General features: G+C 34.7%; 2 protein-coding genes across 3 annotated transcripts; both read right to left on the bottom strand.

Moving 5' to 3' along the window:
- Positions 1-27,112: 27,112 nt before the first annotated feature.
- Positions 27,113-33,406, bottom strand: LOC129942775 (uncharacterized protein DDB_G0284459-like). Of its 2 annotated transcripts, none has more exons than XM_056051844.1 (3): positions 32,523-33,406; positions 28,477-29,598; positions 27,113-28,364 (listed from the first exon to the last, which is right to left on the bottom strand). In XM_056051844.1, the coding sequence occupies exons 2-3, from the start codon at positions 29,561-29,563 to the stop codon at positions 27,130-27,132; spliced, it is 2,322 nt and encodes a 773-aa protein (XP_055907819.1). In that variant the 5' UTR covers positions 29,564-29,598; positions 32,523-33,406; the 3' UTR covers positions 27,113-27,129. The 2 variants fall into 2 exon arrangements, with proteins under 2 accessions (XP_055907819.1, XP_055907818.1); XM_056051843.1 differs by lacking the exon at positions 32,523-33,406 and adding an exon at positions 31,729-32,089.
- Positions 33,407-39,032: 5,626 nt separating this feature from the next.
- Positions 39,033-46,957, bottom strand: LOC129942771 (uncharacterized). The gene is made up of 3 exons (XM_056051838.1): positions 46,401-46,957; positions 40,632-41,606; positions 39,033-40,517 (listed from the first exon to the last, which is right to left on the bottom strand). The coding sequence occupies exons 1-3, from the start codon at positions 46,597-46,599 to the stop codon at positions 39,067-39,069; spliced, it is 2,625 nt and encodes an 874-aa protein (XP_055907813.1). The 5' UTR covers positions 46,600-46,957; the 3' UTR covers positions 39,033-39,066.
- Positions 46,958-72,089: the final 25,132 nt, after the last annotated feature.

Raw genomic sequence — 72,089 nt, 5'->3', positions numbered from 1 at the left:
TCCCCAAGGCCACGAACCGAAGCCTGAAAGTACTATCAGGGGAACATCGTAGTAGAACCGGAGTCGATGTTGAGAGTATGGAAAGACAACTTCTTCAAATTATATAACGGCGATGACGAACCGAATTCTACTGTAAGGGAGAGAGAACCACTCAAGCATGGAGACGCAGATCAACAATTTCGTCTCCCCGACTTCGACGAAGTGAAGATAGCTATTTCTAAACTGTAGTCAAACAAAGCTGCTGGAGCTGACGGAATCGCTGCCGAACTATTTAAAGCAGCAGGCCATGACTTGATAGGCAGAATGCACCAACTCATCTGCAAAGTATGGTCGGAAGAAAGCATACCCGATGAGTCGAATCTCAGCATAGTGTGCCCGATACATAAGAAAAGGAGACCCTATAAATTACGCCAGTTGCAGAGCCATCAGTACCCTTAACATTACATATAAGATCCTCTCTGCCATATTATGTAAACGTCTTAAGCCGTTCGTCAACAACCTGATTGGTCCTTATCAGTGTGGCTTCAGACCAGAAAAGTCCACTATCGATCAAATATTCACACTACGGCAGATCTTGGAAAAAAACCCAGGAGTTTCAAATCGATACCCACCATCTCTTTATCGATTTTAAAGCCGCGTATGACAGTATCTAAAAGGAAGAGCTCTACCGAGCAATGTCTAGTTTTGGCATCCCTGTCAAACTTATCCGTTTGTGCAGAATGACGATGGAGAATACACGCTGCTCTATCAAGGTCGGAAAAGATCTTACCGATGCATTTGGTGTCAAAAAAGGTTTTAGACAAGGCGATGCACTGTCATGCAACTTCTTCAACATCGTTCTGGAAAGAATTGTGCAAAACTCAACCGTCAACACTAGAGGCACAATCTTCCAAAGGTCCATCCAATTACTCGGATACGCAGATGATATTGACATAATTGGAAGATCAAAGCGTGATGTCAGTGGACCGTTTTTGAGCATTGCGACGAAAGCGAAGAAGATGGGTTTAGTGGTCAATGAGGACAAGACCAAGTATATGCTGTCATCAAATAAGGACGCTGAACAACGACGTCTTGGACAAAACGTCACCATGGGCAGCTATAACTTTGGGGTAGTTAAGGACTTTGTCTATTTAGGCAACGCTTCAGTTCTTCGTCGCCGTTACTGTCTGCAGAAGTGGTCCTTCCATATCCTCACCATTGACTGCGGTTCCACTATGATGTTTCCACTTTCGTCCTTGCAGCCTTCGATTCTAGGTTTATGTACCTGTGAATTTCGTTTCACCTGTTCATAAAACTTTCGAACCTCATTTCTGCTCTTATACCTCTCAACATCTTCGACCGCACGCTTCTCATGCCCTCTCTTTTTCCTTCTGAGAAGTCGGCGTTCCTCTCGCCTCTTCTGCTCATAGAGCTCACGAGGAGCTCTCGTCCTTTTATGCAGCGCCGCTTTGCGTGCCTGTTGTTTGGCTGCATTTGCCTGCCGACATTCCTCATCAAACCAGGGGTTCCTTGTTGGTGGCTGTTTGAAACCCAGCACATCAGAGGCGGCTTCTCTGATTGCATCTTGGCAATGTTGCCACTGGTTTTCAATACATTGTTTGGCGGCAGAGAACTTCGAGAGAGGTTACTTGTAACTCGGTCGGAAAAGGATTTAGCGATCTCTGGCGATTGTAGCCGTTCGACGTTGTATCTTCCCCCAGCACCTCCCTGTTTTGCCTTGGGTCTGGAAATCCGAAGTGCTAACCAGACAACAACACCAGCGCTGAAATCAAACGAAGAATAACTCTTGCAAATCTCTGCTTCTTTGGACTTAGAAGCGATTGAGTAAAACATTAAAGGATACCGATTGATCGATTCAGGGCGATGAAGAAAAATGTTGTCATAAAATTTCTTGAAGACGTTTGCTATAACTTTTGCACGGAACGATAAATCTATTTAAAGAAAGAGGTAAACCATTTTTAATTAATTTTTTCACAGAACAAAATTTTGCTCCAGGGCATTCATTTTGCATTAAATTTGTTCAATCATGAAACCACACATCAATAAAAATAAAAATCTCACTAAAATATTTTGAAGGCTGAGATTATTTCCCTATTATTTTTTGATTATTAAAAAAGTTTATACCTCCCATAAGAACTATACCCTCGGCCTAAAAATAGCTCTTAACATAAGCTTTATCTATCTTTTTTATGTTTGATTTCAAATGCTTTTTTTAATGTCACAAATAACGCCATTTGTGAATAATAAATTATAACACATAACTTTACTTCAAACTACCAAAACTTAGTAAGATATAACTCTAAGTTTTTAAGAGAATAAAACTTTCAGGTGTTTAAAACCTAGGCGAGGTTGCTATAATTTACACAATCAAAACTAATTGTATCATGAAAAGTCTATAACTACCCATCAACGTCATAAGGAATTAGATAATTCATGTTTATGAGGCGTTGAATAAAATTGTTGCGATAATGTATTGTTTTCACTTTCGACACTCCTTGAGCGGCTCCAAGGGACAAGAAAGGACCTAAAACCGTTTTCCGTATTCATGATTTCTGTTCCAGGTACACCATAATAATTCTAAATAAAAATATTTAAGTACCTAACACCCCAGCCCTAACCAACCATCTCGTTGGTGGTTGCGTGTAAACATTTTTAATTTTCATAAAAGCCCTACTCTCTGATGAAAGGGTTTATCTCAAGGTCTTGTGGAATGTTGTATTCACGCAGATAAAGCTACTCGAATTTTATTTTCCTTTTTTTTACTTCTTACAATTATAATAAAACAGAAACACATTAATTTCCAACGGTCATGTTCATGTCTGACGGTTTGATTACATCACACTTTGAAAATAAATAAATGTATCTTTTTTAGCTCTCAGATTCTAGATAGGTTCGTAGGTATACTCGTACAATATTTATACATCATGCAGGTGAACTCGATTAAACAAAAAAGAAAAAAAAAAACTTCCACACCTTTCTAATTGATGACCTCGTGTTGCAGATAGTCATAGTCAACTGTAGATAGAGTCTTAGCTAACCTGAGCCTGAGTATGAGACAACATATCACAAATCATCCCATATTCGTGTCGTGTCCAACTTGTCAAATGGAAATTAATCGTTCGTGTGCAAGATAGTACCTAGTTAACAGATCAACGTTGCAACTTCCATCCCATCAGGTCCGTATACAGTATGGATTTTATGGTCCAAGAGGTGCAAAACCTCTGACACTTGCCACAGACTTCTGTCGGAGTAAAGAAAAGCTTAACAGTAAATTTTGACAGTCTTAACTTAGGAGTAAGCTTTCAAAAAGTTAGTAATGTTATATGCACTGCATTTCTAGCACCTCCCCAAAATAATACTGTGATCCGCGCCTTATCCTTCACTCAGAGAGTGGGAAGAGGAAGCAGAAAAATATCTTTTAATTGCCACAGGTGAACCATTAAGAGCTTGAACTTTTTTATAATTTATTAATTTTTCTTATTGCACATTTAAAATCTTTTATTTTTTGCAATATGCAATTGTAGAGCGCGAGTGATTACTTTAATTTCTCACGTTATAACCATTTTAGATGGTTCCTGACCGACATGGAGTCTAAGTGTATTAAGATAAGTGCTTATGACTCAAATGCTGCAGCTCACATGACGTGTTGTACATAAAAATTATTATTGTATCTGATTGTGTGACTGATTCTCCTTACCGCTAAATGACTTGAAGAAAAATAAAAAAAAATAAAAAACTTATAAGTTTTCAAAGAGCTCTAAGATGTGGGGAAGAGGCAGAGGAAAGGGTATAAACTTGCTTGCAAAACGAATTAAATAATTCGCGTGAGCGATAATTATCTTTTCACTACTTGGCCCATTAACAGGCTTTGCGAGACGTTTACAATTGGATGGCTCAGACAAGAGTATACAATATAATTTTTAAATCTTAGTCGTGTAAAAAGGTTTTTGCTTCGTAGTTTTCGAACTTGTATAGGGTAAGTAATGCAATGTTCACAAAGATTAGTCACACTCCAGTTTTGTCAACACTTTTATTCTTTCAATACAATTTTCAGGCAAATAGATCAAACTTAAAACACGGACATTTAGGTTCCTATTTCTACACAGCATACTTTTCGAAATTTGAAGCTTGAAAACAGTTGCTTTGTACGTCATATTCGTTTTACAGAGAAAAGGATCCATTGACTTGTTTTGAAATATTGGAAATGAAGTTTCTTGAAACTTTTTAGTTGCTGATACTCAAATACAGAGCAAACATCACGGCATTTGCGAAGATTAGACAACATCTTCAAACGTCATACAATAAGAAATTGACAAGTGTAAGTTTCATGTGACAGTAGCTTTGTTTTATTATTGCAAATGTAGTAAATAAAATGATGTACATCCAAGACATATGATCACTTTCATACAGCTATTTCTTTTTTTCTTATGTTTGTTTGCTATTCAGACATTATCTGCCCTTTTCTTACAACTACTCATCACACTACCTTACCATTTGGTACTCAAAATAGCCATCTACCTGTCATAATGAAAACTGTTTTTTAAGTTTCAGAAACTAAACCAGATGTAAACAGAGATCAAAAATTGATTTTGTATTACGTGCTTAAAGATAATCCTTTTCGAAAAAAGAACGCATCTAATGTTTCTTCAAACTTCATTGTGAGAAAAATTACGTTAAAATTGTCAGATGTCATTGCTTAAGACATGACAATTGCTGACATTTCTTTTCTGTCATAAACAATAGGAAAATCGAATCAGTAAATCATCTGACATATGAAGTCATAAGTCTGCTTTCAAGCGGATTTTAGTACCCGTTTTATTCCAAAGGTGTAGTGTGAGCATTAAAAAGAAGAGAGAGGTTTTGAAAGGTTTTGTCGGTAAACATTGGTTTTGAATTTCAGAAAGACAGAATGTGGGAAAGACAGACAGTGGTAAAACATTCCACATGTCATCAATGATAAAGTCACCACTCGTTTGATTGCTCTTCTTTCAATATTGTCCAAGAGACTTAAGTAAGTTGCAAAAACGCCAGCCCAGAGATGGAAAATATACTCAAGCTTTAGACGAACAGAAGTCTTACAGCCAGATCAGAAAAGGGGACAAATTTCCATTCATGGCTCTTGGAAACCCAAATATCTTGTGTCATTTTTGGTAACAACTCGTTTTAGAATCATTCAATAAAATGATTGATGCCACTTTAACGACAATAGGCAGCATTGAGCATTTGATTTGCCATTTAACATTTCTGGCTAGGTCAGAATCTAATGAGCTTATCTAGCCCGTTCATGATGTACATCAGAAGGACGATGTTGTGAATTTGAAAACATATATGAAAAACCGGGTACAATCGTCAGCGAAGCAGGCTAGTGGATTAAAAGTTTAAAACAAGATATCCTTAATAAAATTAAAAAAAGTACCGGATACAGAACAGAGCCCTGGGGCACATCACCATTCATTTTTTTGATTTTTAACTTCCCATAGGAAGTTATTGTAATGGGTCCGATTTGTCAAATTGAAAATTTTGAAATTTCTCGACGTTTCAAGGTCCCTAGAGTCGAAATAAAAGATTTTTAGAACGATGTATGTGCGTGCGTGTGTACGTACGTTCTCGACGTTTTTTAGTCTTCCAAAGCTCAAGAACCAGAAGAGATATCCATTGAAATAATTTTTTTTAAACAGATAATAATACAGACAGATGCAGAAAGGGCTCTCAAAAAAATTGCGTGGGCGGTTTTTTTAAGACAGCAGTTTAAAAAAAAGTTAAAAATTTTGGTTAACCCTAAATATCTTACGAATCAAAAACGCTATAGATTTGAATTAAATTTTATATAATACATTGTAACATGATATCAAACAAGTATATTTTTTTGAAAAAAATCCATTTAACGGTTTTTTTATCAAAATAACTGTGAAAAAAAAATTGTCACCTCCAAAATTTTACGACTGAAATATGATTTCATCTCCAAAACAATTTTGTGCAACAAAGAATAATGTTTTTGACATCTGATACAATTTTGAGAAAAATCGAATTGTCAGATTTTTTTACAATAAAAACCTAAACAAAAATTAATAAAAGTTAGTAATAATTGATTTTCGACTCAAATATCTTTCAAAACTTTGAGATATTGCTTTAATTTACTTTTATCTTTCAAAAAATATTGTTGTTAACATTCAGTAAAATTTTGAAAAAAAATCTAACTAACATTTTTTTTTTTACAAAGAATGAAAAACTGAAAAAAATTAACAAAAGTTGGTAAAAAATGATTTTCGACTCAAAAACCTTGTCAAAAATTTAAGATAATAGCTTCTAACTAATTTTTACTTATAAGAAATATTGTTTTCAACATTATGAAAAATTTTGAGAAATATTGAACTGACAGTTTTTTTTACAAAAAATAAAAACCTAAAAAAAAAATGTAAAAAAGTTGGTAAAAATCGATTTTCGACTCAAATATCTTTTCAAAAACTTGACATTAATGCTTCAAACCTATTTTATCTTATAAGAAATATTGTTTTCAGCATTCGGTAAAATTAAAAAAAAAACAAATTGACAGTTTTTTACAAAAAAAAAACATACAAAAAAAATAATACTAAAACTTGATAAAAATTTACTTTCGGCTCAAAAGCTTTTCAAAAATTAAAAATTTTGACTTTAAACTTATTTTATTTCACAGAAAATATTGTTTTCAATATTGAGTAATTTTTATATAAAAATCCAACAGTACTTTTTTTGATAAAAATAAAAACTACGAAAAATAGTACGCAAATTTGGTAAAAATTGATACGAGTACATATAGACAAACTTTTAAGCAAGACAAATCGACAGACGGGATGGGAAGTTGTCAGTGTGGGTCGCATCCCAGCCTCTTTTTAAGACTTGAACCCATACAATACTATATATTTGTTTGGAACGATCCAAAAGGTAATTTTTAATCGAACGAAAAAGGCTATCAGTACCCAAAACACGCATTTTTGTTAACAGAGCGTCCGATGTTGTAAAGGGTGATTTTTTTGAGGTTAGGATTTTCATGCATTAGTATTTGACAGATCACGCGGGATTTCAGACATGGTGTCAAAGAGAAAGATGCTCAGTATGCTTTGACATTTCATCATGAACAGACTTACTAACGAGCAACGCTTGCAAATCATTGAATTTTAATACCAAAATCAGTGTTCGGTTCGAAATGTGTTTCGCACTTTACGTCCGATTTATGGTCTACATAATCGACCAAGTGAGCAAACAATTAATGCGATTGTGACCAAGTTTTGCACTCAGTTTACTTTATTGGACATTAAACCAACCACACGAATGCGTACAGTGCGTACAGAAGAGAATATTGCGTCTGTTTCTGAGAGTGTTGCTGAAGACCGTGAAATGTCGATTCGTCGCCGTTCACAGCAATTGGGTTTGTGTTATTCGACCACATGGAAGATTTTACGCAAAGATCTTGGTGTAAAACCGTATAAAATACAGCTCGTGCAAGAACTGAAGCCGAACGATCTGCCACAACGTCGAATTTTCAGTGAATGGGCCCTAGAAAAGTTGGCAGAAAATCCGCTTTTTTATCTACAAATTTTGTTCAGCGATGAGGCTCATTTCTGGTTGAATGGCTACGTAAATAAGCAAAATTGCCGCATTTGGAGTGAAGAGCAACCAGAAGCCGTTCAAGAACTGCCCATGCATCCCGAAAAATGCTGTGTGGTTGTACGCTGGTGGAATCATTGGACCGTATTTTTTCAAAGATGCTGTTGGACGCAACGTTACGGTGAATGGCGATCGCTATCGTTCAATGCTAACAAACTTTTTGTTGCCAAAAATGGAAGAACTGAACTTGGTTGACATGTGGTTTTAACAATATGGCGCTACATGCCACACAGCTCGCGATTCTATGGCCATTTTGAGGGAAAACCACCAAGATCATGCGATTTGACGCCTTTAGACTATTTTTTGTGGGGCTACGTCAAGTCTAAAGACTACACAAATAAGCCAGCAACTATTCCAGCTTTGGAAGACAACATTTCTGAAGAAATTCGGGCTATTCCGGCCGAAATGCTCGAAAAAGTCACCCAAAATTGGACTTTCCGAATGGACCACCTAAGACGCAGCCGCGGTCAACATTTAAATTAAATTATCTTCAAAAAGTAAATGTCATGGACCAATCTAACGTTTCAAATAAAGAATCGATGAGATTTTGCAAATTTTATGCGTTTTTTTTAAAGTTCTCAAGCTCTTAAAAAATCACCGTTTATTTTGGAACAAAATTTGCAGGCCAGTAGTTACAGAAAACACCATTCCACAATGTCAAAAAAGAGACATAAATGTATGTAATTATAGACATATCTTTTCTGTTTTTGAACTAAAAGACGAATGGGAATCAATACAGTTTTCCTCAATAATCAGATAGGACCATCCGTAAAAATCCTCTCTGCGACTTCTTTGAAATAAACCGTCCAATATTTTTTGTATTCCTTCGGTTAGACTTATCATTTTCTTTAAATTGCTTAAAAATGTGCTTTAATGTTAAAGGTTACGCTGCTCCTCATATCTCATTCCTGCAACAATGTTTCAAGGTACAAGTCAGAATTAGATTAATTGTATATAGCTTTGATGACCTTAGGATTTTCAATAGTCATCAGGGCTTCATCCATGCCTTCCTAAAACGTATGTTACATTATGTTTATAACTCACAACAATAAAATATGAGACTTAAACTCGTCTGCTCGTGTATCGTATTCGTCCCTGAGGCCATCATATCATAATATATTGGACTCAAGAGTGTAGGTTCCTTCAAAGTCGTCGTTCTCGTCGGTCGTCCATACTGAATGTTACCATCATCACCGACCATCATCGAAAACAGCATCCAGGCCAATATATGAGGCTCTGCGCATCTGAATACCTATATCCATCCATATAAAACACGCCTATAAGAAGCCTACGTGACAAAGGGTCTGTCTTGAGTATCAGGTGTTGTTAAGCTTAATTGGATTTACTCACCAGGTTCTTCTTCTTCTACTTCTTCGTTTATGCGATCTCCAAGGTGCTTCGCAAAGGAATACTAAGAGGTGCAGCAGCTCAGCTTCACAAACATTCCACCTATAGAAGGAGAATCCGCGCATGCATAAACATAAAATTATTAATTTCCATATGAATGATGTGCGATGATGATGATGGTGATGGCGATGGCCAACATATAGAGATGATGATGAGTTTCCCTTACCATGGCACATAAATTTCTTCCAGAGATGCAAAAGCAACAATAAAAATGGAAACAGCAAAAAATCGCATGAATTTGTAGTATAACTCCCTTAAGTCTTCTTCTATATAAAAGGGTTTTTGACAACTCTCCACTTCCCAACAACAATATGATGTCTACAATGTATAAGGTTGATTGGGTCTTCAGTATGTGGAATCAAGAGACTGATGGTCTTTGCGGCTTGCTATTCTGTTCTGTCTTATCTGAAGTTGTGCAACTTGCCAATCAAAGCTAAGAAAAGTAATTATGAATTTTCTGTCTCCACACGTAAGACTCATCTTTAAGTGAAGTTCAAAAAAAATATAACTTAGGCAACCTAATCAATCCTGGAATATAGAAAGATTTCCAAAAGATTAGCATATGTTGGGATTGAAACGAGATAAATAATAACGTAAATGCCTAATACTCGTTTTCGACACATATGACATGTACAGTCATGGAAAAAATAATAGAAACGACTTGTTTTGTTGGTAATGTTTAAATTTTCTTCGTTGAAATGCATTATTTTTTTAATGTTACATTTTTTATTTAAAGTATATTGAAGTACGCTTTCAATAATAGAGAAAAAAAAAATTTGATTCAAAATTCAAATAACAAAAAATTAACTCAATTTATTTCCATTGGAAAAAAAAATAGAAACAATAGACTTAAAACTAATTAACACAATTTTTCTTAAACTTAAACAATAAAATATAATTTTTTTTAATATTTTGTTGTGCCACCACGATTTTTTAGTACTTCGGTGCACCTGCGACCCATGGAGTCCACTAACTTGGCACAAGTGAAGGGCTCAATGGAGTACCACTCTTCCTGTACTTTTTCCCACAGCTCGTCTTTATTTTTGGATTTAAATCCACCAAGTCTCTTTTTTAATATTCCCCACAGATGCTCTATGGGATTTAAGTCCGGGGATTGTGACGGCCATTCCATTAGATGGACTTTGTTGTCCTTGAACCACTGTTTTGCGAGTCGGGATGAGTGTTTGGGTCATTGTCCTGCATATACTCCCACACTAACGGCATATTTTCTTCGGCAAATGGCAACATTATATTTTTAAGGATATCAACGTAACCTGTGGCCGTCAAAACATCCTTAATCCAATAAATTGGTCCCACACCTGAAGCCGAAAAACATCCCCAAAGCATAATGTTGCCACCGCCATGCTTAACGGTCTTTATCGTGTGTTTGGGATCGTATGCGGTGTTCTTGGGGCGCCTTACCTTTGGTTTTCCATCGGATCCAAATAAATTTATCTTTGTCTCATCTGACCACAAGACATTTTTCCAATTTGGCCGCATTGAATTCGCCTTCGCAAAAGTGATTCGATTTTTAATATTTTTTTGGCTGAGCAGTGGAACTTTCCTTGCAGAATGCGCCCTCAAGTCCATTTCTATAAGCCTATTTCTAATCGTCCGGCTTGTGACTGGAGCATTTAACTCCTTCCTAAGGTCCTCCGACGATAAAAATGGATTCCTCTTCGATTCTCGTACCAATAAGGCATCGAACCTTTTGGAGGTTGCCCGCTTTCTGCCGCGCTGCTCCTGTTGTTGTTCAAAATTAATGGCGGTAAATACTTTCTTTTTTGAACAATTCATTAGGCCTGCAATTTCCGCCATTGATTTGCCTTCATTTTTGAGATTTTTCATCAACTCTCGTTCTTCGTTTGAGCAATGTAACCCGCGGCCCATGCTGAAAGTGTTAATAACAATTAGAAAACAAATTTCGCGATAAATGCTATTTTGACCCTTTTGTTTTCTCAAATAACCAAATTAAATCACCTTATTTTAGATTTCAACACTTTTTATTCACGAATTTTTCTTAAACAAAAAAGCGTTTCTATTTTTTTTTCCAGCACAAACACGAGGTCGTTAAACAAATGACCATAAAGAATTATTTATTGCAACGAAATGTGCTTAAAAGTGATAGCATAATAAAGTACCGTTTTCGATCGATCATATACAGTGGGGCACATGAGTTAATATTTCCTGCAAAAACAATGATGTGGCTAGATCAGTAAAAATAAAATTCGTTTCTATTATTTTTTCCATCACTGTATGTATAATATTTGATGGTGTAAACAATTTTGACGGATTTGTCAAACTCTTATACGATCTGTTTACGACTCGAGATTAGAAAGACTATTTGTATGTCTCATAAACGTCTTAAGGCTATAGGTATACCTTATCTACCAAGTTCTTCTTCGAGAAAATAATGAAATTGAACAACAAGTTAATATTAATGATGAATATACCTTTTTTGAAAGGGGATTTTCATTTAAAAACATCTGTATGTTTTCTCAAGAAATTAAAAAAAAAAATAATTTAAAAAGCAACACAAAACTATTTTTAGTCATTTTACAGATCCTTATGCCTCTTTTTAATAATTCATAATTTTATTTTTGGTTGATTTACACCTATCTGCAGAACGCTGGTGTTGAAACCCGAAAGTGGAAGACAATACACCCATGGTAACTCTTTTTACTTCCTATAAAGTAACATACCTTTTCGACAGACCAGTGTTGCTGAAAGAATTTAATCAACAAAACAAAATAGTAACAAATTTAAAAAATGTTCGGTTAGGGTTTTATTAATGCCGAAATATTCATTTTCGGTATTAGAGCCTGACGTAGTAAAATTTAGAACAAAATCCAGACCAGTGGTTACATAATTCAACTGTGTCTAAGACGAGAAAAAATAATCAAAGACATAAAAATTCTGCTTTAAAAATAAAAGATGGTTTAAAGTCCAAAAATTAACTGTAACGCGTGTTTTTGTCAAACTTCTAACATTGTTATTAAACTGATTTGTAGTCGAAGATACTTTTACAAATATAATAAAACATATTTAATAAATATGTTTGTCTTCACTATCATCTTGGCATCTTGAATTTCCTATAGTGCATTCTTTTTTCGTGGAAATCAAATGCAGTGACATACACATAGTCAAAAAAGTCTCCGTACAGCAGCTTTCTTTTCGTTGATTCTGAGATAAAATATTAATTATAACAATATTTTAAAAACAAGTACTTTAAAAATCACAATCAAATTTTTTTTTAAATTTGGTAAAAAGGTGAAGGTGGAAACTTACCTTTTCTCAATATTACCACTTTAGTTTATACATTTACTCCTAGTGTTTTTTTTTTCTTTCAAAAAACACTAAAATTAGGCTGCTGTACGAAGACTTCTTTGGGCTATGCGTACATATATGTAAGTCAACCATTATTTATTGGTAACAATAGGTATCGCATTTATTAAAGAAGTATCAATAAAACGCTACACTCACTTAACCCGATTACAAGAGTTGATTGAAGTACAGAATGGAATCCGAGTTAAAATTTCGATCCAGCTATGTACATAATCGAAAGATCAAATTCAAATGGGATCGATATGACACGCCAAATATCAGCATTCAACTTGTTTCCTTAATTAATTGTTCGCCGCTTCAGGTATATTCAATTTGATTCAGCTCTTGAAATGAATAGAAAATCCTTACTCAATATCGATTTAGTTTTCCATAAAAACGTGGTAATTTAAAAATTCACAATTTTAATTTGATGTTTAAAGTTGGCAACATCCAAAAACATGCAGCCTCAAATCTTTGTATATAAAATCTCTAGTTTTATCATGGAGCAGTTGTTTGTTACGTTCCTAGAAGCCGCAATGTGTCGTTAAAAAATGTATTTACAAAATGTTAAGTCAAAAAACACATCACGAGTTAATTTCGCCGTAGAAACTTGGTGCCACCCCTGTAGAGTCCAACGATGATAGTAATTTAAGTAGTATTCACATGAGCACGACCAACGAACGACGAATGAATTACAAAATGTGAGTTTATATACTTTTGAAGACACATTTCCACACAAATTCTTAACAAAACGATTGCAATATAGTTTCTATTTGATTTATGATACATACTTTTACTTTACATTACAATGTATTAATAAATTTAAGAAAACAAATTTATTCGTCGCGAAAAAAATGATAGTTGATACGAACTGTCAAACTTTATTCGCGTTCCACATTATCCACACTCGCAACGAATAAAATAATCGCTCGTACTTAACCTAAAAAATCATTCTTGTTTTGGTTTCTGTGGTGTATGGTGTTCGGCTGTGGCTTCATTCGCGACGAATTAAAAACTCTCATGTGAAAGAAACGTCAAAATCAACGAATATTCGTTCATTCGTTGGTCGTTGGTCGTGCTCATGTGAATAGTACTTTAGGTTGCAAGTTCAAATGTCACTTTTTGAATACATTTTACAAGGGTGTGTTCAAAAAATGAGTTTTAAATCAAATGACGATCAAATTATGGTTTAAATCATTTGTTCCACATGTCTGAAAAATTTTGAGAATTTTGATTGATGACAATTAAATGATTTTGATTTATTTTGATGATTGATCAACTGTATTTTGTATTTAGAAAGTTAAATCTTAGTAAATAAAATGATTGTAAGTGAAGTAAAAACTTCCTTTTACACTTATCTGAAATTTGATACCAAACTTTTGACCGTGTAAAATCGCACAAGGGTTTATCTAATCAAACTTCACTATCTTTTGCCTCACCGAAGGAAAAAATAATGATTTTGTTGGGTAGAGTTTAAACAACCTTGCACGCCTTGCCACAAAGTATTATTTTTTTTAAAGTTCATACGTTCATTTTAGAGCAGTCGAAGTATAAAATAAAAAAGAGGCTGGGATGCGACCCACACTGATAACTTCCCATCCCGTTTTTCGATTTGGGCTGCTTAAAAGTTTGTAGGTGTTCGTTTTTGGTTAAAAAAGTAGTTAGTTAAATATTCTAAGAAATTTAAAATTACCAACAATATTTTTTTTTATATAAGGAAATAGTTTAGTTTGAAAATCTAGTTTTGTTAAATAGATTTTTAGTCAAATACAAATTTTCACCAATTTAAGAAGCATTTCTTAAATTTTTACAACAGATATCAAGAACCGAACATCAATTTTTACCAATTTTGTGTACTATTTCGTGAAGATTTTATTTTTTTAACGAAAAAACGGACTATTGGATTTTTATAAAGAAAACTACTTAATATCAAAAACAATATTTTTGGTGAAATAAAAAAAAATTGAAGACCATATTTTTAATTTTTGAAAAGCAATTTGAGTCAAAAGTAAATTTTTACCAGGTTTTAGTATTGTTTTTTGTTAGGTTTTTATTTTTTGTACTAAGAACTGTTAATTACATTTTTCTTAAAATTTTACTGAATGTTGTGAACAACATTTTTAAAAGATAAAAGAAGTTTAAAGCTAATATCTCAAAGTCTTAAAAAGATAATTGAATTTTTTGCTTAGGTTTTTTTTTTTAAACTGTCAATTCGATTTTATCAAAATTTTACTAAATGGTGATAACAATATTTTTTAAAAGTTAAAAGAAGTTTAAGTAAATATCTCAAAATTTTGAAAAGATAATTGAGCCGAAAATCAATTGTTATCAATTTTTTTTTTTATTTTTTTTGCTTAGCTTTTAATTTTTGTAAAAAAAACTTTCCATTCGATTTTTATCAAAATTTTGAAACGATATTTTTTATAAGTTAAAATTAGTTGGAAGCCATAATCTCAATTTTTTGAAAAGATGTTTGAGTCGAAATGCAATTCTTACAAACTTTGAGCAATGTTTTTTTAGGTGTTTATTTTTTATAAAAAAAAACTGTCACTTCGATTTTTCTCATAATTTTACCAGATGTTAAATACGTTATTTTTCGTCTAACAAAATTGTTTTGGAGATAAAATCATTTTGTATTCGTATGATTTCGAGGTGACAAATTTTTGTTTCAGTTTTTTTTGATTTATAAAAAAAACCGTTGATTACATTTTTTTCAAAAAATATATTATATTGGTATCACGTTACAATATATTATACAAAATTTCATTCAGGTCTCTTGCGTTTTTGTTTTGTAAGATATTTAGGGTTAACCAAAATGTTCACCTTTTTTTTAACTGCTATGGTAAAAAAACCACCCACGCAATTTTCTTTAGAGCCCTTTCTGCATCTTTCTGCCTTATTATCTGTATAACAAAATTTATTTGAAGTCGATATCTCTTTTGGTTCAGACGTACAGACGTACGGACGTACGAATGTATGTACACACGCTCGCATAGACATCTTTTTAAAAATCTTTTATTTCGACTCTAGGGACCTTGAAACGTCCAGAATTATCAAAATTTTCAATTTGGCAAATCGGACCCATTTCAATGACTTCCTATGGGAAGTAAAAAAAAAATACTGGGATGCAACCCACACTGATAACTTTCTATCGCTCCTGTCGATTTGCCTTGCTTAATAGGTTTGTAGGTTTTTGTGTTTTTCTAAAAAAGTTTTCGGTTAAATTATTCTTAAAAAAAAATTGACCAACAATATTTTGCATAATGATGAAATACTTCGATTTCAGAATCTTCTTTTGTTATAGAGATTATAAGTCGAAATCTCAATTTTAATAGCATTTCTTCAAAATTTGTATTTCTTATATAAACAAATAAAAATTGGATGAATTGAATTAATTTGAAGTCAATATCTTCTACAATTCACGAGGCATCGATAACCGAACATCAATTTTTACCAATTTTGCGTACTATTTTTTGTAGATTTTAGTTTATATGAAAAAAAAACTGAATGTCGGATTTTTATAAAAGAATGTAGAAACAATATCTTCTATGTTTTTTTAAGTTTGAAGCTAACGCCTTAAATTTGAATCGAAAGTAATTTTTTTACCAATCTTTAGTAATAAGCAGTGTACAAAAATAGTCAATTTTATTTTTATCAACATTTTACTAAATGTTCACAACAAAGTTTTGTACAAGACAGAATTAGTTTGAAGTCAATATTTTTAATTTTGAAAGATATTTGAGTCAAAAATCAATTTTTACCAACTTTTAGTAATGTTTTATTAGGTTTTTATTTTTTATTAAAAAAGATGTCAAAATCGTTATATGTACTTCGTTTCTTACAATTATTTTGCAGATAAACTCATTTTTGGTTCGTAAAATATTCGAGGTGACAATTATTTTTAAGATCAAACAATTTAAAAATCTATACTTCAATTTATTCTCAAGATTTTTAGGTCTAAGATCATTTTGTTTTAATTTTTAAAATCATTCTTTAAGCTTTTTTTATTTTTCGTAAAAAAATCTGTCAGTTCTATTTTCCTAAAAATTACAACTTATGTCGAAAACGTTTTTCCATTACACACAATTATTCTGGAGGAACAATATTTTTTTCGTGAAATATTTCAAGCGACGAATATTTTTTACCTTATAAAAAAAACTGGAAATTTCTTTTCAGTTCATACCAATTTGATAAAAACATCAGAATGAATAATATCTATAAATTTAACTGAAATATTTACAGTCAACTTAATTTCTTTAGCAAAAAATAAATGAAAATGTTAAAGAATGTTTATGTGTTGAGTCTTTGCAGTCGACATAAATTAAATATCAATGAACACATCCTCGAGTTTTCCAATGTTTTTTTATTACCACACTACCGCCTCCTACATTTCATAATCCGAAACTCCATCTACATTCAAATAATTGTACTGACTTATTTTTGTTCACTAAATCGTTGTTATCTATTAAAAACAAATTTTTAAACTCGCTTAAATAAATTCGCATCATCGGAATAAAGACACTGGTTGTTTGATAACTTTAAAATAAAAATCCTGCTGAAACTATTGCTGAAAAATCCTTCTGAAATAATTTTTTTTATGAACAAAAATTATTTTCAAAGTCTTACTCTCTGCCTTTCAAAACAAATCACAGTTTAAAAATATTATATCTTATTTAAGCAGCTACTTATCTACTTGTTTTAAGAAAAACTTGATTATTTATTACTTTTGACAGAAAAAAAAAGAAAATCAAATAAATTTAGTTAATCTCTTTAAATTACTGGCCCAGTGAACTTTGAGTACTCCGAGAGCTCTGATACACAAACCTATGACTACATAAATAATGGAAGTGAAGCTGCTTCCAATATTTTTAGCCTGCCACGCAAATATGTTGATACATAAATATAATATATATACAAAGGTATAGTACATAAAAAAACATACATATGTAGGTACATACATATGAATACTGTAATACTGTAAGTGTCCTCGAACTCAGTCATAAATTAGCGATTTGCTCAATCATCAGTGCTCGATCATTTTTTACGATGTGTTTTCAGCAATAAAAGTCGAGCAATTTATGGGCCTCTTTCACAAGAACTCCAATTTATCCCACGAAATATACACGAAAAAATAAGCAGCAACAACAAAAACAACAACATTAACGTAATAGTGTCGCATCTGCGGAACGATAACAATTTTATTTATTTAATATATTTTTCATCTTTAGTTATTTTTTTGTTGTTATTGCTGCTTTCCTGATGTAAAATTATTGTATAAATCAACGATTGAGCTTTATTGTATTTTATATAGCTTGGCTAAAAGTTATCGGCTATTTGGATGCGTGTAAGGTTATAGTGGATAAAAAATAAAATAACAAAATATACGATGACATTTGGACCTTAAAAATAAAGGTGGAGAAATTTGTACCACACCTCAGGCTTTCCGTTTCTGCACAGGTTCCGAAGACGTACAGTCGTAAACCCTCAACGTAACGCTTTGCTTTCAGAGTGCATAATGCATCATAATAATCAAATGAATTTATAACTCGATTCAATTTTATTGATAAGCCCTCACTGTGACAAGTTTCTTTCTCGCTAAGCAACAATTGCCTATAGAACATCAATTGAACTGATACATAGTAGCTAAGCAGGATTTATTCATCTAAATTATTGGTTTTGACACTAATCTATGAGTTTACTTAAAGAAGAAGTTTTTTTAACCTATTAGACTTCAAAGATTTCATTACGAGACAAAAATTAACTTTCTACCGTGTCAAATAGGGTTTTTGCCTAAATATAGCAAGAAAGTGTAGGAAGACATACTGTAATATGTTTATTATAACAGTCGATGCCGCTTGTTTGCAACACAGAAAGTAGAAAAACATAGTTGTTAAATTAACTTACTTCGGACGTATGTATGAAACTTCATCACACTTTACTAAACTCAGTGATTAAATGATAAAGTGATAACAAACGATTATGAAGGGTTATCCATTTTGCGGTTAAAAAAGTATAGCGCTGGAATTCGACATCTGTCAAACTAAGTTGTTTAACTAACTTCGTTTTCACTTAGAGTCTGACATATACGTAAGTTGTTAATACCTACTGCAAAAATGGTGATTCTGCCACACCCACATATCGTGCTTTATAGCCTTTTCGCACCAAACCCAAATCCGGGTTTTCGGCAGAATGTTTTCGAAAACCAGAAAATCGTTCACACCGAACATTTACACGTTTTCATTTGACATTTAAATTTGTTTGTTTAGAAAATAAAGAGAATTCTAACCAATTCAAATTGATTTTAACGTAACACTAGCTCGTCTAGAAAAAGAGTTTCAAGTGGTGGAATGGACTCACGGCATGAACCAACAAGAACGACAAGCTCGTTGGCTGCAGCTATCCTCTTAGTTCACTTCAACCAGTCAACCCAACTCACTAAGGAGAAGCTTATTGTGTAGAAAATATATCATAGAATCAACAACTAACAAAACTGTTACAATAAAAATTAATTTTATTTAAAACATTTTCTTCTTCTTTCACAACAAATTCAATCCAATATACTAAGCTTATTATGACTATTGCTTTTGCTGGCTAAATGTGCTTTCAGAATCGCCATGTATTGTGGCCGTCCGAGAAACTTATAGGCGGGGTTGAGAAGATTCTGAATGATTTCGTGTAGGTCCTTATGGCCGGAGTAGAAAAGGTTAATTCCTAGTTCCAGATTCTTACCAAATTCACACTCATCCAAAGCGATCACTTAACCTGTTATGATGGGCTACAATTTCTCCATGACTATCTTTTTGGCTTCTTTCTTTGAAGACTCGCCTGGTTTGTCCAATGCGCTGAGGATCTTCTTGATGTTGGCAGGCTGATCATCAAGTTACGATAGCCCACTGTTGTGGTTTAATTCACTGGAACAACGATTCCCACATTGTAGAATGTTTTTGCGCAAATTTTCCTACCCCGCTGCGACTTAGCCTCCATCACATAATCCAACTACGCAAGCAATTGGCAAAATTGTGAAGAACTTTGAAGATACTGGATTGGTAACAGATATTGTAAGGACTCTTCACTATCGTTAAGCTCGTACCACAGAAAATATCCCTGCTGTGAGTAAAAGTGTTTCCGAAGACCAGAAGACCAGAATGTGTCGATTCCTCGTAGTTCTCAGGAGTAAGGACTGTCTTATGGCATATTGTGGAGTATCTTGTATTTTGACCTACGCCTACATCCAAAAAAGAGCAGATCAGACAAGAACTACCGCCAGTATGTTATGAAACAAAATTGTCGTATTTTGTATTCTGAGAATCCTTAAGTAATTGAAGAAATGCCATTTCATCCACAAAAAGTCACTGTTGGGGGAGCTCTTTGGTCCGGAGGTGTGCGTGGACCTTACTTCTTCTAAAACAAAAATGAAACGACTTTTACCATCAATTCGGAGCCCTATGGTCATTAATAACCAACTTTTTTGTTTGCCTTGGTTTCAAAAAGACAACTGGAGCGAATATGGTTTTATTGCAAAAGCCATTTCCTGGCTCTATAAACTGGCCACTAAGATCATGCGATTTGACACCGCTGGACTTTTTTTTTGGGGGGGGGGTACTCTTGACCACTTAAAAACCAACATTCGTCTAGTTATGGCTGAGATACTGCCCAATATATTTGAATATATGAATTGCCTAAAAAGAATCGATGCTTGCAAAAATTTGCGTGCATTTAAAAAAGAAATATCATGAAAAAAAAATATTTTATATGTGTTTTATTTGCGTTTACTTTTGAAACCGCAAAATGGATAGTTAGGCCTATTCGGCCCATCTGTTATTCTGCTTTGAATTTTCTGTTATAATCAATACAAGATTTTCACCATAAAAAAGCTTTTATAATTGGTATTCAGTTCTTCGACTTTTTATGATATTCTGTTATGAAACTTTGAAAACGAAATTTGTTAGCAAACAGAACTTAAATCTTTTATTATAATCAGCTGATTTATAAAAATAACACGCTTTAAATTTTCAATTTATAGAAAACAACATGAATGAAATGGATGTACATTAGAATGTGCCACAGGCCCCCTCTGTGTTATGATGGCAAAGAATTACTCTGGAGAAAAAGGAGATATACTGCTCCTTCATGGAAGAAAATCCTGAAGTGCCCAGAAAAAAACATATACAGTCAAACTTCTTTATAACGAACCTTCAAGGGAAAAAATTGTTTCGGCAAGAGTACGAAAGCTTAGGCGACAAGATATTATAAAGGAATTTTTTAGAACATTTAAAAATGTTTTACTATTAGGGGGGGTTATCTCCCCCCGTTTAGGCGGGAGGGGCAATTTAAAAAAAATTATTACTTAAAATGGAAAAAATAGAAAAAAAATTACGGTAATACTTACAATTAAGTATGACACATTCAACCAACATTCTGTTCTATTAGCCAGTTTTTAAATCAAGTCAAAACTATGTGTAGTTTTTGAAAAAAATTATTTTAAACTCAAAATTTAGGTAAAAAAAAGTTAAAAAAGGGTTAAAAGTGTAATTTTTCAATACTTCACGATAATTTTCTATTGTTTTTAATTTAGAATTTATTGCTCTTATTTGTTTTTGATCAAAAACTTTATATGTACCTCTGAATGGTTAGAACTTCAAATTTATGTTTATTTCCTTCGTTCTGAACTTATTCTGATTTTTTTTTTTTAGAGCCCTCTATGGGCTGAGCATAAAAAAACTGAGCATACCGAGTTTAATGCTGATCACAAGAATCAGAATCTTCACCCTTACTTTCTTTAAAAAATAAATTTAATGATTGCTTGATGAAAACTATTTTTTTCCATTTTAAAATTTAAGTTTTTAATCTTATTTCTGGAGAAAATTTTTTTTAATCATTTTTTATTAGTTTTATAATCTTTTGCTTATTAGTTTTTAAATCTTAAATTTCATTTTCCACTTGTTCAAAAAACTACTTGTTATTTTAGTTATATCTAATCGCTTTTACTTTGACTTTTTTAATTTTCGAAATTTTCAGAAAAAATTCTCATTTTGTTTTCAAATCTTTTAAAGGAATTGAAGAATTGAATTTTTAAATAGGTAGTTTTACTTATGTACATATTATATTGTTCATCGTTGCTTGCCTTAAATTTTTTTCTATGTTCAAATCCTATCCTCACTTCTTAATAACTCGCACTGTATATAATCATTATAAGGGTATTCATATCCCCTTGAGTGCGCGTACAAAAAAAAAACAAAATCGTACAATTTCCGAAAAAGTTGTTTGATTTTTTGGAGACGTTATCTGTTACTTGCAAAACGTAAAGGTTTGCGAAAATATCAAGTTAATTGATAAATGTCAAATAGTGACACTTAAGAGTTTAGTATTGTTCTAAAAATAATTCTGAGCTCTCAGAACACACACTTTGTGCAGAGGATGGTCTGAGCATACTCGATATACTCGGTTCCTGTTCAGAACTCCTTTCCGAAGTAACGCCTTATGTTAAAGGATCTCAAACTGTCTTCGAAATAATACCTAATACTATTTTCTTCTGTAAGAAATATCATGAGGGTATGTGTATACCTTTTTGTAAGCCGGTATTTTGCTTGCGATCAACGTCATAATAAGATAAAAGAAAACGAAACATACCTAGGTACAAGAAAAACAAAAGAATTCTTTAACGCATTCCCTTGCTTCGATCTATTCGAATTTAAGATTAATCTACTGTTTTTTTTTATTTATGCTCTGCACTATTATTACTAGTGCACAGTTTTAGACGATTTAGTATGACGTTAAATCATTTTTAGTAATTTTAAACGAGTTTAGTATCGTACTATCTACTAACATTTTATTAAAGTTAAAATCACCAAATAGCTACTTTATCTTTTTAGTATCGTAATAAATCTGTATGACATATGTCATTTTTCTCAAATGTGACAGTGTTTTAAAATTGATAAATTGTGAACTAAAATTTATTTATAAATATCATAAAAAGTAAATTAATTTAAAATGTTTTCGAAGGAAGAAGATTTTGAAATGTTTGAGGATTCAGTGTTGTGTAGGAAAGTTAAAAGTGTTAAAACTCGAGCAAATCCTTTTGATCCTCCTTACTCCAGGTATAGATGTGATAAAACAACTGTTCGGTTCTTGGTTGTAAATCATCTTACTTCATCGAAGAAATCAATCACAACAAAACAGGTCACATTTGCTTTTGGTTGGACTGCCAACTCCTTTTCTGGACAATGCTTGTCTTTATTGTCGCAACCTTAGATACCCTCCTGAGTTCCCACAACCACTGCCACCAACCTTCACACCGAAGCCAACAGTTGTAGCATTGTAGCTACTTCTGGGTATTGAAGATGCTTCACGGGGAATAGATCTATCGCAGATATTCAATAATTTAATGCATATTTCAATAAAACTTTTTCACTAAACAATAATTCTTTTAACTGGTAGAATACATTTTTAATTTGTATTGTATTTGTATGTATCGTTGTTAATATCCAAAATAGTTGCAACGAACTTGAACTTTAACGCAAATAAACCTCGACGAGTTATGAAAATAAAATTAATAAAAAAGAAAATACAAATTCAATGTTGTCACTTTGAAATTTGCAAAAATATTAAGGTATGTTTGTTTTGTTTGCTTCACAATCTGTCATTATTTAGATGTGTTCATGTTTTTTTTTTTTTAATAAAATGGTTTTAGCATGATATTAGTTAGCAAAACAATAAAAAGTGTTTAAAATTAGTGAAAAGTTAGTAGATTACTATGTATATAGTAAATTGTTAACTAGTATCGTGCTAAGGCCTTAATACAAAAACACTCTAGTAAAGATATAAATCCTTCGTACGTATCACCCTCCAAAACCCATTTGTTTACATTGTTGTATTTGTAATGTGGACGAATTCAACGAGAAAAATTAACGCTTTTTCACGCATACATTGACACACTTACTGAGGTTTTTGGGGAAATTTAATAAATTAGAGGAGAAATTACACGCACACTATGAAAAAGTTTATGAGGCTCATTTCCGGTTTAGCTTGTAGGCAAACCAAGATGTCTACCGGGGATTTATATCTTTATTTAGAGTGTTTTTGCCTTAATAATAGGTTGTTTAAAATTTTGCGCCACTGTTTTTACATCTTCTACGATTTACCTTCTACCTGTTTACCTATTACCTACCCTGTTTCCATTTTGACACGACGAAGTTACAGCGAACAAACTGTAGTGCAATTGTTGATTTGAAGTACTCCCCATTCCCATTGCCGACCTTCACTTGCGCTGGCACTTTTGCTTTGCTTTTCGTTCTCTTTTGTTGCGAATTGATGAACATCTACTAGCAAAAACACTCTAAAAACACACACTAGAGTGTTTTTGTCTACTAGAATCTTTACTTTTTCTTACTCTGGTTTCCTTTTATGTGATATTTCGTTGTTCTCTGCTCAAAAAGTTGTTTTTGTTGTTTTCCTTGGGATTTCTCACAGATTGCTCTGAGAAATAAAGCCCATACGCTAAGGAGGATGACATGTGAAGAAAAAACAAAACATATTTGTCCGGGGATGAAAAGAAACAAGGTACAAAAAACAGGAGTACGTTTGTAGGTATTGAGTCTTCTTATGATGATCAGGTGGTGGGTTTTGGTAAAATATCAATGCACAGGGTATCGTTAATGTGACCATTCTTTTTATGTTTGTATGAATTATGTATTATGTAATGAAATGTTCATATCATAAATAATTTTTTTTCGTTTATGAGATTGTTACATGAACAAAAGTTACATAGGCTTTTTATAAAAATGTAACTAATAAATAAGTTTGTTTTGAAAATAATGTTGTCTGGAACTGTTGTGCAAATTTGACAGTCACGGAAAAAGTAACTAAGTAATAACTACGCATATTCCATAGAATCCGTGGAATGCGTTATATTAAAGGTTTTACTCCTCGAGTTTAATTTTAAAAAACTTTATTTAAAATTTCAACTTAAAAGAATATACAACTGAAGCTGATGACCGCCGAATTGAGATTGATCATCAAAGTGTATCTTATCGACATTCAAAGACACATTCGAGATGACGATAAAATGCTTATAGCGTATACATTATTGTGTACAGTGAGTGAAACAAACAGAACGTCACAATCAGAAATGGGTTAAAATCGAGAAACAAAATAAGGATAACATTCAAATCATAATCAAATTGGGTGGCGCAACAGTCCGTTGTGAACCAGGGCCTAGTGACTTAAAACCCTCAACCATTCCTGTGTGCGAGTACTGTTGTCAGGAATGGAAGGGACCTACAATTTTAGGCCGAATCGGAACGGCTAGTTTGAGAAAGCACTTTTTCATGACAAGAATTACTCTTGAAGGATAAAAATAATGGTAATACTTACATTAAAGTATTATAAGTCTTCTTAAAACCAACATTATGTCTATTAGCCACTTTTTAAATCAAGTCGAAATTATGCATAGTATTTAAAACATTTTATTTTAAACTCAAAATTTGAGTAAAAAAATTTAAAACATGTTTAATTTCAATGAAAAACTGAAATCTAGATTAATCTGTGTCTTTTTAGTTTTTGAGAAAATTGAACATATCGCCTGAGTTATCGTACTCTTGCGCCCGGATGCATTTACATACTATGGTCACCATTTTTAGGTAACTTTTCTTACATCCCTTAAGAAATTAAAATTAGAAGAGAAAAAAATAAGTACTACTGAACCAGGAAAGAAGAATAAACATGATACATAACAAAATTAAAACATAAACTGTACCAGGGTTACTAATTGCATCATAAGTCTGGTCTTGAAACAAAGCTTCTATTTATATTATTCAAAGTCAAACGTTCACAATCGCAGATGTTGGTGTCACTTTTCACTCCAAATGTTCGATTAAAAAACACCCATCATTAAATAAAAGAATTTTTAATGTGAACAAAAGAACCGATCAGCATTGCAAAAAAGCAGTCATGCCAAATCACTGAACAAATATTTTACGTTGGTGAATTTACTCATTGTTTAACTTATACCATATCTCTAGTTTCTAAATTAAGAGAGTTATTACAAATATTAATAACGGGCTTTAGGTCAATGAAAAAACAATTAATTATGTTGTCACGACGTTTCGTTCATGTCTATGAACATTATCAGGTGTGGCAATTAATCTATATTTTGCATTAATAAATTGGTTACAATATTATAACATTTAAAAACAATGAAAACTTACACTTGTTACATGAATATTGCACTTAAGAATAGAAACATTTAATTCACAATTTTTACAATAATTAAAAGTTAGACATAACTACACAAAGTTCAACTGACAAGTAACAGGCCTAGAAAAATTAGTTTTTAAAAGATCATATTGTTAGAAGATTTTATGTCTCGTACTCTCTAATAAGTGTTTGTATTGAGGGCTTATCTCTTCCATGTCAGTTTTTTGCTTCATTGTGTTGTTGGCGTTGATGATATGCAGCGTTTCAATTATCATTCTCTTATTATAGTTGCCTTCTCTTTGCAATACTTTTACATTTTCAAAGTCAGGACTCAGGAGAGTGGTTGAGAGTAATGCAGTGCGATGCCAGTGCTGTCTTCTGTGAATCATTACTTTTAAGTCCGATTTATGCCCTGAAAGTCTATTTTTTAATTTTTGCTTTGTGGTTCCAATATAAATTTGGTTGCATTCTTCGTCCGAGTTGCCTTTACAATTTATTTTGTAAATTAAATCTGAATGCTCCAATTTATCTTTTTTCGTCTTAAGGTTGGTGAAAAGTTGTGAAGTTGTATTGGTTGCTTTCATGGTTATTATATATTTGTCTGTATCAAAGAGTCGAGTATTTTTAAAGCGATCTGCTATGTCTTTTATGTAGGTGAATGATTTGTATATGTGTTTTTCGTCATCTGTTTTACTTGTCTTAGGTTTTTGGTGTTCATATTGTTTTATCAGGTTGGATTTAAGTTTTTGTGGGTATCCGTCGTTCAGTAAAATGTTGTTGATCGTGTTTTTATTATTAACGTGGTAGTCAATGTCACTTATAGAGAGAACTCTTCTTATAAGATTGTTAGCCGTATTTATGATAGTTTGTTTTGCGTGTTTTGAGTTAAAGTTAATGATCCTTCTAGGCCTGTTACTTGTCAGTTGAACTTTGTGTAGTTATGTCTAACTTTTAATTTTTGTAAAAATTGTTGTGAATTAAATGTTTCTATTCTTAAGTACAATATTCATGTAAGAAGTGTAAGTTTTCATTGTTTTTTAATGTTATAAAATTGTAACCAATTTATTAATGCAAAATATAGATTAATTGCCACACCTGATGATGTTCATAGACATGAACGAAACGTCGTGACAACATAAATAATTGTTTTTTTCATTATTACACTTCGTATTTTAAACTTCACATAAACGACAAGTGAAAGAGAGAGAAAAATACATGTGTTCCCTCTGCTCTCTCTAATCCTAGTATTCTGGCGTTTTTTCACATTTTCTTCTTTTCATGATCACAATCACGAAATGAGAGAAATACATTCATAGGTATACACTTTAAGTCTCATGATATCCATAAGTGTCCTCGATAATTTATAACAGATTCTCTCTCTCTTCGTCAATGTTCAACAAATTGACAAGATCATTGCCAACCCTAAGTCTTTTTTAGTAAAATTTGATCCTATTTTAAGGTTTTTCGTGAGTAAATGAAAATGTTTTTCTTTTACTAAACGGAAGCAAAATTTTAAATAAGTTAATAAAAACCACAATTTTAAACTATTATTATTTTGTATTAATTTTTATTTTCTTGAGCGTAATATACAATTAATTCCTCATAGGATCCTACTGAATCATCATCATCAAGACATATCACATTTTGATCGTTGTTCTCATTTATTTGTGTGCTTGCGTTCGTGTTAGCGATCTTGTTTTTCGTTTGAAGTTCCTCTTGATCATTGCCTTCATCCTGATCTTTGCCTTCATCCTGATCTTTGTTTTCATCCTGATCTTTGTCTTGATCCTGATCTTTGTCTTGATCCTGATCTTTGTCTTCATCCTGATCATCGTCTTCCTCCTCATCTTTCTCTTCCTCCTTTGTCAGATCTAAGGTCGGAAAAACGTGATTGGTATTGAGGAATCCGTTGACAAAAGCTTCCTGAAAATTTGCTGGGGGAACTTTTTTTGAGGTAAGTGTGTCTTCGGGAAGATCATCATCGAGTGTAAGATCCAGTGGTGGGTAAACTTTTTGAGGTTTGTGTGGGTCTAACCGCTGCAGTGGTTGAGCTTTTTTGGCGGGTTTTGTTCTAGCTGGAGGTGTCGCTTGTCGTTGTTTTTTAGCGGGTGGTGGAGCTTCTTCATCTTTACTGCTATTTGATATATCAGGTTTACTGGAAAGATAAAGGTCAAGGAGTGAAGGCAATATTTTAGGGGATTCACTTGGCGGCACGTTTATTTCATTTCTTGAAGTTTGAGAAACTTCTGTGATATTTATTATTCCATTCATATCGTTGCCATCGTTCGTGAGATCAAGAGATTGAGGAATTTGTACCGCTGTTATTTTAACAGGTCTGTTTTGAAGGATCGGTATCATATTCCCATCCAAAACAACCGGCTGTTTTGTCTGCTTTGGCTTCTTGCCATACGTCCTCCTAACTGGATTAGTTAGTTTAACCGTTTCAACGCTAGAGATTTTGAAGTTTTGATCAGTGTTAACATAAGCAACAATATTTGTATCACTAATCTGAAATTTGGATTGATCGATTGTGCCCTCTATGATGTAATTATCTTTGGGCGTTTCTTTTTCTACTGAAGAAGATATTTCGTTAGCTCTTTTTTTGCTTATTGTGTCTTGCATTTGTATTCGCGTGTCATGAATTTCATTAATTTCTCTTTGCATAGATGAGCGTAAAAACTCCATAGGTTCGAAGCATTCCCAAGTTGATTTAACTTTTCCTTCAGAATAACGCTCGAGTACCAATTCTTTCAAGTAGCGAGTTTTGATAAGCTTCCAACGATTTTTAACCGTGGCTGTTAAAAAGGATAAAAAGAAGACAAAGGCACAAAATATAGAGAAAACCAAATAAAAAAAGTAACTAACTTTAAATGTTTGTATGTTTAAGGAAGAATAAGGCATACTTACGAACTTGTGTTCCCATTATCTTAGCAACTGTTTGCCATGCCTGGTTATGTAAGACCCTTCTTTTGTTGTTATAATTAAGATAGGTTAGAGGATTGGCCTTGACAGCTTCGATAATTTTAAGACGTTCCATAGCGCGAATTTGATTATACGTCATTTGATGTATTGGTTTATTTTGTTCATTCGAAATTCCATTTAAGTTTTTAGAGTTAACACTTGCTGTGAAAAGTCCGTTAGTGGTTGTTTCACTTGGCCCAGGGGACTGTGTTAAATCCAATGATCCAACGACAGGTGCCATGAAAGAATTATTATTTGTTGAAGATTGAGGTTCTATCAGTCCAGCACTGTTTTTAAGCACGATGGTGTTCATTTGCAAAAGTGGAACACTCAAATTCACCCCTAGAGTGGGGTTGTCAGTCATATTTTCAAAATTATTTTTCGGAGGTTGTGGTTGAGGTGGTTGCGTCAAGGGAACTCTATTACATGTTTCGTTATCATCTATCAAATCAATAACCTCACAAGTCTTACTTATATCTTTACTTAAATCATGACTAGTTGAAGGAACTACTGAATTTTCAGCTTCATCTTGTTGAATTGTTGTACAATTTGACCAAAAACAATTTTGATTTTCATTATTTTCTTCCTCCAAGGAGCACATAGAATGATCGTCAGCTGTATCAGTCTCAGCTGAACTTAAAGAGTTACTGTTCTGTATAGCTTCTGTGCATTTTGGTGTATCGGAGCTTTCCGTTGCAATTAAGTTACTGTTTTCAATTATTTCATCACAGTTCAACGAAGTATCAGACGTTGCCCTGGAAATCGTTTCGAGTTCATCCTCTTGTTTGACTTCCACTGAACTCATAATAGGTTCGGATTCTTGATCTGGTCCCATATATATGCAGCAGGGACATCGAAAAGTCTGAGGTTTTTTGGGATTTGGCTTAAACAATGGCGGTGAAATGCCTCCGAGCTTTTTTTGAATATTTTCCTTTGTAATATCGTACAGAAAAGACATGTCGTGAAAAAATATCCATTTGGGAGCTTCAAAATTACGTTCGATAGTTCTTATGAAAATTTTTCGAAAATACATCTTGTATAACGTATCCCATGCTGCCTTTTGTTCCCCTGAAACAAACAAAATAATATCTTTGCTTAACTGTGATAAGTACCAAGAAACATTACTATTTTAAAAATAAATTTGACTCCTAAAACTTTGGTACTTAGAAACAAAGAATACTTATGCGGGTCTTACTGTATTGTTAAGCAAAACCATATTTGATTTAGTTTTATATTTTGAATGTATAAACCTATTCCCAAAAATGTATATAAGTGTATAAAATATTCTTGCATACCCTTGTTCAAAATTGCTTAAAATATGATGGTAGATTTTTGTTTTACAAGGCCCAAAATGTTAAAAAGAAGCAGGCTCTAGGCTACCTGTGTCTAATATCGTAATCTAAAAACAATATTTTTTTCATGAACCCAAGCGTCAGTGAAAAAGGGAGAGATATATATTGTTATACGCCCATCCCACGTTGTTTGTTTAATCGCCAAGATACGAGTGTGATCAGGGCTTAAGATTTCATTATCTGATAGGTTTATTTGAAGTAAAGTAAGTAATCACTTTTTAAAATAACAGTATAGTCAAGAATAAATGAACAAGTTACAGGTCCCGTACACATTTCCGAATTGTTTGTCTTTCAAGCATTGAACATTTTTCTTGAAAACCTATGCATGAGTACATTGAATCTAAGACAATAAATAATTTAAGTTTTTAGGTTGATCTAACTATGCCCTTTTTTCGAAAATGTTTAAAGATTGAATAAGATGGATCACTGAATAATTGGATCAATTTTCTTCCACGTAATCTGTCGAATTTTTGATTTTCAATTTATCAATTGATTTTGAAATACTTGAATTTATTGATTAAACATAACTTTTAATACTTTTTATTCTGCATACATATTCATTCTTGTTTATTGGCAATCAGGAAATTTTTAATATTTGTATCTTTTCTCCTGAAACAGGATACTTTTGACTAATATTTTAAAAGATTCGGAGCGAAACTTTCAACGCATTCTTCACCAAAAAAGTTGTACAAATGGCATGCAGATGAATTTGGACAAAAGTTTAGATCAGCTGATCGGAGAACGACCTCGAAGCAAAATATCACAAATTTCAGGACATGGTAACCCTGTCACTAAATTTTATTTTTATCAAAAATTAAAAATATGAAAAATTTAGATTAAATATCAGTTAGTCCAACAAAAATATCCATAGTAAAAAAGAATTTCAACGCTTTCATCTTTTGGAATACTTAGATGAAAAAAGTGGGTTACAGTCCCCCTTATCTTTTCGGAATTCTTCTTTTAGTAGTTACCTAAAAAACATTGAATAAATGCTCTTTATACCAATTTACATGTCCAAATATTGATAAATAAAATAAATAAATTGGGTGGCGCAACAGTCCTTTGAGAACCAGGGCCTAGTGACTTACAACTCTCAACCATTCCTGTGTGCGAGTAATGTTGTCAGGAATGGAGGGGACCTACAGTTTATATGCCGAATCCGAACGGCTAATTTGAGAAAGCACTTTTTCAAGACAAGAGTTACTCTTGGAGAATTTGTCAATTCCTCGCAAGAGGCAGTACCCGTGAAAAGACTTTAGATGGCATAGGCAGGAATCGAACCCAAGACCTCTGGCATGACAGTCCAACGCACTAACCATCATGCCACGGGTACTACGTCCAAATATTGATAGCAAATATAAAAATAGAAGTGAGACTGAATTGTCAAACAGCGTTTTAAAGATCTATAAGATACATATAATCAAAAATAATGTGAAAAACATTTTTAAACCCAGTAAAAATTAAAGATACATACAATCAAAAGTTAACTCTTTATTAGTTATAAAATTCCCTTACAAATAAACAAATCCTCAATAATCAGCCAACATATTTTTGTTAAGAGCACGCCCTCTGTTGGCAATATTTGTAAACATTCAATAACAGATAAGTATAACGTTTTGAAATCATATGACAACAAACAAAATAAGTGCTGGCAGTACTATTTTCTCATTTCGTAACTCAAAAAAAGAGAGAGAAATACTCTGTTGGTAATATTTGTAAACATTCAATAACAGATAAGTATAACATTTTGAATTCATATGAAAACAAAACAAAATAAAATAAACAAGTGCTGGCAATACTATTTACTCATTTCGTAACTCAAAAAAAAAGAGAGACAAATACTCACTTAATGTACAAACATAACCCATTTCCTTTTGAATCTCCTTCCAAGCTTGCTTTTCCTTTTGCATATCACACTTATTCCAAATGTAAGGTTTCTCCTTTACCAACATTATCAATTTTGTCTTAAACTCCCCCGTATTTACTAATGGGTTTTCAGGTTTTTCCCATTCTTTTAAATTCATTTTTCAGAACAAAAATATGTATTTTTTAATAAATGAAAACAAAAACCACGTCCACAACTATAAAACAACTTCACTAAACTGTCTAAAACTAAACAACACGATACGAATTACGAACTAGAAGAACAACATGCAAAATGTACGATGAGAGAAAATGTATAAAAGCAAATATAGAAATACTTCTCTCATCGCAGCGCACAAAAGATATGAGCACGAAAAAGACAGCTGCGCTGTGCCCTGAAATAAATTACACCACGAATAGCAATAGCACAACGAAAGCGAATGAGAGAATAACAAAACAAGAAGATTGATTTTTCAGAAGTACACACACAGAAAAATACCATCAACAACGAAACAGGAATAGAGAGGATACAGAAAAAAGGCAGTGCCCAAACCCAAACCATAAAGTAATCGATTAACGTCGAAGCGAATAAGTACACAAAAGAAAATGAGACTAAATTTACTTGGTGTTGTTTCCGCTCAAAACCTTGGACAACCACCGCAAGTAACAGCAAAAAGCATATCTATAGATAAGATTACAGTACACATCGCTACCTACTTCTATCTACCTCATGTATTAGATTCTTTTTCAATTTTATTTTGTGTTGGAGATACTCACATCTCTAACGTATACGCTCAATTCTGTTTTCATCTTTGTTTCCAGCACCACACACTTCATACTTCAGGTTCAGTCCACATTGCTACTGCACAGTGCATACATACCCTCATCTAATTTTGCTGTCCCTCCGTTACTCACTTCTTCTGTTCATTTTAGATTAGTTCGTGTTCGTTTTTTCTTAATCATTTGACTGCCTGCTGAGCCTGTTGTATCTTTTCTATTCACATTCTGCTTTATATGATGCTTCGTTTCTCGCAACCACGGTTCCCGGGTTTTGTGTTGTTGGTGGGTTTTATGTTTTGCTTAGTAGATATCGGGAGAGAGAATTGATAAAAATAAAAGTATGCATGTATATTATTTTCTGTAAAATGAATGGAAAAGCAAACAATAAAGAATTGTCTATTTTTGTTCGTGGGCATACCGAATAAGTACTCACTGGCAATGGAGGGCATAGCACCAGCGCAAAGAAAGAGAAAACTTTTTGTTTTTGTTACGAATGTGTTCGTGTCTCTGGTTTGAATGCAACGTGAACGCAGAACGTATCTACTTTTTCTAATTTATTAATTTTCGTTTTATGTTGGAAGTAGAATTAGATGCATATAGAGAGGAAGGTATTCTGTTTCTGTGTAAAATGTGAAATAGGGTGTTTTTATTTATTTTTTTTGATTGTATACACAAATTGATCGGTAAGTAGGTTAAATAAAATTGATCAGTAGTAGGATGATATTTCTATGTAATTTCTACTTTTGCCGGTGAACACACATTATTTCAAACTCTCTGGATATAGAGTGTTCATAAAAATAGCAGTGCTCTTGATTTTAGAAGTAAAAAGTGTTAAAAATTCAAATTTTTATTTCACTACTTAAAGTTTTAAGTATTTGTAACATACTAGCATATAAAAAATTAATAAATATTAGCTCGAAAATAAACAATGGGTCAAGACTTTGTACCAAAGATATTCGAAAACTTATTCAAAAACTGCGCTTGGAGGGAAAAACCAACCAAAGTATCCCAGACATAGGATGCTCAGCAAAAATGGTCAGTAACGCCTTAAAATTTCAAAATAAACCGAAAACGTAGGTTTTGATGACTACTGAAAGAACTGTCAGAAAAATTGTTCAGTTAGCAAAACAGAACCCTTCACTTCAACTGTCTGTTAACGCTGTCACAATAGCGAAGTTACCAGACCGAAGTCCACTCAAGGTACCATTCTTGACGAAAAGGCATGTGGCAAAGAGAATGGAGTTTGTTAAAGAGCACAGAGATTGGGCAAAAGAGAAATGGAGGAATGTTTTGTGGGGTGGTGAAAGCAAAGTCGTCCTTTTTGTGTCCAAGGGTCGTCAAGAATTTGTGCAAAGACCCTAAAATGAAGCATACTATCCACGGTACACTATAAAAACAGTGAAGCATGGTGGAGGGAAAATTATGATATGGCTTACTTTTCATATTACGAGGTCGGGCCTTATAATCCCATCAGGGTTATAAGAGATGCAACCGAGTTTGTGAAAATTCTCGAGGAGGTTATGTTACCCTATGCTGAAGAGCAAATGCCGTTAGTTTGGGTATACCAACAAGGCTATGACCCAAAGCATACGTCAAAAAAGGCAAAATCATGATTTGAGCAGAAGAAGTTATGCGTTATTGAGTAGCCCGCTCCTCCGACCATCGAAAATGTGTGTTCATAAAGCAAAATCCAAGATTTCGAAAAAATTGTGGGAAGCAGTGCGTGATTCTTTGAACGCAATACCAGTCGGGAAAAGTCAGGTTTTAGTGGACTCGATGTCACGTAGATGCGAAGCATAAAAAAAACAATGGTTATGCAATAAAGTACTAATTATAAGCTAACATTATTTGTATACTTCCATATAAATTATTACATTTTTTCTTACTTCTTACGTAATAGATCTAGTGCTTTGTCATGCTATTCTGCTATTTTTATGAACAGCCATATATTTAAGAAGAAGAAAGTAGTACACGTGGCATGATGGTTAGTGCGTTGGACTGTCATGCCAGAGTTCTTGGGTTCGATCCCTGCCTATGCCATCTTAAGTCTTTTCACGGGTACTGCCTCTTGCGAGGAATTGATAAATTCTCCAAGAGTTAATCTTGTCATGAAAAAGTGCTTTCTCAACTTAGCCGTTCGGATTCGGCATATAAACTGTAGGTCCCCTCAATTCCTGACAACATTACTCGCACACAGGAATGGTTGAGGGTTGTAAGTCACTAGGCCCTAGTGATCAACGGACTGTTGCGACACCCAATTTTTAATATATTTATGAAACGGGTTTTTCTATGACAAACCTAACGGTAAAAAATCGATTGTACTTATTTTCTGTTATTATGAATAAAATATTTTAGTTTGTTGTTAGAAGTTTAATGAAATATATAATAACGTTGAAATTGAAGGCTTCTTTGTTTTATTTGGAGAGCACTGTTATTTTTATGAACACAACTGTAGATTCGTAGCCTAGTCGGAAAATAAAATGAAAAGGTAAGTTGTAAATTGGAGGAAAATAGATACTGTTTTTTATTTCGATAAGGACCCTTAATACAAGATTTCGTCACAAACACAAATAAAGATATAAATCCTCGGTAGCCATCTTGGTTTGCCTACAAGCTAAACCGGAAATCAGACTCACAACTCATTTAAGTATGGGTGACATTTCTCCTCTAAATTATGACGTTGCCCTTAAAAACCTAGGTTATCTATATGTATGCGTGAAAAGAAGTCACATCTATTCGTCGACATTACAGATACAACAATGTAAACAAATGGATTTTGAAGCGTGATACGTACGAAAGATTTATATCTTTATTAGAGTGTTTTTGGTTTTCGTAATCCTTCGCTTTTTTCGTTGGGCGCCATTCTTGGTTTTTGGTCGTTATTGAATTAGTTGTTCTAAATTTTAATCATCTGCAAATTTGATCACAACAACTTTTACTTGCGACATAAAGGAACTATTTGACAAGTTTTGCTTTCGGTAAAAATTTCGAACTTGCGATTTTAATCAAATACGACATTACGATAAAAGAGAAGTTTGAAAAAAAGTAGTTCCCCCGATTCCACCATCCTTCTTGGCCCCTACAGCATAAAACATTGGGTCAATTGTCTTCAAATATCGAAGGGGTTTTAGCTGATTTGCATTTGTCATTTTTTAAGATTTAAAATTACGTTAATATTTTTGGTTAAAAATCAAAAATTCTAATTTTCTCATAAACAAACTAATAGTTTTTTTTTAAGTTCTCTCTGAAAATAGTTTTCGTAATTCATGGGCTTCTTTCATTATATTTTTTTTTTATTTCTGAAAAAGGGGACCCCCATGAAGCCTCCATGAATAAAGAACTAATTAACCGATTTCAGCAATTTGTTTTCCTCACAAGCCCTTTTATTTCATGATAGGGCTGAATATGTAATGATCAGAAAATGTCATGGTTCTTATTTTTTATACATAAAAATATAAGAACCAATATTTTTCGAAATGGTTCTTCATTTTTTTACGATATTGAAATGTAAAATGTACATTAATAAGCAATTAAAAAGAAGAAAGTTAAATTACCTCCCGAATAATTGTATGCAGCGAAGAATAACATTTTTGAAATCTAGTAAAATTTTGCGAAAAATCAAAGCAACGAAATGTGAAACTGCTAAGAGTACGTAAAAATTGGTTTTCGACTCCAATATCAGGAAACAGTTAAAATTGTTGATATTGATATTATTTCAATCTAATTTTATCTTATTAAAAATGTTATTTTGAACATTTGCTGAAAATGTTTAGAAAGATAAAACAGTCATTTAAAAAAAAGTAATAATGTCCAAAAATACAACGCAAATCTGTTAAAACTGATTATTGATTCGAATATTTCGCGAAACAAAAAAACTGAAAAAAAATTTGTCACCTCGAAAATTTTACAACCACAAAATGATTTAACCTCCAAAACAATTTCGGGCAACGAAAAATAACGTTTTTAACAACTGGTAAAATTTTGAGAAAAATTAAATTGATACTTTTTTATAAAAAAATAAAAACTTAAAAAACACATTACTCAAAGTTGGTAAAAATTGAATTTCAACTCAAATATCTTTTCAAAACCTTGAGATATTGGCTTTAAACTACTTTTATCTTTTACAAAACATTATTGTCAACATTCAACATTCAGTAAATTTTTGAGAAAAATCTAATTGACAGTTTTTGTTCAAAAAGTATTTACATATCTACAAATTTGATCAAAACAGTTTTTACTTCTACATAGAAAATGTATGTACATACATATATATGACAAGTTTTTAGAACTCGAAATTGTAATCCAACATGACTTTACGATGGTAGAGAAGTCGAATAAATGGATCCCAACATTCCGCCTGTCTGTCGCGGCTCAACGGCCTAAACCACTGGGTCGATTAAATTCAAACTCGAAAACTAAGTTTTAAAGCAGATTCACCCGAAGTATTTTTCTGTTTAAACTTTTTTTGATTTTACAAAAAAAAAAAATTAAAATAGATTTGTATGGAGTGATCACATATTTGACAACGCCAAAAATGCTGCTAAGTGTTTAGGTTTTCTCCGACGATGCAAGAAGTTTTTTACCCCTTCTGATCTGGCTATAATTTATAAAGCCTATATTCGTCCAAAACTTGAGTACAATTCCCATATTTGGGCAGGTGCTCCTATAACCCATTTGAGTCTCTTGGACAGAATTCAAAAGAGAGCTCTAAAAATGATAGGTGACCATTGTCTAACTGAAACTTTTGTATCTCTCGAGCACCGTCGTAAGGTTTCAGGTCTCTCATTATTCTATCGCTACTTCCATAAGCAATGCTATCATGAAATAGCCAGTTCCATTCCTCCCCTCAAACAATTCAACCGTAATACACGTTCTTTTAGGAATGCCCATCAGTTTACCGTTGAGCTCAATTTCGGTCATACTGTAAAGTTCAGAGATTCTTTTTTTAGTCGCACTACACAATTGTGGAATGCTTTACCAGACTCAATATTTCCCACTCATTACAATGTGCAGGCATTCAAAACCAATGTGCATCGGTATGTCCTTTCAAATCCTATACTCCCTTCCTAATTACTCGCAATGTGTAATCATTATAAGGGTATTCATATCCCATTGAGTGCGCGTACAATATAAAACAAAAATTAAATGTTCCTAAAATTTGTGTTTTTTTTCTAAGTTTGATTTTTTTCAAAATTCGATATCTCAAAAATTTTAACATTTAACATTTTTTAAAGAAATTTAATGAAATTTTTATTTCTAGATTACTGCCCACAAAAATATTTTAAAGAAAACATTTAAATACTTTATTTATGAAGTTGTTTTTAAAAAAGTCGCTTTAACGGTTTTCGGAACAAGAATATAATAAATCAAAAAACTGTCTTTTATACAGATTCCCTTCGAAAGAATAGCGGAATACTGATCAGTGAAAATTTCGTTATTGTCTATCAGCCCTATTCTGCTATTCACGTGGATCGTATATCCGATTCCCTTTCACACTGCATTTGCATTCTGCTATCCATCGGTTGAACTACATTATCCCAAACCAATTTGACATTCAAATAAACAGCTGTTCATGTAAAATCTTGGGAATGGTGGATAAATTGTTTTGATTCATACAAAAATTAAGTTAAATCAATCCACCTAAACAGAATAATTTGTGTAATTTTTAAAAATGGGCAGTATTGGACTTTTTATTCCAATTGTAAGCAGAGGAATAAGAGAATCCTCAAACAGAGAGCTTCGGAGAAATGTTAAAAAGTGTCTTCCTTCCCCTAAAGATGTTTATATTCTTTTATTTATAAAACAAATATTTTTAATTTAGCAATAAATTAGTTTTCACTTACATTTTGCTTACAAAAATTAACAATCCAGACATCAAATGAAAATTCCGATGCATTTTATATGCGGATCTCAATCATATAAAATAAATTCTTTCACGTGAATAGAAGAATACCGCGCTGCATTACCGACGTTATCGACATACACAGATTCATTTCGAATGAATAGCAGAATAATGATTAGTGAAAATTCAAGTAAAATTCCCCCCCATGAATAGCAGAATAGGCCTGCCTTCTTGATTCTGAAAAGTGGGATTTAACAAAATTAGGTGGCTCAACAGTTCATTGAGAACTAGGGCCTAGTGACTTACAACTCTTAACCATTCCTGTGTGTGAGTAAAGTTGTCAGGGATTTTTCATGGCAAAAATTACTCTTGGACGATTTGTCAATTTCTCGCAAGAGACAGTACCCGTTACTGTCACTGCTGTTCCTTTTAAGAGGATTTTACTGTAAATGTGACTTTTTTTATCTGAAACGATTTAATTTATCGGAAGAAATATATTTGGTACCTGTCCAAAAGGGAGGAAGTAATAAGGTGGATCGGGATACTGAAGTCAAAACTCCATTTTGTTTAAATTTTATGACTTTTGATGTTTAAAAGTACCTACTTACCTTATAGAAATAAAGATCCAAGTCTTAGAATTAAATCCAATACAAAAACAAATCAAGAACGGTATTTACATGCTTTTATTTTCAAAAAGGTTTACATATCATTAGATAAGTAAACAATAACCTCTTCATATGATCCCACAGAATCATTGTCATCATCAAGGCATACCACATTGTTGCAATCGTTCTTATTTTTTACGGGAATGTCTTTCCCTTCTCTGCTTTCATTGTGACCATCATCCATAACTTCATCTGTCGTAAGGTCTAAAGATGGAAATTCTTTACACGTGTAGACACAATCATCGTTCAAATCTGTCCTATTGGTAGCAGTGTCAATTTTATTCAAGGCACGATTTTGGATTATCGGAACATTATCATCGAGTGTAAGGTCCAAAGTTGGCATAACATTTTGAGGTGCTTTTTCCTTCAAGATGTTTGGCTTAGCAGTTTGAACTTTAGTTCCGACCGGTTTTAGCGAAGTAACACCTGGCTTAAGGGTTGTTACAGTTTGAACTGTGGGCAAACACGATTTAGGGGTCATGACAGGTAGCGATGTAGCAAAATTAGAGGCAGCGGTTTTGACAGTCGGTACAGTAGTAAAATTAGACGTAACGCTTTTGCGAGGTTGTACTGCAGTGAAAGAAGATGGCGCTGTGATCAAACTCGGCTGGGAGGTTATAGAAGTTTGTGATGTGATCAAACTCTCCTTAGAAGTTATAAAAGGTTGTGCTGTAGTAAAATTTGGCAAGGCATTTGTAACAATAGGTTGTGTTGTAGTCAAACCCGGTTTATAGGTCATGAAAGATTGTTCTGCAGTCAAATTAGCTATAGAGGTGACAGCCGTTTGACCCGCAGTTAAATTAGACAACTTATTACGTTGTTCTGTTGGCAGGTCAGGCATATGTTGCAAAGTCTGATTTCTAGAAATTCCGAACTCGTTTTCAGTGTTTCTTTCAGAATCTGTGCTTTTTCGTAATTTTTTGGCTGGAGGTGGAGCTGTTACATTTTCATTGAGATCACGATTCTGAAAAGCTTCTACCGCAGAGACAGTAACCGGTCGGTTCTTGAGCAAAGGTAATGTTTTTGGATCTAAGAAAACGGAACTGGTATTCAGCTTGGGCTGTTTGCATTCTGTTCCGAATGGAATATTTGCTGGCAGGCTTTGATAGGAGATAAAAACATTTGTATTTTCGTTCATATCAGATGCAGATCTTTGTTTTTGAACATTGAACGTGATCGCATAGTTGACAAATTCTCTAATATAACTTACATAACCTATTTTGTTATCATTGATACCAACTGCAGATAGTTTTAAAGAGCACTCGACATCTTTGATGGATTCTCCAGTTTTATTTGATATAAAATTCTGTATTTGAACTCGTGTACGATGTACGTCCTCGATATTTTGTTGCATATGAGGTCGTAAAAATTCCAATTCATCGAAGTGTTTCCAGTTTGACTTCGTCTTACCATTGGCATAATGCTCTATCATCAATTCTTTAAGATAATAAGTTTTTATACTCTTCCAGCGCTTTTTTAGAGAACCTGTAGAGAAATATCAAAATACATAGAGCGTTTCAAAAACTTACTTTAAACTTCAAAAGAAATGAAAAATGTAACTGTAAAATAATAAAAATACCAAAATCGAACAAAACTTACCAAGTGAAACATTACCCAATTGCTCAGCTGTCTTCTTCCATGCGTCAGTGTATTCCTTTCTGTTGGTGTAGGTATATAGGAGATAGGTGGCAGGATTAGCCTTGATGGCTTGAATAGTTTGTGACCATGTTACATCTCTAAGTTTTACTGATATTACACTTTGGTTGACCAGCGATTCGTTAGAATTTTGATCAAGGGTCAAAACATTACGTAACTTGTCATTTAATTGGCTTCTTTGCTCTTCAAAGTTTTTGCTTTGATCTTCCGAACTTTTGTTTGTGACCAAAGAAGGTGTCAAATGTTTGAACACATTAGGATTATCAGGTTTTTCTAAATCAATCACTTCCATGGGATGGTTTTGACGTATTGGCAAAAATGTATCTTCTGAAGGTCGGTTGCCTGTCGAGTTTTCAAAAGTTGTTGGTGCGACCTGCACGTGTGGAAGTTCATTGCTGACTTGAAACGTCTTATTTCTTATGAAATCTTGACTAGGTGTCCCAACTGAAAAATTTGTAATTTGATTTTGTTGAGGCACTAGCGAATTTTTCATAATGCAAGATTGATTTTCACCGTCTTTAATAGAGCGAACAATTTCAGAGTCCATTAAGTCCTTTACAGTTTCTGGGTAATTTTCAAGCGATTCTTCCGTCGTGAAATTATTGTCGCTTTCAAACTCTTTTTCTTCTTTGATTTCTAAAAATGTTATATCAGGATCAGAATCTATATCCGCCGCAATATAAATACAACATGGACACCTAAGTCTCTGCGGTGTGACTGCATTTGGATTCGGTTTAAATAATGGCGGTGAAATACCTCCAAGCATATTTTGTATAGTTTCTTTAACATGGTCGTACAAAAACATCATCTCATGAAAAAACAACCATGACGGTTGTTCGAAATTTCGTTCGATAGTTCTTAAGAAAATTAGTCTGAAATACCTTTTTTCTAAAACTGACCATGTTTCTTTAATTTTATCTGTAAAAGTAAGCGAAAAAGACGATAGGTGTAATTTAAATTTTGTTTTGAAAGTGAAAAATGTTAAGATGTACAGTGACGGACAAAACAATAACAAGCAGCTCTCTCTCTCTTTAAGATGAAGACGGGGGAAATTAAAAAGGTGCTTGACTTGCCTATCTATGAAAGAATAGTTAGAAGACGGCTTGAGGAGCAGCATCTCTTTCGAAGAGGTCCTAGTTAAGTACCACTTCACTTCTCACCAAAAGACACCGACGAAATAGAAATAGATTCCACAAAGACCAGATAATGGACACAAATGGCGAAACGTTTTATGGTCCGACGGAACAAAAGTAAATTTAGTTGGATCAGACGGTAAGAGATGGGTACGATGCCCTATATAAAAACAGTAAAGCACGGAGGTAGAAACATCATAGTGTGGGGATGTTTTTCGTGGTACGGGGTAGGTCCAATTAATCGGATGGAACAGAAAATGGACCAGCATCATTACACAAAAATACTAGAGGAGATAATGCTTCCGTATGCCGAGTATAAAATGCCGTTGAGGTGGAGGGTCATGCAAGACAACAACCCAAAGCATACATCTCGAAAAGTCAAAATTGAAGAGAAAATGATCGATATAGTGCCCTGGCCTTCTCAATCTCCAGGTTTAAATCCATTGGAAAACTAATGGTCCATTGTAACAAAATCACTCGCAGGCAAAAACCATGAAACAAGGAAGATTTGTGGAACTACTTTCAGAAAAGTTTGTTATGCAATACCACAAAGTACCTGCAGCAAACTTGTGGAGTCAATGTCAAAAAGAGTCAAAGCTGTGGTGCAAAACAAGGGTTATAGGACAAAGTACTAACGGCCAAGTGTAAAAATTTAAACAATATAATTTATTACATTAATGGTCCTATTGTTTTGTCCATTCACACATAACCTTTTTTTCTTTATTTTATGTTTTAGAAAGTAAGAATACGTTCTGGAAATATTTAATGAATTAATTTATTCTTCACTCTTCTAAAAAATATCAAAATATTTATTTTTTTTTTCGTGTTACTAAGAGCTATATAAATGGCCCTACTGTTTTGTCCATCACTGTATGAAGAAATAAAGTAATTCACACAAAAGCAATGCAAAAACTTTTTTTAAGTGCAAAAGATTCAATGTCTACAGACCGCAAATAAAAACAGACTTCGCCAATAAATACCGAATTTAGAACACAGCGCCACCTGTTATAAAAATTGTTTTAAGTTTAATTCTAATCATCATAAGTTTAAAGTTTAAACTATTGATATACTATACATGGACTGCTAGTAGCCAACTTCATTATGGTTTCACTTTCAACGGACAAATTGTGTAACATTTACATTTAATACTCACAGCCACAGCTGTCGTTCTTGCTACTATAGTAGTATTTTACTATTTTCGGAGTCAACTGCTACTCTACTCACGGACGAAAACTACTCCCCAAAATAAAACGGAAAACAAATTTGTATTTAGTTTACCATAAAAACCAAAATTTAAAATATAATGCCCCAATAATAGTGCAACAGCAGAAAGAAAATGTTCAGATGTAAGCCTTGTAAAAGATAAAAAAAAAATCACTCAAGGTAGAAACGGTGAATGCCCTACTAACTGCTTAGGATCTTCTTAAAAACAATTTCACCGAAAAATGGGAGCCATCGAAAACTTTAATCGAGAATATAAAAACATTGCATAAGCCGATAGTTATAGCGATCATTGGTTTTATAATTGAAAACAAACATTGGAATTTTTGACAGGTCGTTTATAGTTATCCTTAAAAATTACTGTCATTGAACAAAATTTCCCGATTGAAATCCATCGACAAAATTTTACTGACAGAAATCTATCATTGAAATTTGTAAAATTGGAACACAAATCAGTGGAACGGTTCGTTTTACTTTTGAACATGAAGTATCAGTTCAGGAAGTTCAGGAAAATGAATTTCCGTCCGTTCGTTGTAGAGAAAAATAAATGGGCAATTACACTTTTTTTTCTCAAAAAAAAATTCTTTGTATGATTTCCGATGGTTGATTATATAATTTTCATTTACAATAATGAATTTAATTTATTCATGAATATTCAAACATGTATGTTGATGTAAAATTAATTGTAAATATACTGTCAATTTCTTATTTAATAAACAAAAAGTGATGAATTTAAATTTTGTATTTCAACTGTATTACGAGCTTTAAAATGTTGGCCTTTGAGCAGTGAAAGCAAAAATTTGGTACGACATACATTACATCCCTCTATTTGTCTGTTTTCGGAACATTAACCTTCGCAATCAAAAAAATCAAATGGGGTGGCGCAACAGTCCGTTGTGAACCAGGGCCTAGTGACTTACAACTCTCAACCATTCCTGTGTGCGAGTACTGTTGTCAGGAATGGAAGGGACCTACAATTTAAGGCCGAATCCGAACGGCTAATTTGAGAAAGCACTTTTTCATGACAAGAATTACTCTTGAAGAAATTGTCAATTCCTCGCAAGAGGCAGTACCCGCGAAAATTAATTTTTTAAATTAAGGTGGCACAGGCAGGGATTGAACCCAAGCCCCTTGCATGACAGTCCAACGCACTAACCATCATGCCACGGGTACTACATTAACCTTCGCAATAGCCCAATTAATTTCGAATTTGGACATTATTTTCAGTTTTTAATTTTGTTCATTTTTGTACCCGTGGCATGATGGTTAGTGCGTTGGACTGTCATGCTAGAGGTCTTGGGTTCGATCCCTGCCTATGCCATCTAAAGTCTTTTCACGGGTACTGCCTCTTGCGAGGAATTGATAAATTCTCCAAGAGTAACTATTGTCATGAAAAAGTGCTTTCTCAAAATTAGCCGTTCGGAGTCGGCATATAAAACTGTAGGTCCCCTCCATTCCTGATAACATTACTCGCACACAGGAATGGTTGAGAGTTGTAAGTCACTAGGCCTTGGTTCTCAACGGACTGTCGCGCCACCCAATTTATTTTTATTTATTTTATAATTTTGTTCATGGGCCAAGCATGTGTTTGTTGTTTTTTTGTTTTACTCCTCAATTTAAGAAAATAAAATATTCCCCAAAATCATAGTAAAATACTACTGCTGAAATTTTTAAAACGACAGCACTGCTCACAGCGAAAAAAAACATGGCATGTCTTCAACAAATTATACTAGATGTCAATACTTTCTATGTCAGAAAAAGCTTATATAAACTAAATACAAACAGATGTCAGTAAATATTTTATAACTTTTTTTGCCACTGTGCCTGGAAGGGCTAGTGTAGCTAATTTGAAGTGGAACCATTTTTATTCAAATTTTGTATGGAAAATTCACACCACTCAGTCTATGTATAGTATGTCAATGGTTTAAACAAATAACATTTCTGTTTGCTCTCTTTCAAGTTTATTATTTTTCTTTTTTCCAAATTATTCGAAACCAAAATAAAAACAGTTACCAAATAAATATGTAATTCTTTTTAAATTAGACAACGTTGATCAGGAGTAAATTTATCTAGTTTAAAATGGCAACTCAGTTGTCAAAAAGACTAACTTTAAACAAATTATTACCAGATTCAATTTTTTTACGTTTAGGTAGGGGTCCCAATATAACATGTAGTAAATTTTAAGGAATGGAAACACCTTTAAAGTCATAGAAAAAATATTTTCTTTTTCGGACTTAACCCTACTTTTTTTGTATTTCATTTTTCGAGTCTAAAACAAGTTTTTTTGGATTGATAATACGGCGTACTAACAGTTAGGTATGTAAGGGGGCATGCAACTCTCCTGCTTGGGATCACTATAGGATTTAAGGTGGGTGCGAGTTTGGGTATATGCAAAGTACTTTTTGCATTTGAGCATTAAATCAAAGAAATCCCCAACAAAAAAGCAAATATGGCAATACTGAGCAAAAAACATGGAATAATTGTCAAAACCAATCATTTTCCATGTTTTGTTTATAAAAAGGTGACCTTTGAAAATTAATTTAAAACTCCTAGCTCTAAAATTGCTATATCTATCAAATAAAAAAAAACGCGAGTCGGCCTAGTGACTTACAACTCTCAACCATTCTTATGTGCGAGTAATGTTGTCAGGAATGGAGGGGATCTACAGTTTATATGCCGAATCTGAACGGCTTATTCGAGAAAGCACTTTTTCATGACAAGAGTTACTCTTGGAGAATTCGTCAATTCCACCCAAGAGCCAGTACCTGTGAAATGATTTTAAATGGCATAGGCAGGGATCGAACCCAAGACCTCTGGCATGACAGTCCAACGCACTAACCATCATGCCACGGGTACTACTACGAAATTCGTGCTGCGATAATGGAAAGTTGAGCGGAAAAAATATTTTTGTATGATTTTGTGTTTTCTCGCTTTAAAATTTTACCCATTTTCTTTTGAGGCCCCTTCCGATCTTTCAAAAAACTCAGAAGAATATTCGTGCTACGGTTGTTAAAAATCGCCCCAGAAACTGAATTATAAAAGACGGGATTTAAAAAATGCTATAGTTAAAAAAGCGGAATTTTAACCGCGGGCTTTAAAGAAACGTTATCATAGAAAGCGAGATATCGATCTCGTCCCTACTTTTCATTATTGAGTATACGAATGTCGATTTTTGAACTCGCAGCGCAGTAACTACAGTTGTCTCTTCTTTAAATACTCATTCATAATAAAACAGAAAAAGAGAGAACTACTTTTGTATTCGTGACGTGCTATTTTTAAAAACAACATCATTGCTGGCAATACTGTTCTCTCATTTCTTTTAATTCCTACACATGCACAGATATCGTCATGAACTCACCTAATGAACAATAATTCGAACCTAGTTCCCTCTCAATTTTTCTCCACGCTTCGTCTCTCTCAGCACTGGCAACACAATCACTTTCTGTTTCACATTTATTTTTATTCGTCCAAATACAAGGATTTTCTTTAATTTTTCTTATCAAGTTTCTTTTAAATTCTTTACAAATTATTACAGGGTTATCATTTAATGAATCCATTTTCAAATCGTCAAAGTCACAGCCAAAAACGTAAACAATTTAAATCTTTATCAAATAAATAAAAATGACCGCACTATGAAATAACGTCACGAAACTAAATGAAAGCACACGATATAAAAATGCAAAACGCATGCATATGTTTCTCTGAGAAGCGCACACGACACGATAATAGAGTAGAGAGAGACGAGGCAACAGGCAAGTAGCAATAGAAAAGCAATAGCAAAATAACAAGAGTGGTTTAAAATAAATCTCACGGTTAACGACGAAAACGATAACGAAAAGAATGATTGAAGAAGCAGACAAAAATAAGAACTTCTTTTCTTCCCTTTCAACAACTATCATCTCCTCGACCAACGATATGCACACCAAACAAAAACCCGAAAAGCGAACTGAAGTAGAGATCGAGAAAATGTGAAAGAGAACGAAACGGTTGTCGAAGTTCTTTTTTACTGAGCAAATCAAATACGTAGGTATAAAGCACCAACAACATCAAATCAACCAAATTCCCTCATCCCTCTTCTTCATACTAGTTGCTCTCCCTATTGCTTTGCTTTTGTTTGTGTTTTTACTTTGCTCTGGCTCTGGCTCTGCGGCTGCTGTCGCTGCTGTGCAGCATAAACCATAAAAAGAGGAACAAAAACTATACGAGTAGGTAGGTACTTTTTCTTACGTCGCATCAACTTCGTTCTTTGGCTTTGTTGCCCAGAGCCCAGCATGGGGTAAAGATGACTATTGGGACAAGGCAATGTAGATGTGGTGGAAGTGAATGTAGGGTTTGGTAAACTGTATTGAAATAGTGAATACTTTATTTAAACCAGGGTTACCATGTACTTACGTTTTAAGTCTTCCTTCGCCTGATTTTTAATAATGTTTTGCAGGATAAAAAACCTATTAGCACTTAAAATGTTTTTAAAAATTGAAATCAGATTCTTGCATGTGACAGTTTTTCTCTTAGGTATTTCGCCATTTTTTCCTTAGATTTTTTTTTTATAATAAGCGAACACTAAAAAGGTTTTGTACACCTTTAATATGCCAAAGGCACAGTATGAGCATAAGGAAAAGAGGCCTAACCTTAACAAAAGAAAAATGACAACTTAAATGGTAAAGTAGAAGGAGATTATTCTCAACCCTATGAGAGAGAAGATACCACGAAATAAGGTACACTTTGAAGAATTTGGCTTTATTTCACTTTTGTATAGGGCAATAACACCAATTTTCAGAATTTGATCTTATAACACTACAAGGTGAAATAAAGTTCGCTTTGAACAATATAATTCGCTATAAATGAAAAAGAAACTTAACCTCGCACGTAATCCAAATAATAGAGCGTAAATTACTAATTATACTCACCGTAAGTATAAAAGGGTCTTATTCATCAAATCAATTTGGGCTTATTGTCAAAGTGCAATATAACAAACTGCTGAAAAGTGGCTTATTTCTGATGTAAAGTGAAACCAATTTTGAAATGTTGTGCTATTTCACTTGGCTTTATTTCACGCACCAAAAAAGAATAGTAAAAAACGAACTAGAGTAAGAACAAAGTAAAATGTATTTATGCGATACAGCCGATATTCTTCTGCCTATGTGTTTGAGTTGTTTCGAATGCATCCAGTTTCAGAATTGCTTAAACTCATTTTATTGTTATTTATATCTCTTAATTCCACTTTATTTAAAATATAGTCCTGGCTACAACTAAACTATATTTGAGAGGAAAATGCGACTTAAAAAACTGCAGCGGTGTATCAAAAATTGTTTTGAAGTAAGTACCTAGACAGGTATCTTTGCAGTTTTCACTTGCGACATATAGGAACTATATAAAAAGTTTTACATTCGTAAAAAACTTCAAACTCGAAGTTTTTATCAAATATGACATTAGGATGGTTGAGAAGATAAAAAGAGTGGGTCCCCTTTTCCGTCCCTCGGTCTGTCTGTCCTCGCCTCTACAGCCAAACTATTGAATCCCAAGTCCCAGTCCCAATATGTACATGCTTTTTGATCAAAAATTCGAATTTGCTTACAAATGGGCCGATCATTTTTTTTTTTAAAGTTGTTCTAGTTTTTGGTTATTTCGACAAGAAAATATTTTTCGTTTTGCTCCAGAAGAGTACCTCCATAGTACCGTTATTGTATTTTTAAGTTTTTTTCAAGAAATACTCACCCGAGTTAAAAAAAAAATTCTGCCCAAGATCTTTTACAGTTACATTTTTGAAAATGTAGGCATATACTAGCGGCCCGGTACGTGCTTCACTACGTTTAAGGTATAGTAATACAAAAAAATGATTATTAAGTTCACTTATTTAAACAAACAAATATTGCTATTTATTTAAAAGTCCAAATGACCCAAATGATATATTGTTTATACTATATTTTTATGAAAAGAGTTAAAATTAAAAAATAAAAAAAGAATTGGGTACACTTACTATGGTGGGTCTATATGGGTTAGTCTAAAACAGTTGGATAAGTATTTTTTTTGTTTTTTCATTTTGAGCATGAATAATTAACAGTTGGGAGTAACAGGCAACATAAAGTTGGCCATATGAAAAACATGACTCCATCAAACAGACACCACAAACGTAATATGTTTGCCCTTGGGCCTTATTTATGGACATTGCAAATGATAAACGCACAGGATATTATAATCTTCTGAATTCAAATGGCATATTAGTTGGAATCACTTCTTCTTGTGATTTACTAGTTAAGATTGTAGCTTCAATCAAATTTGGCAATAAATTTTTCACTGCCAATCTGGTGCCATTACACAGTTTTGGTGGATTAATGTTTCGCAATAATAAAATCAAAGAACCAATTTTCTGATTCAAGCAATGCAGTGGAATACCAGCTGGTTCCAATGAATTTAAATTCATGGGCAGTTGCATCATTATGTCTACTATCAGTAGCAACATCGAAAACAGCCATATCGCTCCCTTTATTTACATACTTGCAAATGTATTTAATGGATTTGACTGAATTACAATATTCCACATTTATATGAGCATTGAATATTTTCGATAATAATGGACTATACGGAGCCACCCAACGATTATCAAATTAAACGTCCTGAGCACGTGATCTATGTCGATACAAAGGATATCCGTCATTGCCAGTTTCGAACACTTTTCATCAATCATTCGAATTCATATTTAGTTCACCGCACGAAGCATTTTAACGACAACGTGAAATAATTTAGGATCGACAGTTTGATCAGGAATTTCAGTTTATATAACGTTATCGATTTAATCCTAAATTATTCTATGTAAAAGCCAATTTAATATATGTGCGTGCAGCACTCCCCTTTTTTCCATTCGATGGAACAAACCTCTCCAAATACACATAATTTCACAATTAAATCCATAAGTGCGTTCCATTTTTGCCGAAAAACACGTGATGTGATGTAATGACGATCACTTGTAGACTGCCCTTCAATTAAATTGTTTTTGATGTCATCCCACTTTGAATTACATGTCAATGTAATGAACAGATCCGGTTTACCATATTTTCGAATATAAGGCATTGCGTCTTGTGCATATTCGTTCATGTTCCGTGGGCTAGCAATAAACGACGATGTCAATATAGTTAAACGTCCAATGTCGTTAACATTCGCATCTCGCAAATGAATATATTTTTCGGATCTTAATTTTGATTGAATCGAGTAAAAGTTCATGGCACTAACTTTTTTCTGTAAATAAGTTTAAAACCTGACATAATTTATACAAATAAAATGTTAACACACTGAAAATATATCAATTATTCACCTGTTCGTGGTTCAATCGTTCGTATATTGATATGGTCACCTTTCAAATTCAATATTGGGTATTGTACTTCATCGTAACTGCCATACCACTTGATTTGCATTACGCGTTCACCGGCCTATGTTTGGTCGTCTTGCTCATAGCATTTTACCTTCACTCAACAATATTTTGGAAAATATAAACACAAAGCAATAACTCAACAATATTTTGGAAAATATAAACACAACAAAGCAATAATTATTGCTGATAAAATGAAATGACATTATTTGATATGATATAAATTTGTTTGTTTTTTAAGTATTAGCACAAATTGTTTGTATATGGGAGTATAATTTTGATTTTACACTTTTCAAGAGTTTTTTTTTTAATTTTCTCTACGCACAAACCTTCCCTGGACTTCCTCGAACAATTCAAGCCCAAAATTGGCCAAATCGGTAATGGCATTGTTGAGTTATAACATTCAAACGAAAAGTGGAATTGATTTTTATACATATAGATTTACTATATCTAAAATGAGTCTTTGGATACAAGAACAAGGTCGTGCGACCTACCTTCTAAAAAAGACCTAAGGTAACCCTTGTTATTCTGTGTTACAGATTAAGTAAGTAAAATCAAGTAATAACTCCCTACCCTCCCTGCCATTGACTCTCACATTATTATTTCTGCTTTCCCAGAGATTTTGTTTCTCTCACAGTGTATGGGAAATGGGAATGGTGGATAATGCAGAAGAAGCCGATGAATTGAATGATGGAGAAAAAACTTAATACACAACAAAACTGGCAAAATAAAAGTTGGGAAAGAATAAAAGAGGAAAGAGCTAAATACGAAAATGTTTTTATTATTTTCTTCTGTGTTCCGTGTTCTACATCTGCTAGGTCTGGTGGTGGGTAGAAGCAACATACTGGCCCAAAAGAAGAAGAAGATAAGGACTTGCGTACTGGTTTGAGTGATGGGTATGAAGTATAGATATATATCGGAAATGGTTCTCGTCTTGGGTTATCACACCAAAGTTGTCAGTTCAATGGTTTTTAATCATTTCATTTTTGTTTTCTAATAGAAATAATGTTATTGTTTGTATTGTCTAAACCATACTTTTAGCATATTAAGTTTAGCACTGAAAAAGTAACCAGATATTCGTTCGGAGCGAAGACTTCTTTGGTAAGAAGTATTGTTTGTAGGTATTTTTGATTTACTTTGAACGACTAATATCTTGAAAAATATCATTATTAGCGGTTTAGTTCGGTTGATTCTCTTGTAGGAAATACAATCTATAATATAAAAATAAGTCGGGGTTTCCTTCCTGACGCTCCAGAACTCCAGAACGCACGAGCCGATTTCCACGGTTTTGCATTCGTTGGAAAGGTCTCGGGGTCCGTAAGGTTTATAGCAGACAAAATCTGGAAACATTTAACAGAAAAGCGATGAATTGTCGAATTGAAATTTTGTTTAAATTTGTTTGACGTTTCAAAACCAAAGCTTACTTTTGGGAATCTTTGCAATCCGAAGTGAACGTGAGCTGGACCCGTTCCAAAAACCGCTAGATCACCATGACATAATCGGCAGAGTATTTCAGCGAAACCTCAAGGTTACTAAGTATCGAGTTTTTGGTGAAACACGTTGTTATATGTACTCGGTGGAATGGCAAAAGTGTAGACTACCGCCGCTCATAGCCTAAACAAATTACATTCAAATGAAGTGGATGACATCATATCAGCTTAAATTCCTTATCCAGTCACTGATCCCCATCTACACGACACTGTGACGACACAGATGGTGCAAGGGCCCTGTGGTTCATTAAATCCATTATAGCTTTGAATGGCTGATGGAAAGTGCACAAAACGTTATTCGCGACGTTTAGTTGTAGAAACAGTCACAGGGAACGATAGATATCCAGTTTATCGTCGGCGTTCAAAAGAAGATAATGGTCGAACTATCAAAGTTAAAGTTAAAAATCAAGAGACTATGATCAGAAATTAATTCATTGTTCCATAATGCCCGCTGCTCTTACGAATTTTCAAAACACATGCGAACGTTGAGAGTTGACATTCGACCAAATCAGTCAAATCAAGGAACCTCAGTTCCAGATTGGCTACAGGTGTTTTTCACTGGTGCGCTAGTTGGCATGTACACTGTTTATCCTAGAGATGATGAACGTTTTTATTTGCGACTGCTGTTGGTAAACAGCCAACAAAGCCGCTGGAGCTGACGGCATCGCTGCCGAACTATTCAAAGCAGCAGGCGATGACTTGGTAGGGAGCATGCACCAACTCATCTGCAAAATATGGTCGGAAGAAAGCATGCCAGACGAGTGGAATCTCAGCATAGTGTGCCCGATACATAAGAAAGGAGACCCTCTAAACTGCGCCAACTACAGAGGCATCAGTCTCCTTAACATTGCATATAAGATCCTCTCTGCCGTATTATGTATGAGAAAGCAAATCTCTTTGCAAGGCAGTTCGCCGCCAATTCAACGCTGCCAGTGAGTATTATGACTCCGCCTGTACTTCAGCGAGTTAATGATTCTATGGGGCAAATCTTTTTTCGCACTCGTACTGTAGCGAGAGTCCTAAAAGATCTTAACATACACAAATCTGCTGGTCCGGATGGTATCCCCGCTATTGTTCTGAAGAGGTGTTCTTCATCGCTGGCAAAACCACTGCGTAAGCTTTTTCATCTGTCCTACTCTTCAGGTCTCGTTCCGAGCGGATGGAAAACCGCATTTGTCCAGCCTATTCCCAAAAAAGGCGAATCTTCCTCACCGTCTAATTATCGACCGATTGCACTTACGTCCCTTCTTTCCAAGGTCATGGAAACGCTGATTAACTATCAGCTCAAGAAATATCTTGAAGAACGGAAGCTTCTTAATGACCGACAGTATGGCTTTCGTAGCAATAGGTCCACTGGTGATCTCATGGTTCATCTCACCGAACAGTGGAACAAATCTTTACATAGTTTTGGAGAAAGTAAGATTATTGCACTTGATATTTCAAAAGCATTTGATAGGGTTTGGCATCAGGCTCTCTTATCGAAAATGCGTGCTTTCGGTTTGCATGAATCCCTCCTTCATTGGATTAGTAATTACCTTTCGAATCGTTCAATACAAGTTGTATTGGATGGATTCAAGTCTGAAAACCACAAAATAAATGCTGGTGTGCCCCAGGGCTCTGTTCTATCTCCAACACTCTTTCTCATTTTTATTAATGATCTCCTGTCTGCAACATCTAATCCAATACATTGTTTCGCTGACGATAGTACTCTTAGCTTATCATATTCGTTTTCAGATTCACACCCCTCTTCTTCGGACGTGGAACTGCAACGACAAAATATGATAAGCTCATTAAATTCCGACCTAAACAGCATTGTACAATGGGGAATAAGAAACCGCGTGGAATTTAATGCTTCGAAAACGCAATGCTGTCTTGTATCGTTAAAGCGAAATATATCCCCCCTGCCATTATCCATAAATGGCACTTGCATCGAGGAAACTGAACATCTCGATATTCTCGGTATGTGTATCACCAACCACCTTTTGTGGAACGATCACATACGCGATGTCGCCAAAAATGCCGCAAGATGTTTGGGTTTTCTAAGGCGATGCAAGAAGTTTTTCTCCCCCTCTGATCTGGCTGTTATTTACAAGACTTATATACGTCCAAAGCTTGAGTATAACTCCCATATCTGGGCTGGTGCTCCTGCAACTTACTTAAGCCTCTTGGACAGTATTGAACGTAGAGCATTTAGACTGATTGGTGATATTACCATCATAAGATCATTTACGTCACTTGAACATCGTCGAAATGTTTCTTGTCTCACCCTCTTTTACCGTTATTTTAATGGTTTATGCTCTAGAGAAATAGCCAGCTGCATTCCTCCCCTTAAACAGTTCAACCGTAATACTCGCGCTTCTAGGAATGCTCATCAATATACCCTCGAGCCCATCTTCGGTCGTACTGTCAAGTATAGAGATTCGTTCTTTAGCCGTACTATGCGAATGTGGAATGCCTTACCACACTCTGTCTTTCCCAGCTATTGCAATATTCAGGAATTCAAAACCAATGTGCACCGACATCTCCTTTCAAACCCTCTCTCCCTTTCCTAGTGCTCACACTGTGTATTCATAATAAGGGTAATATATCCCTTTGAGTGTGCGCTTATTATAAAAAAAAAAAAAAAAAAAATGTGAACGTCTGAAGCCGTTCGTCAACAACCTGATAGGTCCTTATCACTGTGGCTTCAGACCAGGAAAGTCCACTATCGACCTCACACTACGGTAGATCTTGGAAAAAATCCAGGAACTTCAAATCTATAGCTACCATCTCTTTATCGATTTTAAATCCACGTATGACAGCATCTATAGGGAAGAGGAAGAGAAGGAAGAGCTCTACCGAGCAATGTCTAGTTTTGGCACCCCTGTCAAACTTATCCGTTGGTGCAGAATAGCGATGGAGAATGCACGCTGCTCTATCAAGTTCGGAAAAGATCTTACCGATTCATTTGATGTCAAAAAAGGTTTTAGACAAGGCGACGCACTGTCATGTGACTTCTTCAACATCGTTCTGGAAAGAATTGTTCAAAACGCAATCGTCAACACTAGAGGCACAATCTTCCAAAGATCCATCCAATTACTCGGACACGCGGTGAAGTCAGTGGAGCGTTTTTGAGCATTGCGACGGAAGCGAAGAAGATGGGTTTAGTGGTCAATGAGGGCAAGACCAAGTATATGCTGTCATCAAAAAAGGACACTGAACGACTACGTCTTGGACAAAACGTCACCATGAACCGCTATAACTGTGAGGTAGTTAAGGACTTTGTCTACCTAGGCACCGCTATTAACATAGACTATAACTCTTGCAAATCGCTGCTTCTATGGACTTAGAAGGCAATTGAGAAGTAAAGTCATCTCTCGAGCATCTAAAATCATCATCTATAAGACACTCATCATCCCGGTTTTCATTTATGGCGGTGAGGCCTGGACTCTGTCAAAGAAAGATAACAGTGTCTTAGGATGCTTAAAGAGGTCATGTAGAGCGGGAGGTCTTCGAATCCAATCCCGAGGGACGGCGCAGTAGAGGAAGACTGCGACTCAGGTGGCGCACCCAGGTGGGAGAGGACCTCAACCAACTTGGCGTGCTAAACTGGAGACAGCTAGCTAGGGACCGAGCTGGCTGGAGACGCATGTTGGTTGAGGCCCAGGTCTGCCCCGGACTGTAGCGCCACCTTAAGTAAGTAAGCTGTAAAGCATTTGAAACTGTAAATGGCCACCAATGCCAAACATATCGAGGAGCATGTCAACTATTGGGTTTGCTAGAGAACGATTCTTATTGGGATTTGACACTTGCGGATTCCATTGTTTCATCAAATTAACAAATACAATTATCATCACCACATGTTTTCCTTCACAATCAATTCAGTTATGGAACAAATACAAAGGCGACACATGTGAAGATATCTTACATCGCTTGAGCATGCGAACGAATAATCCCGACATGCAAATAACCGATGAAATCTACAATGAAGAAATGATTCTGATTGAGGATCGCCAAATCGATCGAAGCATGATGCATTGAACCAAGAATTAAATCGAGAGTTGCAATAAAATGTTGAAATAATGTGCCGTTGCTGAATGAACAGCAAAAACAAGTCTACGAAACTCTAATGCAAGCGGTTGACAATAATACTGGTGGTCTATTCTTCCTGGACGTATCTGGAGGAACAGGGAAAACATTTGTCATTTCATTTATTCTGGCCACTATTCGACCAAGGTAGTACCCGTGGCATGATGGTTATTGCGTTGGACTGTCATGCAAGGGGTCTTGGGTTCAATCCCTGCCTGTGCCACCTTAATTTAAAAAAAAAAAAAAAAATTAATTTTCGCGGGTACTGCCTCTTGCGAGGAATTGACAAATCCTTCAAGAGTAATTCTTGTCATGAAAAAGTGCTTTCTCAAACTAGCCGTTCGGATTCGGCCTTAAATTGTAGGTATCTTCCATTCCTGACAACAGTACTCGCACACAGGAATGGTTGAGAGTTGTAAGTCACTAGGCCCTGGTTCACAACGGACTGTTGCGCCACCCCATTTGAACTATTGGACCAAGATGGGACATAGCTTTGGCGTTAGCATCATCTGGAATTGCGGTAACTTTTATAGATGGCGGTCGTGCTGCACATTCTGCGCTTAAGTTGCCACTCAATTAAAACAATTGATACTCCAACATACAATATTTCCCGATCCAGTACAATGGGGAACGACTTTGGCTACTTGGTGATATTGTTGGCAAGCGATTTCAAGCTGACGTTTCTAGCAATTCCTCGTGGAACGCCTGCATATGAATTGAATGCTTGCCTGAAGGCATCACTTTTGTGGAATAACGTAAAAACATTATCGCTAACCAGTAATATGAGAGTTCAACTTCAAAATGATAAAAGTTCTTAACAATTTTCCAAACAATTGTTAGCTGTTGGAAATGGAAAGGTTGATGTAACAACTGGATGAACTACTCTTACCAACGACTTTTGCCGATTTATAGACTCTCAATTAGCTCTTATTGAAAAATTTGTTCCCAAACATTAGTGAGAAATATCAGAATTATGCTAGGTTAAGTCAGTGAGCAATTCTCCCCGCAAAGAATAATGATGTACACGCATTCGTTGATTCCATAACAAATCCCGATGATATAGTAAATTATCCAACGGAATTTTTTAACTCTCTGTAGTTACCGCGATTTCCACTCCATTGGTTAGGTTAGGTTATAGTGGCTGTCCAAGATGGAAACGGACACACTTAGGCCATTTTAATGGCCCTTTGTAATACCACATGAATCTTTAGGCTTCCTCCTTAGCTCAATGGAACTAGCTTGAGTCCCTTACGAAACGTGAGAGGCTGATTATACCGATATGATTTAGATCGTTTAGATCGTTAAAGAAGAATTCTCCTAGGTAATTCTTGCGTTTTCGAGCTAGAGCAGGGCATGTGCAGAGAAGATGAAGAACCGTTCATTTCTCTTCCTCGTCAATACAGCTTCTGCAAAAGTCATTTGAGAATATGCCTAGTCTCTTGGCGTGCTTTCCTATTAGACAGTGTCCGGTTATGACACCTATTATCGAGCTTATGTGCGATCTGCTTAGAGAGAGCAAGCACCTTGAACGTTTTAAATCCAGTGTTGGCCAGATATTTTTTGTGACTTGACACGTGGTGATGTTGTTCCACCTGGTGCCTGCCCTCCTCACAGCGTCTTGCATTAGCAGCAGTTTACAAGTAGCGATTTTTATGCCAGTACTTGCCAAACGTGGTAGGATGGGCTGTACTGTACCGTTCCTGGCGAGTTCATCTGCCTTACAGTTAACTGGAATGCCTCTATGGCCCGGCACCCAGCAAAGGTGATATTAAACTGTTGCGCCATCTCCATTAGAGATGATCGACAGTTATGGACTGTTATAGAGTTTGTAGAGACAGAGTCCAGAGATTTGATAGCGGCCTTGCTATCAGAGAAAATACGGATATCAGATGTTGATATCAAGTTTTCTTTTAGCCAGGACAAGACTTCCTTCATCGCCAAAAGTTCCGCCTGGAACACGCTACAATGATTGGGAAGGCGGAATGAGAGACTTAATTTCAGTCGTTCAGGGTAGATTTCGGGTAATGGGCTTTTGTAGGGCGTTAGGGCCTTTGGCCCAGATCTATATGGGTCAAATTAAATAATGTCGTTGAGCCCAAAACAATTTTATTACCATTTCGTTGTTGTACGATTTGGCAATATTACCGATCCTTCGGGTGTCAAAACTGTTTTGGGTCTTATGGAAGAAGCGGTCGGTCTTATTGCCCAATAAAATAACGGCAAGATATTAACAATTTCGCCGAAGAATGGCTCTATTGCCCAAAAATGGCTCTATCACCCAAAAACTTTTTTAGAATAAAATGCCACAAGGCCCAAAGCCAATGTCACAATTTCCAAATCAATTTGCCACAAGACCCAAAGTCAAGTCCAGTTAAAGCATTATAGGGCTCAAATTACTAATTGAAATATTGCTTAAAAAAGGAAAGAAGCTCATTTTATGACAAGAAATACTCTTGGAAGGTTTTTAGAAGGCAGTACTCATGAAGAAAGCTTTTGGGTTTAACAAGTGGGATTAAATTCAGTTTTCTGTCATAAAATTATTTGTATTACACCACGGTGTTAAGTGATCTGGCCCCAAAATATATCAACTAGAAGAATCGGCGAAATTTACCAAAACGAGTTTTCTTTCTGACGACGGCTTATATAAGTGCAATTTTCTGAGGTAAGCCTCCTACTGATCCGCTCAAAAATGGGGAGAAAATTGTTCTTTGAATTGCCAAGGTTAGCTTAGAGCTTAACACCGAACAGAGCTATTGATTATATCAGTCCAAACATAAGTAAAACCGGAAGTTGACTATCGATTGTTTTCCTTAACAAACGTATTAATTATTTTGATGTACCTACTCTATCAGAAGCAGAACCTCCATATGACACATACTGACGTATTTCGAACACACACACACAACAAAATAAATACTGACCTACAATCATCTCTTTAGATATGAATGCTTTACATCCATACACATAAACATATGCAAAATGCAAGCAACACAAACAAAGGAAAATTATTACGTAAGGTACGTATCTGTATTTAGTACTTTTATCCTGTGAGAAAAAATAGAATGTGCGAGTAGAAGGTGATTACTGTTTAATTTATAAAATAACAAGGACCAACACCGGCGAGTTTGCTGTGCGTGGAATTTTTAATGAGTGTGAATATACCTTTATATTTAAGAGCACGAGCATATCCGCCGCACCGACCAAGGCGACATCCACGAACGACGGAACGGAACGGAACGAACGGACACCAAGCGACGAATGACGAGAACATCATTACCTTGTAAGGATACTTACAGCAATCATGCAGTCAACAGTGTCGAGTGTTCAGGACGAAAATTGTAGGGTAATGGTGAATGGTGTGGACGATAATGGGGCGGAAATATGTTCGGTGTACGGGTAGGTGGTACATTTATTATGTGATGTGCGTGCATGCGTTTATCCATAATTGAAATCATGCAAAAGGGAGCACAGTATAGTAGGCAAAACTTACCTACCTACAATCTCCATATGTATGTGGTAGGTTTACTTAGGAACAGAGTGGAGGCGTAAATACCTTTTTGAGCAGAGGAATAGGTAGGGATGCAGTTTAAGTGGAAATACATTAAACGTATTTTTTTGTAGTGCATTATGTGGGGCTTGAAAATAGGAACGTGTATCGTTCTTGTTTACTGAAATGATGAGTCACACAAAGGGAATTATTTGTTCGTTTATAGAAATGTATGAATAGCTTTAATAGATACTATTGAACATTATCCAAAAATAACCTAGGAGAAAGTGGTCGAAGATTATTATATATAGCATATCCAACTGAGACTCGATCGTTACTTTTTAGGTTATACAATTCTGTAAGAAATGGTGACACGAAAAAGTAGTCCAGTTCAACTCAAATAGTCAGTACAAGTAAGATGGACGTTTTACTCTCACTCTCTTACTCTAATTGCTTTGGCTTGCATAAGCGTGTCGCTTTCTAAAACTCTGACAGGATTTTGTTCTCAAAAGCTTCAAAACCCAAAAGTTCTTTAATAAAATCCGCTGAATAGGGTCTTTAGTAGCAACTATGAGTGATAATGGTAACTCTGTTAAAATTTAGATACCGAGAGCACGATTACATTGGCACTTGACAGTATCCTATCAGAAGTGGGATACAACATTTATTTGGGGTGTATAATATTTTGCGAAGAATTGCAACAACAATTCCTTAAGGAATCGCAATGAGGTTAATCACTGATAAATCAGATTATTCTATAAAAAAGATGGATAGATGATTTTCCATCTTAGTTTAAAACCACATTTTGAAGTTTTGATAATTTTTCACTGTTATTAGTTCATTAGCTTTATCCTCCTTAGTCTAAATATTAATAAAATAACGCCAAATAAACTAAATATATTAATCTAGTCAATTCCGCCGTATTTCCAAACCTTTTTTTTTTAAATTGATGAATTGAAAGAGATAGAATTTTGTTTCCTATGAGAAACTTTGCCATCCACTGAAACTGATAAAATTGACAGAATATCATTTTTAGCAATAAAATTCAAAGCTTGAAGTGGTGAATATTTAGATTAAACCAATCCATACCAGATCAAAAAAAAAGAAAGCATCATATTCGATAATTTTTTTTAACGATGATTTTTTGTTCTTTTTTAGGGGAAAATCTGTTTTGTCAATTAAAAAATGTTTGCAATCATTCGTTTTAGTTGTTAAACATTTTATTTGAGATATTATGTTATCGATTACATACAAAATAAATAAATTAAAGTATTTAATTTCCAGATAAATGAAAATGACTACTAGCCCTACATACCACTTTTTTTAAAAATCGTCAAGCTACAATTTTTTTCCACAACTAATTTACAACAAAAAAGCTACAATTAACTGCATACTCAGTTTTAAATATCGAAAAAGTAAACTAACTTGACAGTCGTATGAAAATGGTAATATGGAAACACTGTTTTTACTAAAATATTTGGAAGTGATACCAAACTTTACAAGACAAAGTGTCAACTGGTGGGAAATAGGACAACACTGTTTTTATTTAAATTGTTGGAAGTGATACCAAACTTTACAAGACAGAATGTCACCTGGTGGGAAATAGAAAAACATTTTTTTGGTTCAGAGAAATAGATCCAAGCATTAAGCATTAAATCGCTTTGTTGTTGTTATGGAAATAAATGGATGATCTGATCTGAATCACTGGGAAAATAAAACACGACTAGAAAGTGCAAACCTTTCAATCCAGCGCTACATTATTTAAGATTTCGTTAAAATCTGAGAGCTAGAATATCGTGTAGAAAATTTTAGGTATTGATGCGCGCTTAAAATTGCTGAAATCTTACTTTCAAAAAAACTCAGCTTCGAGTTATTCTTTTGCATCTGTACCGCGTTCATATTAAGTTTCAGTGAATTTAGACTGTTTTGTTAACGAAAAATATTGTCGAATCTTTTTAAATGTTCTAAAGTCTGTTTCGAATCTAAAAAGTTGACAACACTGTTTTAACTAAAGGCCATTTTGTCAGCTGTCAAGTGATTTATTTTTAGTGTTGTTTGGCATTTCAATATGAATCGGCTGACATCTAATCAATGCTTCCAAATTATGCAAATTTATTTTGAAAATCATATTGTTTGGTAACTTTTGATTAAATGGATGTGTCAGTAAATAAAGCTGCCTAGGACACGATTACATTTACAAAAAACAAACTGGTTGGTGGAATAATTGGTCCGTATTTCTTAAAAACGATGCTGACGAAAATGTTATAGTCCGTTCTTCGATTGAACAACCATGATGTGCAGGAGCTGCGGCTATTTTATTTTGGTGACATCTGTCAAATCTTTTGTTTATTATTCATTTGTTTATGCCAAATCACCATGCCTAGTTACACTATTGAACAGCACTTTTAATTGGTAAAACTTTATTATAAAATAAGTGTTCATTAACGCAAATGTTGCGCGCATTGCGCTCATTTTATAGTAGACGCGGTGGCCCTTCACAGTCTACTCTTCAACAATTGAGACAACCGGTTCAATAAATAATCAGCCAACATTCGTACTTTCCTTGAACGCAAGATTGGCCGAGAACATCGCCGTGGTCCGTGAAAGTGTACAGCAGAACCAAAGGCAGTCTTTTCCTCGCCCTGCACAATAACTCCTTTGGCAGACTTTAACTTGGCGGAATTTGTCTCGGGACATGGGCCTAAGCCCGTACAAGATCCAACTAACCAAGGAGCTCAAAGATAATGACCACAGATAACGCCGTTTGTTTTGCTGATTAGCGAACATCATTTGGAAGAGATGAATGGTTGTATTAACAAGCAAAGTTGCCATATTTGAAACGAAACCAAACCACGCGCTGTTCACCAGGTGCTAATGTATCCTCAAAAAATTACCGTTTTATGTGGATTTTGGGCCGACACGTTGGCGTAATTGGTCCGTACTTTTTTGAGAACGACGATAGTGAGTCGAGCACTATATAACGATGATAACTATTTCGTATATCCCAAATTGAACCATATAGACTTAGACGTCGCGGCTGCCGGCGCTAAGTAAGGTAATGTCAAAACCGAACGAAAAGTTGTTAGAAGTTATCGTCAAAACAAAAAGTAACCATAATAGATTCAAGTAACTTAAGCTAATTTGACATTTGCTTAAGCTCGAGCCATATAAATGGCTCTTGCGTAATTGCGCGAAAGTTAGCGAAATTTAACGAAACTGAGCAGAACGTCTATTAAGGTTAGTGACATATAAGGCTGCATATTGGTTCGTTCCCTTAAGCTGGCTTAAGCTCGGTTAAGTCTATTATAGTAATCGTAATCAGCTGAGCAACGATGAGCATCGCATTACTTCCAAAAAACTTGACGTTTGTGAATTTACCCTTCGTCTAGGCCAGACTTGGCGGTCATATATTCCAGAAATCATATTTTAAATATAATGCCAGAATTATCTCTTAAAGAAAATTAATTTCATGCCAATAAAAAAATCTTCTTTGTTTTATTCCAATTCAACAAAAGTAGGTGTTCAAAAAGTGATTGAACCAAAAATGATGTCCAGCTCAAATGATTGCGATAGGAACTCGAAGAGAGGAAAACCTTGAATAAGTCCTGGTTAACCATATCATAGGCAATCATAGGGGTAAGGTCTCATTACCTGCGATGTCCTTCATTACCCAAGTCCCAAGTACATACACTTCTACTACCTGTTTACTGACGTAATCATATCCATTAACTGGGTTTTATGTATACCCTTAGGTAACGAATATAAGTAGCAAAGATTTAATGTTCATGTAAGGCAGGAATAGGTTTCAGTTGGTCCTTAATTAGGTACTTTATATCCGACTTTTCAGCTGACTTATGTACGTATGCTTCCAACAGGCATACAAATTAATCTCATAGTCTCATTGTTGCTATGCCATAAAAGAAAATATAGTTGAACCTGACTATTAATGAATCCCTAAAAATATAGCTATACCCTAACATTATGTTGTTGTTTTTAGGTATTGTTCCTTTCTCTTCGAAAACAGCAGATACGTCGTTATATAAAAAACCCAAAATGTACCAAATTGGCCCCAAGCAAAGCAAAGCTGAGTCAGTCAAATGCAAATGTAGCATGTTCCTCCTTCGCCACAGTTGTTGCCGCAATCATTTTAGTTAATTCCTCCTGATGGATGCGTCACGCCAACCACAGAGAACATCTCTCATCATCCTGCCATATAGAGGCATCTATAGTTATAGTCATAAACATAAACATCCATTCACGGTTATTAATTAATTATGCCCAAAACAGAGAATCTAACAAGTTCCCTCTTCTTAAATAATAATGATGATGCACCCCAAAGGGAGGCACAACCATGGCAGTCGAGACCGAGAGTAGGTACGTATAGAGACTTTCACTTCTATAATAATATTTTACTATTTTCGACTTGTGGCAGCAAATTCTTATTATCGGTCCCCTGGATTGACGTTGAATATGCAGCGGTTTACTTACTCATCACCAGTGTGACCAGATTACTTACTTAATTTTTGTCAGTGATTTAAACTAAAATCAAATGCTAGTTGAAAAATTGACATTCAACTATAAGGAATTAATTAGTTTGCAAGTTACGATTACATAAGAGGATATACAAATTCAGTTTTCGAAGCATTTAGTTCTAAACTGTTTTTTATTCAAGATCAAAATATAATGAGCTTATGATACGCCTCCGTTGGCAGTCCATATTTTAAGAACAAGGAAGAGAATCTTAAACCAAATATGATAAGCTAAAGGTACTATCATCAGCGAAACAATTTAGAGTGTGTTTATTTTGTGGATTACAGATTTCAACCCTTCTAATACAACTTGGATTGAAAGGTAATTTCTAACCCAACAAAAAAGAGATTCATCAATACCAAAAGCAAGCAAGTTTATAAATGTCAAACGAAAATCTGATGGGTTTCCACCTTCAAGGAGTTTCTCCAACATAATCTCCTCTGATCCAACAACCATATCAAATCTATTTGCTAATTACTTTAGCAAATCGTATACTGAACATCTGCATGATCCTGATCCACACTACTTTAGTCATTTAGATGGTTGCACTCAAACCTCCCTTTCATCGTTTACAATAACTGAAGAAATGGTACTTGCCAAAATCGTAAGCCTCAAAGAAAACTTTAGCTCTGGTCCTGATGGCGTCCCTTCAGTTGTTCTAAAAAAATGTATGCATTCTCTGTCAAAACCTCTAACTGCACTCTTTGAACTCTCTCTTTCCCAAGGTGTGTTTCCTCATACATGGAAAGATTCATTTATATTTCCCATTCATAAACAAGGCAATAAAACTGAAATTAACAATTATAGACCTATTGCTAAACTTTCATGCATTCCAAAACTTTTTGAAAGCTTAGTTTATGATTCCGTTTGTTTCCATTGCAAGCCTTTATTCTACCCCGCTCAACATGGTTTTCCTAAAGGTAGATCCACTACCTTAATGACACCGTCAACGTAGTCGATTCTATATTAGAGATCTTGGTATTATGTGTGACAAACACCTGAATTTCCATTCCCATTTTGACCAAATTTTTAATAAAGCTAATAGATCTCTCGGTTATATGAAGAGATGGTCAAAAGAATTTTTCAACCCCTATGTAACTAAAGCGCTTTACATTTTCCTAGTCTGTCCTCATCTTGAATATGCATGCCAAGTATGGTCTCCCTTTTATGAAAACCATTCACTCAGAATTGAAAATGTTCAAAGACGTTTCGTTCGGTTTGCTTTACGTGGCCTCCTCTGGGATGATACATCCAACTTGCCTCCTTATGCCGATCGACTAAAACTGATAGGTTTGCAGCCCTTTGCAGCTGGGCTTGAACAGGCGATCTAGCGTGTGAGGAGCTAGTGCACTACGCACTACGCCACCGCACCCACATGAAGGTTGTAAGCCAATTACAGGTTTTTTCGTTCTATAGAACTACACTGAACCGATTAGCATTTTTCTAATTGTAAATTCGGCAAGCAGCTCCTTATGAAAAAGAGAGGAGATAATAGAAGGAACCTGAATAAAACAACAACAATTACTTGTGTGTGCTTAGAAAAATGCTAATCTTTTCAGTGTAGTTCTATAGAACGAAAAAACCTGTAATTGGCTTATAACTTTCATGTGGGTGCGGTGGCATGGCGTAGTGCGTAGTGCACTAGCTCCTCACACGCTAGATCGCCTGTTCAAGCCCAGCTCGGGCAAAAGTTCTTCAAAAATTAAATTGAACATAAAGCGATTAAGCACCACTAAAGGAGTCTGATGATCGGGTTGGTCCCCGTGAAATAGCTATAACTCCAGCCTATGAACTTGGTGGTAGCACACACAAGTTGTTGTTGTTTCATTCTAAATATTCAATTGTAAATTTTGATCATTTCACATAGAATTAAGTTTGTATCATATCCATATCACTATCGAGTAAGCATAGTGACCGTTTAAAGCTCCTGAAAAAGTCATTAGACCGTCCCACTAGGCTTTCCTAATTGCCAAATGGATATCGAAAGGGTTTTAATTTGAGGGACTTTGGACACCAATAATACAATTTCATGAATAAATTGCATAAATTGGACCTTAGACCCTTTTTCTTTAAGTTATTCGAGTTTTTCACTAAAGATAATTTCGTTTAGGTAAATTGAAAGGCATGATAAATGTGTTTCATTTAATTGTTCCTTGTCATTTCTTAATTAATTCTTCTTAAGAGGGTCTTACCTTACAATAAAAAATAAAATTGAGCTAAAGGTCACTTAAACCTTATTGGTTTCCATTATTGAAACCAGTCATACTGTAGTTTTTTGGGAGGTTCGTTATAGCGATCATTGACAATTTCAATTACTAAAGTTTTGGGTTATGAAAAATATTTGTTTAAGTAAAATAAGTCTTATAGACTTTAGCTTGACTTTTAAATCGAACATGACAAACTTTTTAATCGCTTAAAACTCTTAAAACTGAATCTACAATGATAGAAACTAATGTAAGTTAAATTAAATGTAGTAAAAACTAAGGATGGGCACACTAATCTAATCACGGGCACGTCTATTAGATTGTGTGAATCATACGGATGGTGGATCGGTTTTTGTTTTTGGTCCCTTTTATGTCAGTTTATGCGCTGGTGTTTTATTAACATAATTATTCTGATACATATTGCAATAATTGCCAGATGCCTCAAAGCAAGAGTCACTTACCCTGTGGTCTTCAAAAAATAAAAAAACATCTTCTGGTTCATTTAACACTCAACATTTTACCTAGGGCTCCCTCGAAAGAGTCCTTTTAGATGTGAGGTATATTATTTTTAAAAAACAGTCGAGTGTTTGACTATGAAAATATTGAAAATGTGAACTCAAATACTACAGAGCCTCCCATGATTTCGATGAGCAATCCAAAAAGAAATTAATATAAAAAATTTCAAAATTTTAGTTTTACAAATGTACACATTTATGTAGGTACTTATGTATTCGTACGTATGAGCGTATGCACAAGTATAAGTAAATAAATTTGTTATGGAGTCGATTATTTACGTGTTGGGAGTTCGGTTTACAGGTTCTCCGTCCTCTTGTACCTTTAGCTATAGAAGTTTTGTATTTATCTTGCTTCCTCATTTGATTCAGTGAACCGTAAAGTTGCAAAAGTTTGTGATATTTGCGGTGCTGAATTGAACACTCGTCATAGATCAATTTCCTGATGTTTGTACAGTCTAAATACATATTGATGTACAATTGTACAAAATACATGTATGAAACTACATGTACACATACATACGTACTTACATAGTACGTAAATAGTTTGCTACATGCGGAACCAGTTATGTAGATAGAAATGGTACAGTGACGGATTTCATTTGAGTTGAATTTATGTAAAATTAGTTTGAAAAGTGTATCTTGTACTTTGGACCATTTGTATTTCTGGTTTTCTTTTTCAACAAAGGGTTTGATTAAAGTTGCAAATATGTAGTAAAATTGGTAGAAGAGACGAAAATATGGTAAATTTTAAAATGTTTTACTTTTACAGTGTTGCAACCATTTATTAAAACTACATTTTTGTGAAAATGACGGTTGTCAAAATAACACCTCAAAATGAAAATTATTGTTTAGAATATCTGAATATTGCCATCACATTCCACATTCACGTTGTTAAAAACGTTAAAAACGCACCTCTGTACTTGATACTCGAAAAATTACCGAAATCGACCCAGATTGTATATTGATAAGCATTCCTGGAGGTCGTACGTAATACACATGAGTTCTTTGAGAGTAGAAAGGCAACTAGGCACTTCACTAAATCATAATCTGCTAAAAAAGCAGTACAAATTTGCTTGTTGGTGGTACACATAGAGCTTCGAGTTATTCAGTTTCCTTGCCACTCATGGATACTGGAAAAGGCGGTGAATTGATATTTTACCACAAAAGGCAACATTGACTTTCCGATACATTGAATGTTGCTTTATTTTGTATTGGATATGAATCTAGAAACGAATATAAAAAGCTAAGGGTACATGGTGGACTACCACCCTTTTTTGAATAGGAGAAGTCATTTTTGATCAAATGCTTTTGAAATATCAAGTCCAATAAACCATAGTTCTCTGCTCAGTTTGATGAACCATAAGACATGTTTGGGCCTATTGTTTTATGGAATCAGAAATTGTATTCCGAATAGGGTTAAATTTATCAAATCCAAAGAAAGAAAACTTTGGCTTGATTTAAGCTGTAAAGAAGTAATTAGGACCAGAGATGTGAGATTCCGTTATTCTAAAGCCATTCCCACTGAGGAAAACCAGAACACGTTAAATTAAGCTGAAACAAACCATTTTGTACTTTTAATAAATTTAGAGAGACGTTTTGTGTGACTAGTTGCCAGTTCACTGGTATTATCGAAGAAGGGATTACCGAGAAAGTTATTCCTTGTAATGGAGAGTGGTGGACATGTAAATAGAAGGTGTTGGACTGTTTCCTCTTCCCCCTTGTCCATGCAGCTTCTACAGCAGTCATTTCTTTAGACCTCTAGCCTCAAAGCTTGTCTTCCTTTGAGGCAGTGTCCAGTTATTACTCCAATTGTAGAGCTTACAAACTTTGTCTGCTCAGGGATATTAAGCCTTTTCACCGTTTTAAGTCTATGCTTGACCATATTTGCTTGGTTGCTAGGCAGGTGGTACTCTGTGACCATCTAGCATTTGTTGATTCTAGAGCATATTGTTTGAGAAGATATTTGCATGTAGCAAGTGGTGTTCCTATGTTATGATTTTGTCTAACATTAGGCAGAAGTGTTCCGTTTTTGGTGAGGTCATCGGCTTTGCAATTTCCCGGAATGTCTCTGTGGCCCGACACCCAAATGAGGTGAATATTAAACTGTTCCGTCATTTCATTCAGAGATGATCGGAAATCGTGGACTGTTTGAGAGTTTGTTGGGACAGACGCTAGAGATTTAAGAGCGACTTAGCTGTCCGAGAAGATTCGTATATCCTTGCAAGATATAACGTTTTCTTTGAGCCAGGATAGTGCTTCTTTAATCGCCATTACTTCTGCCTGGAATACACTGCATTGATTGGGAAGTCTGTATGATAGGCTGAGATTCAGTTGTTCCGAAAAGATACCACTTCCAACTCCGTGATCGGTCTTTGAACCGTCAGTGTAGAAGTGTACCGCATCGTCTTCCAGGGGTCCCTCTTCTTCCCAGGAGGATCTTGAAGGGATGGACACATGGAATCTTTTACCAAATACCATTTTTGGGGTGGTATAGTCTAAGCGATTTGGGATAGATCTGAAATTGTCTAGAATGGTTGTATGTCCAGTATTGTTACTGGTCCATTGAGAGGTGGCTCTAAGCCTTACACATGAGTTGGCAGCCACCTTTTTAGAGAAGATGTCAAGTGGTGTTAGATTTAAAAGCACTTCCAGTGCTGCGGTTGGTGTTGAGCGAAGTGCTCCTGTGATGCACACACCTGCTGACCGCTGGACTTTGATGAGCTTATTTAGATTTACCATCTTGTCTAGTGCGGTCCACCATACGACAACTCCATAAATGAGTATCGGTCTGATTACCCAAGTGTATAGCCAGTGGGTTATTTTTGGGGAGAAGCCCCATTTTTATCCTATGGCCTTTTTATAGGCTACAGTAGCCTTTTTTAGTCTTTCATCAATATTTGCCTTCCAATTTAGTTATTTGTCTAAAATGAGGCCTAAATATTTAGCTTGGTCGGAAAAGCTTAATGGTATTCCTTGAATATTGGGTGGGATAATCTGAGGAATTTTGTACCTTCTCGAAAAGAGTATTAGTTCTGTTTTATGTGGATTGACGTCCAAACCACATTGCGTTACACATTCTGTTCGCCTATTAAAGGCATTTTGTAGGAGTTCCGAGAGAACTTGGGGGTGTTTCCCAGATACAGATATTGTAACGTCGTCAGCAAAGGCAATCTACCTGAAACCCTCTGCTTCGAATGATGTTAGTAGGTCGTTTACTACCATGTTCCAGAAAAGGGGCGAGAGGACCCCACCTTGGGGTGTGCCTCGATTCACCGATCTAGTGGTAGTAAAACTTCTCATGCTAGAAGTTATTTTCTTGCTTTTAAGCATGAGACTTATATAAGATCTATGAGTGATTTCTCTAATTTCAGCTTATCCATTGCTGTTGTGATCGCCTGGTATCTGACGTTGTTGAAAGTTTCTTCAATATCTAGGAACGCTGCTAAGTTATATTCTTTGTATTCGAAGGAATATTCAATAAAACGTACCAGGGAATGAAGTGCTGATTCTACTGATTTTCCCTTAGAGACATGGTTTTAAGTTATGTCTGATGTAATTTTCAATCAATCTTTCCAAGGTTTTAAGAAGGAAGGATGATAGGCTGATTGGTCGTAGATCTTTAGGGTTAACGTGGGAGGGTTGCCCTGCCTTAGGAATGAAGACTACTTTTGCCATTCTCCAGGCTTTGGGAATATATCTCAACCTTAAACAGCTTGTCAGAATGATTTCTAATGGTGAAATGATCATGTCTGAGCATTTTTGTAGTTCGCCCGGAATGATTCCGTATGGTCCTGGAGATTTGTATGGACCAAAGGTGTCTATGGCCCTTTGCAGTTTTTCCCTCGTTATAAGATCAACTAAATCGCTTATAGAAGCCTGAGATCCTGATGTTAAGTCGTTGAGTATGTTAAAGCTACCTGGAAAGTGGGTGTCTAATAACAGATTAAGAGATTTTTCATCTGTGATAGTCCACGTGCCTGCTTCTGTCTTTAAAGCACTGGGTATTGTTGGACTTTTTGAGAGAATTTTCCTGAGTCTTGAGGCTTCTGAAGTATTTTCTATTTTACCACAAAAGTTTCTCCAAGAAGACCTCTTACTCTTCCTTATTTCTTTTTCATATTGCTTAAGAGCTTGTTTGTATAAGTCCCATAGTCAGAAGAAGATCTAGTGCAAATAGATCTATTGAAGAGTTTGCGACATCTCTTTCTGAATGGTTCTAGTTCTTTCCGTCACCAATGAGGTTTCTTTGTACCCTTTAAAATGGTTACAGGGCATTAGATGATTCACAGAAAGGTCTAGTTCTTCTTTACTGGATGAGCTTTTAAGAAGGTTGGGATCAAGCAGTTGTGCTAGTACCTCCCTATATCACTCCCAGTTTGTATTACGATGATTGTGAAAATTCGTAGATGTATTTGCCACATCAATGAGCTCAAACTGAATGTATCTGTGGTCAGAGAAGGAATTCTCTTTTGAGACATGCCAGTTTGAAATCAGATTGTGGATCGAGTCAGAGGTAAGTAAGAGGTAAGAGGGTTCATTAGAGCTACCCCATACCGTGTGATGGGCGTTATCGTCCGAATCAATTAGGAGACCAACTTTTTTCGATTGCGCGTCCGCAATCGCCTTCCTCAAGGTGTCTCCTGGAATTGGGCTGTCGTGGCCAAGATAAGCGGATATGAGCCAGTAGGTGGCTTTATCCGTTGTTAAGACAGCGGTGGTGGTGCCCTTGTCGCTGTAATTGGGGAGTAAAATACTTTAAAGTCATTTTTTACTAACATGCATGACCTTGGTTCACCTTTCTTCGATGCATACAATAGTTTATAGTCAGTTGCATCCTCTAAGGAGCCTAATCAAATTTCAGTACCCGGGTTTTGTACCACAGATCCCTTTTATTTTAAATTTCGAAAAAATTGTCAACCATTTATTGTCAACCTTTATTTTAAAAAGCCCTTATTTGTCCAAAACTTAAATATTTCTTGTATATTTGGTCAAGTGCCCCCTTAAAGAAGTTCAAGTCTTTTAGATAGAATCCAAGAGAAGACCTTTGAAAATGATAGGCGATACAACTATAACCAACAAATTTACATCACTCGAAAACTGCCATTTCACGTCTTTCGGTTTTTTACAGTGTTCTGTCAAACTACTCAGTTGCATTTATACCCTCGCACTTCCAGGTAAGCACATCAATTTACCCTTGATCTCATTTTCAGACGATTCTATTCTTAACCGAGAATGTACTGTATTTCCCTCGATAGTGTGAATTACCGATAATGCGAATTTCTCTAAAAAATGTGAATCGCCAAAAATTTACATTGTCATCTCTATAATGTGAACTTCTGATTTTTCAGAGACTCTGTAATGTGAATTTCCTTTGTAAAAGTTTTTCTATT

Source organism: Eupeodes corollae, chromosome 1 (genome assembly GCF_945859685.1).
Source record: "Eupeodes corollae chromosome 1, idEupCoro1.1, whole genome shotgun sequence".
Lineage (NCBI taxonomy): Eukaryota > Metazoa > Arthropoda > Insecta > Diptera > Syrphidae > Eupeodes > Eupeodes corollae.
Note: the sequence above shows the minus strand (reverse complement) of the source record. Positions and strands in the feature narration are given on the sequence as shown.

Coding starts and splice junctions, on each gene's coding strand:
- LOC129942775 (XM_056051843.1), bottom strand. CDS start 31,906: ATGAATTTAAAAGAATGGGAAAAACCTGAAAACCCATTAGTAAATACG. Junction 29,599..31,728: donor GGGTTATGTTTGTACATTAA/GTGAGTATTTGT, acceptor TGTTTGTTTCAG/GGGAACAAAAGGCAGCATGG. Junction 28,365..28,476: donor GATAATGGGAACACAAGTTC/GTAAGTATGCCT, acceptor CCTTTTTAACAG/CCACGGTTAAAAATCGTTGG.
- LOC129942771 (XM_056051838.1), bottom strand. CDS start 46,599: ATGGATTCATTAAATGATAACCCTGTAATAATTTGTAAAGAATTTAAA. Junction 41,607..46,400: donor TTCGAATTATTGTTCATTAG/GTGAGTTCATGA, acceptor TTACTTTTACAG/ATAAAATTAAAGAAACATGG. Junction 40,518..40,631: donor ATTGGGTAATGTTTCACTTG/GTAAGTTTTGTT, acceptor ATTTCTCTACAG/GTTCTCTAAAAAAGCGCTGG.